The 65,748-nt window shown below is 36.6% G+C and overlaps 4 protein-coding genes and 1 pseudogene across 5 annotated transcripts; 3 read left to right on the top strand and 2 right to left on the bottom strand.

The window, feature by feature from the left end:
• Positions 1–4,714: 4,714 nt before the first annotated feature.
• Positions 4,715–11,398, top strand: LOC143586643 (protein translation factor SUI1 homolog 2 pseudogene; annotated as a pseudogene). The gene is made up of 2 exons (XR_013144742.1): positions 4,715–4,771; positions 10,980–11,398. The product of XR_013144742.1 is annotated as a protein translation factor SUI1 homolog 2 pseudogene (transcript).
• A 10,098-nt stretch (positions 11,399–21,496) lies between these two features.
• LOC143586642 (reactive Intermediate Deaminase A, chloroplastic-like) lies at positions 21,497–26,119 on the top strand. The gene is made up of 6 exons (XM_077068140.1): positions 21,497–21,659; positions 24,965–25,080; positions 25,198–25,242; positions 25,368–25,441; positions 25,532–25,581; positions 25,969–26,119. The coding sequence occupies exons 1-6, from the start codon at positions 21,497–21,499 to the stop codon at positions 26,061–26,063; spliced, it is 543 nt and encodes a 180-aa protein (XP_076924255.1). The 3' UTR covers positions 26,064–26,119.
• A 6,493-nt stretch (positions 26,120–32,612) lies between these two features.
• Positions 32,613–36,021, top strand: LOC143586641 (OVARIAN TUMOR DOMAIN-containing deubiquitinating enzyme 2-like). The gene is made up of 8 exons (XM_077068138.1): positions 32,613–32,699; positions 32,811–32,856; positions 32,953–33,061; positions 33,734–33,825; positions 34,360–34,422; positions 34,515–34,633; positions 34,721–34,796; positions 35,904–36,021. Exons 1-8 carry the CDS (start codon positions 32,635–32,637, stop codon positions 35,958–35,960), a joined length of 627 nt encoding a protein of 208 aa, XP_076924253.1. The 5' UTR covers positions 32,613–32,634; the 3' UTR covers positions 35,961–36,021.
• A 1,643-nt stretch (positions 36,022–37,664) lies between these two features.
• On the bottom strand, positions 37,665–40,954 carry LOC143586639 (uncharacterized). Its single transcript, XM_077068136.1, has 3 exons — positions 40,452–40,954; positions 39,896–40,021; positions 37,665–39,129 (listed from the first exon to the last, which is right to left on the bottom strand). The coding sequence occupies exons 1-3, from the start codon at positions 40,839–40,841 to the stop codon at positions 37,711–37,713; spliced, it is 1,935 nt and encodes a 644-aa protein (XP_076924251.1). The 5' UTR covers positions 40,842–40,954; the 3' UTR covers positions 37,665–37,710.
• A 19,722-nt stretch (positions 40,955–60,676) lies between these two features.
• LOC143586638 (pheophytinase, chloroplastic-like) lies at positions 60,677–63,889 on the bottom strand. Its single transcript, XM_077068135.1, has 5 exons — positions 63,206–63,889; positions 62,505–62,731; positions 62,230–62,421; positions 61,994–62,150; positions 60,677–61,012 (listed from the first exon to the last, which is right to left on the bottom strand). Exons 1-5 carry the CDS (start codon positions 63,878–63,880, stop codon positions 60,773–60,775), a joined length of 1,491 nt encoding a protein of 496 aa, XP_076924250.1. The 5' UTR covers positions 63,881–63,889; the 3' UTR covers positions 60,677–60,772.
• Between the last annotated feature and the right edge of the window lie 1,859 nt (positions 63,890–65,748).

The raw sequence follows: 65,748 nt of genomic DNA, 5'->3' as shown, positions 1-65,748 counted from the left end.
TTTTGCTATCACTGGTGATTTGTTCAATATCTTATATATTTCTATTTTATGCGACTTTTTTTTTGTACCTTACCTTACAAAACACCTAAACAAGTATTTACATGTTAAGTATTTATAAAATACATTGATATCATTAATAAATGTATTACTTCTATTCGTTTTTATGTCTTGTAGGTTTCAAAAGACAACGAGCAAAAATGCAGTATTTTTACCAAGCTTGAGGCCGACTATCGAAAACGTCTACATAATCGATGCATTTTTGCATCATATATGCTACAAATATATTGTTTTACTTGTTACATGTTATAGAAATTAAAGATGAGTTAGATTAATAAATTACATTAAGTTATTTTTATAAATAGAACTAGTAAACGGAACCCCGCGCTTTGCAGCGGATCTCGTGTTCGTACTGAGAAATGTTGTTAGTATTTTATAATTTGCTAACTGATTTGCTAATACAGTTGAAATGCTAATTTACAATGGTTAATAAAGTAGGTAATAACTTTTGATTGGTACTAAATACTGCCTCTAAAGTGCACTTCACAACCTCCTTGGAACTTCAATACAACTACCGCCATGCTTTCAAAAAGCTCGAATCGTTCTTTCAATATCCTTATGCTGAAGCATTTGAAAATCATAAGCAATCATGAAGCACATAATGTAGTAGATATATTTGTGAGCACCTGCAGAAGGGAAAAAAAAAAAAGAAATATAGGATACTGAAACAGTTTGGCTCAAACAGGGTATCTTAGTTGAAATATATGTGAAGACCAAACTAAGTAGATTTTATTACGCACAAACCAGGGAAATATTGCTGTTGACGGTTTTGGCAAGTTAATACTTCTGGGTTGTAAGTTATACTTTCTCTCAATAGAGAAGGTATAAGTCTCGTACATAATGCACATAGACCTGTACCAAAGCAACATTGTTTTCTACTCTAATTATTTACATGATTAAAGACGATTTTGACACAATTAATTATAATAACACATAGAAGAGGTACAATAAGATAGCAATCATAGATTACCTCTTAGATCATCATCATCATCATCATCGAACTTAGTATATCCCACAAATAGCAAAGCTATGGTAGGGTCTGAGGAGGGTAAGATGTAGACAGCCTTATCTCTACACTGTAGGAATAAAGAGGCTGCTTCCGTGAGACCCTCGGCTCGATAGTAGTTTTGCATCAAGCCTTGGACTAAGGCACATAGCACACAACCATCAGAACACCGACCGATTGGTGCATGTACCATCGTCTTTCGACTATCAACGCCACTACATAATGCCTGATTAACCTTCCGCCACTTTTAACGTATTTTCACGAGATTAGTAAAATAACGTCAAAATTAGTGCAATTTCACTTTTGCCCATCCGAGGGTTCACACATATATACCTTATATGCACAGACCGCAAGCAGGGCGCCATATAAATAGAGCTCTGTTCATATATGTCGAATCTGCTAAAACCTGTTATTTCATATGTTCCAATAAATATTACTTGAGATTTTCGAAAATAACACATAAAAGTTGGTATAAAATCCACTTGGTCATTTTGCTCATTTACAGTAAAGAGAAACCATTTGATTTCTTAATATAGTTATTGAAGTATCTATTTTATTTGATCAAGTGTCATTGGTAACATGACCTGAAGATGCAAACAAAATTACTTTGTTTGATAATATCATTATGTTAATTCATAATAAACAGAATAAATAAATTTGCATATTTCGGAGACGCCCATGCTATGTCAAAGGAGAATAAGTATATGGATTAGCCAAAACACAATCAAAATCAAAATGTCAGAAACTGATTGTTGGCAAAGTTTTAAAAACAGCTATACTGAGAACTTTAAACGGGCCAAACCTTAAAAACATGTAAGACACAGAGCCCGAACACGACACACATATTTAGGGGTTGACCACGGCCTGTTTGACCCAATTTTTTTTTTTTTTTAATGTTTTCGCATATAAAAATACTTTAAGAGCATAATAAAAGCTTACATACTAATTTGAATAAAAAATTGAAAGGAAGACAAAAGAATTTGAGAAACTCACAATCAACATAGAATGACAATTTCTCCTACATGAATCAGGTTCTTGCTCATATGCAAAAATATGATGTCAGGTTGCAACAAATTTCAAAAGGATCACTAACTAACCTAAAACTTCATTCTACAGCTGACATTTTTCTTAAAATTTAAAAATAAAAAAACCAACAATTTAGTTTACAAAATAAGCTTAGTATGGTGTTTGTTTTAGCTTTTTAAGCTTATGTTTATAAGCTTATATAAGCTAATTTTAATAAGCTTATTTGAAGATAATTTTTTAGCTTATCTGAAGAAACTTATTTGTGTTAGGGTGTAAATTACTCATTTTCCTTCAAATGATGGTAAATTAAAAATTATTAAAGCAACTTATTACTATAACAAATTAAAAAATGGTGGATTTAACAACTTATTATCAACTTGTAGAAAATAAGCTAATTCAAACACTTAAAAGAAGCTTATCAAATAATAGAAATTAAGTTATAAGCCACTTTAAAATATAAGCATAAGCCAAAAAATAGAAGCTAGGCCAAACACCCCCTAAATACGCAGTAGTAAAGAACAGTACATAAAGCAAAAAGAGTTGTATATATGAACAGTAAAATAAATAGTAAAAATGTAAGAGTAAATCTGTTTTTTAATATATATAATAATAAATAAATATATTAAACTGGTACTTGTATGAGTTGTTTGCTTTTGAAATAGAACTAGGTGAGTTATAATAATTAAATGACTGGGCTAGTTAATCATTGGGCTGGGCATGATGAACTGTGCTACTGTGCTACTGGACCTAAAGAGAAGTGCTCGTGATTGAAGAAAAGAAAAAAGGGGAACACGCAAAAATGTTTCAACGAGAATTTCGTAAACTGTTTGACAGAAAGTTCGTTTATGTTCGTTATTTTAATGAATTAACGAACATGAACAAGAAATTTCGTTCAAAAAAACCTCATTGGATAAAGGGCCGGTTTTGTAGTAAGTTAGTAACCACAAGTCTCTAGTCAGCAAGTGGAGTGAGAACTATTGATTAATTGATATTAATTTCGTTCACAAATCTTTTTTCAATATTATTTTTATTTATTTAATTTAAACATTGATTTTACGTGGAAGTGACGTTGCATGGCGTGGACTTTTTTTTTTGGAACCATTGCAAATGCCCAAATAGGAGTGTAAACGAGCTGAGCCTTTGACTTACGAGAGCTCAAGCTTGGTTCGTTTCGAGCTTTTTTTCTAAAGCTCGATCTAGGCTCGTGACTTTTTTTTTCATGCTCGGGCTCAGTCTCGGCTCTATTAATTAACGTATATACTGTTTTAATGATTTTTACATATTTGAAGAAAGACTTTAAACGAGTCAAACCTTAACTCTAGCTTTGTAATGCAGTGTAAAACTAATACAAAGAAGTCCAAGGAATGTGAGACTTAAAAACACACAAATCCTAGTAAGGCTCAACGAGCTCTCCATGCAAAGCTCATTCTCATGCTCGATAACTTAACAAGTTTCATCTAAAAAGCACGATCAATTCGAGCCATTTATTGGTCGAGCTCAAGTAACTTTCAAGCGGACCGGCCCATAAAGTATTCTGTCTAATGTGTCTTCGCATGTTACGACTTAACAAACTATTAAAGGCCGACCAAACACAATTTACTATTTTATAAAAACTATAACTTCCTTAGTTTTATGTTTAAAAAATATGTCATGACGTCAGAAGAAATAATCAAATTTATATACTTATATTGTTAAATAATGATAATACAAATTGGAACTCATACAGTCGATATTGCCGGTATATCACCGATATATCAATGATATGTCAATTATCAGTCCCTTCGTAAAATATCGGTTAAAGTGTCGGTACCGATAATACCGGTGATATTGACCGGTATTTCACCGATATTGGACCGATATATCACCGAGATTTCCGATATCAATGTTTTAAGTCTTAATTATCAATTTTTAGTGTTCATTATTAGTGTTTTAAGTCTTAATCGGTTTCTACTTGTGATTGTTAGCGTTTTGCAAGTTGCAAAAATTAATTTGTTAATGGTAGGAAAGTTATATATATATGAACTTTACATGATACTAAAATTACCGATATCTCACCACGATAACCAGTAGAGGTGCACAAACTGGTTTAAAACTCAAAACCGATTTAAGAGTTGAAACCAGTTTGGTTTGGTTAACAAAAGTCAAAACCGGTTTATGATTGGTTTCGGTTCGGGTGATAGCGGTCTCTTGACCAGGTTATGATCAGGTTCTGTTCGGGTTTTGACCGGTTTTAGCCCGCTTTCGGTTCGGTTAACCGGTTTTGGTGGAAAAAATTACAAATTGGTTTCAATAGGTTCCGAACCAGTTTCTACGATTTCAAATGGTTCGGCTTCGATTTGATTTTCAGCTAAGTTTATTTGTACACCTCTAATAACCGGTGTCTCGGAACTCAAATATCACCGATTACCTTAGATCGTAACTATTGGTTAATAATAAAGAAATATAACAAATCACAACTCTTCTATATTATTGTGACCAGCAAACTCTTGAAAACACTATGAGCTGTCGTCACATGTGTGACCTGACCCGGAAACCTTTAACCCACCGCCATAGAAATAACCCGGTTCTCTCTCTATAAAACCCCCACAACCATCATATTAATTTCTCGTCACATATTCTTATTCTTCAATATTATTATTATTATTATTATTATTGTTATTAAGAGAAGACAAGAGTTCATCGGTTAGTTCTAATCTTCTTAATATTATTAATTTTTTTGATTTGTTTTTATGTTGAATTGTGGAATCTTTTATTGTTTTTTTGATTTTATTATGTGCATAGGTTAATTTTTTGTATTTGTTACATAAATATAGATCACTTTGTTAAAAGTGAAAATCGGGATTACTCGAGTTAATAGGTGATTAATAGCTAATTAGTATGCAATTAATCAGCAATCAATTGCCGATTAATTGATTATTAATGAAAATCAAATCGAAACTGTTAGGATTACAATTGAAAAATGGGGGGAAACTAAGAAGAAAGAGATTTGGAAATTTTCAATTTCATTTCATAACCACTCGTAGTGTATAAACGCCTAAAAATTTACAAAAACGCCCCTGGGGTTATATTAATAACCCCAAGTCCCTCAACAGTATACTAATTGCATTATTATTCTCTTATTTTCGTAACAATACCCCTTCCTTAACTTTCTTGACCCCAAGAAAGTAAGTCCAAATCTGGAAAACGAACATGTAGCTCATCAAGATACTCCCAAGTAGCATCCTGAATAGTTTGACCTTGCCACTGCACCAACACTTGCATGGTAGCCCGATTACCCCGCTTAACAATTTTCCTTTCCAAAATAGCCAAAGGTTGCAACCTGAACCTAGAAGCCACTGGAATAGGACTAATAGTATCCGGAGGAACCCTTTGCAGCCTTTAGAAAAGAGACATGAAAAGTTGAATGCAACTGAACTTCATCTGGTAAATCTAACCTGTAAGCAACAGATCCAACCTTTTCTACAATTAAAAATGGACCAAAATACTTTGGCCCAAGCTTAGAATGCTTGACAGACCTCATACAATTCTGCATGTATGGTTGCAGCCTCAAATAAACCCAATGGCCAACAGAAAATAACCTCTCAGAACGTTTTTTTGTCAGCTTGTTGTTTCATTCGATTTTGAGCCTTGACTAAAGCGTCTTTAACCACCTTCAAAGCTAACTCCCTATCACGCATAAAAGCATCCACTTCAGGCATAATAGAATCTTTTGGAAAATAAGGGACATGCAATGGAGGGGAAAATCCATATAATGCCTCATATGGAGTCATGCCAATAGAAGTGTGAAAGGTAGTATTATACCACCACTGAGCTAATGGCAGCTACTTAGCCCAAGTGTGGGGTCTCTCAAATACCATACACCTCAAATAACCTTCTAAACACCTGTTTACAACCTCGGTTTGACCATCCGTTTGAGGATGGTAAGCCGTTGACATGGTAAGTTCAATACCCAATGAAGCTATTAATTCTTTCCAGAACCCACTAAGAAAGATTGAATCCCTGTCTGAAACAATAGTAACCGGACAGCCATGGTGTTTAAACACATTATCTAAGAATACCTGAGCAACCACAGCTGCTGAAAAAGGGTGGCACAGGGGTATAAAGTGGCTGTATTTAGTCAGCCTATCAACCACAACAAATATTGTATCCTTTCCCAAAGATTTAGGTAAACCCCCAATGAATTCCATGGAAATGCCAGCAAAAATTGATTTGGGGATGGGCAAAGGTTGTAACAGACCTGGAGATGCCACATGCTCACTTTTAGATCTTTTACACACATCACACTCCCTTATGGTTTGTCTAACCATCGTTGAAATACCCTTCCAATAGAACATGCCTTTAATTCTTTGGGCTGTAGCGTGGATACCCGAATGACCCCCCATAGGAGAATTATGACATAAATTCATAATCTCCTGTCTTAAAGATTCATTTTTTCCAACCATAACCCTATTCTTCCAAAACAAAAGATTTCCATCCCATTTAATATTTTCCATAAACTTTCCTTCCTGAACTTGATGCAATAGCTGGGCTATATCAATATCATTAATCCAACTTTCCTTAATCCTTTGTAACAGCAAGGGTTCAAAAGATGAAACCCTGTGAACAAATAATGAAGCTGCAGATACCCTAGATAAAGCATCAGCAGCTAAGTTCTCTTTGCCCTCCTTATAAACAATCTCATAATCATAACCCAGTAACTTGGCTAACCAAGTATGTTGTAGTGGGGTAGTGACCTTATGTCCCAACAAATATTTAAGACTTTGCTGGTCGGTATGAATTGTAAATCTTCCCATAATAAGATAGTAGTGCCACTGTTTGACTGCCATAAGTATGGCTAACAATTCTTTTTCATAAACTGATAGCACTAATTGTTTAGGAGACAAGGCCTTACTAATGTAAGCAATTGGGTGCTTTGCTTGTAGTAGCACGGCACCTAACCCTCCTAATGAAGCATCTGTTTCAATAGCAAAAGGAAGATTAAAATCTGGCAAAGCCAGGACCGGGGCAGTTGATAAAAGCCACTTTCAACTAATCAAATGAAGCTTGGGCTTTATCATTCCACCGAAATGAATCCTTCTTTAGCAAATTAGTTAATGGTTTGGCTAAAATGCCAAAGGATTTGATAAATCTGCGATAATACCCTGCAAGCCCTAGAAACCCTCTTAACTGCTTTAAAGTCTGAGGTATTGGCCAGCTCTTAATAGCCTCAATTTTGACTGGATCAATACCAACCCCTTCCCAAGATATTACATGACCCAAATATTCCACTGCTAAACCACCAAAGGTGCATTTGGATCTCTTGGCATATAATTGATGTTCCCTTAACAGTTTAAGAACCTCCTCCAGATGTAACAAGTGTTGTTCCTCATTATGACTGTATATCAAGATGTCATCAAAAAAGACTAAAACACACTTCCTTAACAAAGGTCTGAAGACATGATTCATTAATGCTTGAAAAGTTACAGGGGCATTAGTGAGCCCAAAAGGCATCACTAAAAACTCATAGTGTCCCTCATGTGTCCTAAATGCAGTCTTAGCAATATCATCAGGGCACATTCTTACCTGATGATATCCTGATCTCAAGTCCAACTTTGAAAACATAGAAGAATGACCTAGTTCATCCAACAATTCCTCAATCAATGGGATAGGGAATTTATTCTTAACGGTTACCTCATTAAGCTTCCTGTAATCCATACACATACGCCATTGGCCATCCTTCTTTTTCACTAATACAACAGGAGCGGCAAAGTCACTACAACTTTTTCTTATTACACCAGATTCAATGAGTTATCTTGTCATTTTTTCTATAATATCCTTCTGAATAGCAGGATATCTATAAGGCCTTTGATTCACTGGTCCACATCCCTCTTTTAATACAATTTTATGATCAAATGGCCTAGGGGGTGGTAAAAGGAGTGTCAAAGACATCCTCATATGATTGTAATAACGGTTGCAAAGCTGTAGATGGTTCACTATGTAGGATTTTGGATCCCATATGTGATTCTTCATTGACAGCAGTTAGTTGCAGATTAAAAAGTTGAGAACCATCTTTGATATACTGCTTTTGCCACAAAGTAAACATCCTTTCTAAAGAGCACACGGACATACTATTATTTTCTATTCCTTTCAATTCACAAGTATTCCCATCAACAACAAATTTCATAGTCATATTGTTAAAATTCCACATTATATCACTAAGGTGCATAAGCCACTGAACTCCTAGTATTATGTCATAACTAGGTAAAGGAATTAAGTATACCTTAGCTGCAAACCAATGGCCCTGCATGCACCATTGAAATTCATGACAAACCTGATTACAAACCAATTGCTTCCCATCAGCAACACTAATAGTTAACTGCTTAACCTCCTCGACTACACACTGTAATCTCTTAGCCAACTTAATGTCCACAAAATTGTGAGTGGACCCTGAATCAATCAGAATATGCAGTTGTCTTGTACCAACTGTACCTTGCACCTTCATTGTAGCATAAGAATGTAAACCAAATAGAGCATGAAGAGATAAAACAGGTTCCTGTTCAGCCTCGTTCATAACTGAAACCTCTTCATCATCTTCAAGTTCTATTATATACAATTGATTACGTGTACACTTCTGACCAGGAACAAATTTCTCTGGACACCAAAAGCATTCTCCCTTTGACCTTTTTATTTCTAATTCTTTGCTGGTTTAGCTTCTAGAATTAACAGGTGCTGAATTAATTAGAACAGGTGCTGGTAATGGCTTTTTAACATGTGGAGCAGGTAATAAGGGAAGCTTATATGCATTACTAGGAGGTAATACCTTAGCAGGTTCAGTATAAGTTTTGGAATAGGAAGTTGAGCCTCTGTAATCTGCAGAATTGAGTGATAGCTGCTTCAGCAACCTAGCATTATTGATATTTTGAGTTCTGGCCAATGCGTATGCCTGGTGAAGTGTTGTCGGTTTGAACATTTTCACCGGTCCTTTAACCTCCTCCTTGGAATAAGCTCACGGCTTGTGCCTCAGTGATGCTCACCTTGTTCAACAAACAATCAAAGGAATTACAATAGTCACTCAACTCGCCTGAATGAGTTATGGATGCTAACTCTTCCAGCACATCTGAGAATCGATTTGTAATCGCTCGCACGTAATTTGGCCATGGTAGCTCTGCCACAGTTAACCTTCTGGTTCTCATGTAGGACCGATGCCATTGTAACGCGTCTCCTTCCAAATTAATGACTGCACACCTTAATTTCGAAGCTTCTGGAGTCTCATCTAAGCTGAAAAAGTGCTCGCACTTGTAGATCCAGCCTTCTAGATCTGTTTCGTCAAACTCGAGTTTACCTATTCGAGTAAATCGGAATGAAAGTGATGCATCGGTATGAGATGACTGAGAATTGAAACTAGAAGGACCTGATTGACTGGAGGCAAGAGTGTTTAAACTAGTTAACATCTCTTGTTGCTGTTTAACGAGAATCTCAAGCACGGAATTGATTGTTGCAGTAGCTTTGTCATGATCCTTCAACGATTTCTCGATATCCTGATTTCGAGTTATCGTCATAGAATCAGTTGTGGTTGAGCTCCAATCAAGGATCGTTGCTCTGATACCACTGTTAGGATTACAATTGGAAAATGGAGGGAAACTAAGAAGAAAGAGATCGAGAGAGAGAGATTTGGGAATTTTCAATTTCATTTCATAACCACTCCTAGTACAAAAACGCCCCTGGGGTTATATTAATAACCACCAAGTCCCTCAACAGTATACTAATTGCATTATTATTCTTTTATTTTCATAACAGAAACCGAACCGGTTTGAAACTGAATATAGGTTTGGAACCGATTTGTAATTTTCTCCATCAAAATTGGTTAACCGAACCGAAACCGGGCAAAAACCAGTCAAAACCCGAACCGAACCTGATCATAACCCGGTCAAGAGACCGGCATCACCTAAACCGAAACCGATAGTAAACCGGTTTTCACTTTTGTTAACCAAACCGGACAGGTTTCAACCCAAATCGGTTTTGAGTTTTAAACCAGTTTGTGCACCGAACCTGATCATAACCCGGTCAAGAGACCGGTATCACCCGAATCGAAACCGATCATAAACCTGTTTTGACTTTTGTTAACCAAATTGAACTGGTTTCAACCTAAATCAGTTTTGAGTTTTAAACCAGTTTGTGCACCTTACAGTTCTACTTATGGATGAGCTCGGTACCATACCGGTACCGAAAATACCCATCCCGAAAATCACAAAATCTTGGTGCCGGTACCGAAATATTCAGTTCGGTACCGGTAGTAAAAATTCAGGAAATACCGGTACCGTACCGATCCGAAACTCAAAACTTCCGTACCGATTCGGTACCGAAGGTTGCTCATCCCTTCTACTTATGTGAGTTCATCCTAGGTTGTACAGATATCGCTGCGCGCTAGTCGAGCGGCGGGTAGGGACTAGCGATAATAAGATTAGTCGAGATTAATCGGATTTGATTTATATGTAATTTTTCGATTTTGATTGATTTTAACCAAATAGCGATTAATCGGCCACTAGTCGATGGGTGCTGACTAGTGATTAACCAGGGATTTTTACAACCATTTTTACAACCAGGACTTCATCTATTAAGAGCATGTTTGGGATTGAGTTTGAAAAGCCAGGATTTGAGGCTTTTAGAAAAACTGTTTTTTTAACCCTTTCAAAAACTAATAAAGATTTTTTTGTGATTGCCAAACACATTTTAATTTATTGGCTTTTTGAAAACACCAATGAACTGATAAGCATTTTTCAAACTCAATCCCAATCGATGAATAATTTCTAACCGGTAGTTTACTAATGCGATTTCATTTAATCGGACCAAGAAATCGTTCAAAGTCGGTGACTAGGGGAGGCTGATTGTTTGATTTTATGTTTGTGAACAGCAAATCATCATCAACAATCAAACAAAGTTCATGGTTGATATAGAAGTCCAGATCCCATCGTCTTTCGATCCATTTTCCGACATTGAGCAAGAATCAGGTGGCGGTGCCGGGGTCAAGGAGTATGTTCATATCCGTATATAACAACGAAACGGTCGAAAAAGCTTGATAACGGTTCAAGGTCTGAAAAAGGAGCTCGGTTATGAAAAGATATTAAAAGATTTGAAGAAAGAGTTTTGCTACAATGGCACTGTTGTCCAAGACAAAGAGCTTGGTAAAGTGATTCAACTTCAAGGCGATCAACGCAAGAACGTGTCGGTGTTCTTGAGTCGTGCGGGCATTGTGAAGAAAGATCAGATCAAGATTCATGGTTTTTGAAGATGAAGGTCGTTGATTGTTTATGCGAGTTATAAGTTCTTGATTTCGGTTTATGTTCTGTGTTGGTTTGAGACTTTAAGTGATTGATATCATGTGTTCCTGGATGATGTTCATCAGTTTGGTTGGTTATAATGGAATAAAGGTTTATGGTGGTTTTAATATATTCATGCTCATTGATCATATGCGTCCATTTGTTGGTGTTTCATGACTGTTTCTTGTTTATGTGTTAACGAGCCAATCTCGAGCTCAATTAGGCTTGAGAGCTCCCTTTGACTTATGAGTTATGAGAGAGAGGGCTCGTGCTCGACCTGGCTTGTTTCGAACTGTTTTTCTAAAGCATGATCTCTGATCGTAAGTTATTCTTTTGTGCTCGGGTTCGGCTCGTTTATTGCTTATTAATTAATATTTTTATTTATATGTTTTTAATTATTTTTACATATTTTTTAAGGAAAACCTTAAAAACGAGTATTAGCTCGCTTCCTGTTGGTGTAGAAGTCCAGCATAGGTAACATTGAAAATACATAAAACTAGTTTATTGTGTTCAAAAGGGCTTCTCATACAAAGCTCCACATCGGGCTTAATAACTAAACGAGCTTTTATTCAAGTCTCGAGCTTGAAAAAAACTCGCTTATTTTGAGCTTTTTATTGATTCGAGCTTGAGTAGCTCGTGACACGATCATAATATATATTTATTAAGTTTAATAATTAAATAAATGCTATTTAGTTTCCTTATTATATTAATTAGGTTTTCTTATTGCTTGTCTTCTCCTATTTTTATGTCTTGATATTCCTATATATTGTTATATTGTAATTACTAGGATAGTGTCCGTGTTACACAAGGTAGAACATATTTAAAACGTTTAGTAAAATACAAATGTCATATTTATATAAAAAAAGATACCTTTACATAAATTATGAGATATTAAATTGTTACTTAATTCAAATACAAAACCATACAAATACTAACAGAGATAAATAAAAAGTTAAAATATCTTTATAACTTATAATATGAGAACAAAAATCACATATTAATTGAAAGTTAACCGTCTAATTAAATCAATATCCAAAATGTCATGCTTCATACACAATAACTGAAATATAACAAAAATAAACATTGTGTAAATTTCAACACAGATACATTAGAAAAAAAAAAATAAACAATTAGTGATAAGGAAATTAATTGATGTGTGTCTAATAACCCTATAATAATGACCCTCACAACTAAGCTTTAATATTAAAACGAAAATCCTAAAACCACACACAACCGGCAAGTGTACCGATCGCAAGTAGTATAGACCTAGGAAGTCCGAGTATCGAACACGTGGACACGTAAGACGCTAACGATTACTAACCCTAGACAAGACCTACCTTAGAATAATATTATTTTGATTTTTGATTTCTTTTAACTTAACTGAACTAACCTAATTGACTGACAAAATTTACCAAAAATGGAAAACTTAACGGAAAACTAACTGTGTTAACTTAGGATGGAGAAAAACGTCTACCTATGTCTGAATCAAATTGTAGGCCTAACAAGCTAATGGATTTGATGACTTCAAGACACCGGTCTCTAAAGATGACACGACTAAGGATCGCTCGGGCTCATTGGATTACCTCTCGGTCTCACTCAATAAAGCCTAACTTCTCAAAATCGGCTAAAACGACCAAACCGGGAAACAATTGCTAACGTGTTCTAATGAAGGATCACCTCTCGGTCTCACCAACACTCGACCCTAATGGCAATGAATACTACACAACCAAGGATAGAGGAACAATTCAACTTAAACCAAAATAGATCAACTAGTCACTCAAAACACCTAAACCTGACAAGAAACGAACTCGCTCTCGCGCAATCCTTATTCTAGCATGCAAAGGCAATGAGACAACCCAAACTTCCTATCACCTCTGGGTCTCAAAGAAGGTGTTTAACCGCTGTACTTAATCCAAATAATCACGCAACAAAACCCTACGGTTGTTCCTACCGCAAACTAACCCTAAACACAAAGTCTAGAATCAAACAATGCACCGATCAATCAATACGAAACTGATCAATCAACACACGGGGTTTATGCAATGAATCACTAAAATTTCCAGCCACTAAACACAACCTATTTCATGTCTAAATCAAACTTTACAATAGCAATTCAAGTCTATCAATCAAACAATCCATAAAACCTATCAAAACCTAACAAGAATCATCATTCCTATGTAGAACTAACAAGATTAGCCTAGCATATTAATTGGACAGCCATGAACATTGAATAAAACCATTAATAAACTCATACCAATCATCTTAACAATTGTCCAACGATCAAAAATAATCATAAACACTTCAATCTCTAACACAATTGCAAAACAAATTAACAATTAAGCAAGAAACTAAAAGTGTATGAACAATGAAAAAGATGTAAGGATATGGATGTTTCCGGGGCTGCTCCTTGCTGTAAAATCTGATGATAATCGATCCCGAGGCTGGTTCTTGCTTGTTCTTCCTTCCCTAGCCGCCACAAGCTTCAAACCCTAGCGCACAAAACTTTTTTTCTTTTCTTTCTTCCTTCCTGATTTCCGATCGCAACAACTGTAGCAGCTTAGGGTTTTTTTAATTTGTTTTTTATGTTATAATATAATATGGTCTTGGGCCTCCATGATGCATACGGGTCGGGCCTTGAGCTTTGTCTTGAACTTGTATGCGTAAAAGGCTCGTAGAATGCTCGAAAAGTCCCGGTTTTCTTCTTTCTTTCACCCAAAACCTACAAGGTTATTAAACTTACGTAAAACCTATCTAAAACGAGTTAAAAAATATAAAATATAATGTAAAACGTAGATAAAACGTGCGGAAAATACGTGTGTTTTACAACACATCATTAATTAATAAAAAGAAAAACTTTACATAGACATAATTGAAGAAAGCATAACTTGATGGTGTTTATGTTATCCAAAGCAATTTGGAACCAGTAAAATGCCAAAACCTATGAATACAACACCTCAAATTAGTTACAAATTCAAACAATACCTCAATTTATATCCTAAATTACAGCAAAATTAATAATAATGAAACCCGTATTTGAATTAGTTACAAATTAAATATTTTGTTAATTAGATTGCATATATAAGTTGTTTCAAAAGATTTTGATTTTAATAGTTTTCAAATAATTTTGAATGAATAGTAATGAAAGTTTTCATTCTATTTTGAGAAATATTTATTTTATGCTGAGACCGTTTAAAACTTAATGAGTTAGTCAAACCTATAAAACAGACATTTATTTAAAAAATTTAAGAGTTTTAAAAGAGCATTTAAACAATTTAGAAGATATAAACATTTGTTTTTCTAAATTTATAAAGTTAATTGATTAGGTGTTTAACTTTTAAACTTAAGATATTTAAATAAAGTCAGCTACTATAAAATGAAAGTTTAAAAATGTAACACCCACAAAATTTTGGTTCAAATTTGACAAGTTTATAAAGTTGAAGGACAAAAATATTCACGAGGCAAGTAATGGGAAAAGTATGGCAAAGAAAAGAAAGCATTTTTATGCTAAGGGAATAAGTAAGGAAACTCCATCTCACATGGAAAGTGGGAGAGAATTGAAAGCACTTTATAAGGAAGGAATTATCCATGGTAATGTTCTTGTATGGCTAACCATTCCCACTAGTCCTAGTGGAGGGTGCGAAGCACCCGACGCGCACGGACACCGACACGGACTCAGGCGATTGACGTAATGTGGCGTTTTGAAGGCGCACTTCGCACGCTCGCATCGCCGTGAGCCGCATAAGGGCCACTTTAGTATTTTTGAACTATGACCAAGATATGACAAGCTATCAAAGACCAGGGACTGAAAATGAAAATTTAGCACATTCGCGATACGCGAAGCATCTTCGCGATACGCGAATATGCATGAAGTAATCTCACCTGGTGCTGACACGTGGCAGGTCTACGGGTTGACTCAACCAAGCTATTGAGCAACTTCGCGATACGCGAAGGAATATAATATTAATTGTGGCTACATTTGTCCTTCGCGATACGCGAAGATGCACGAATTTTGCCTATAAATAGCAGGCCATGGGATAAAGTTCCTATCACATCACCTCACATCTCATACCACACTTTACCTTGGTTTTCGTGCCAAAGTTCCGTCATTCCCGACACACTCGTTGTCTAGAAGTACGTGCAAGTAGGAGCGCTGCCCACATGAAGTTTAAGCATTTCATAGATAAGTCATACAAGGTAGGGGTTCTGCCCAATTATTTTATTATATATGGCTTAGACCCTAGTCGAGGGTATAGTCTATACCTTGATCAGTTAATAAGTGAAATATAACTTTCATAAGACAAGGTTATGAATAAAATATTATTCTTTATTATAAAGATATATCTTATGAATGAAGAAATAAATATATGTTTCTTCATGATAAAGAAACGTAGTATATAAATGTTTTATAAAATGAAATGAATATCAAGGTAAAGGTTATGCAAATAGACTTAAGGTCTAAAGCTAGATCATAGATCTAGTTATTTATAGAATGTTGTTCTCGTACTATAGGTCCGAGATAAAGATCAGACATCTGTTTGTGAGAAATCTTGAAATCAACAAAAGGTGAATACGCCCAACCTTTTTATAGTATGAATATACTTTCGACGTGAATACGTCTATGTGATATTTGAAAGATATTTACTCTTATAAACTATGGATTGTTATCCACACGTAAAAGAGTTATGAAAGTATTTGCATGAGGGTTGGTTCAAATCCTCTAAAACGTTTTGATACAAGGTAATACTAAACACTCAGGCTAAATACACATGTGTCCGGATCCTTACATATATGTACTGTAGTGGGCACACTACAGACATACTGACCATGAGGCAAGTGACTGTCTCTAGGGCGAGTGAAGTCCGATTATGTGGTTTGTGCGTATGTTAGTTCCGATTAGATGGGACTGAGACCCACTTAGTCGTTGAACACTGTTGGTGTTGTGTCATTACGAATGAAAATTTAGCACATTCGCGATACGCGAAGCATCTTCGCGATACGCGAAGATGCATGAAGTAATCTCACCTGGTGCTGACACGTGGCAGGTCTACGGGTTGACTCAACCAAGCTATTGAGCAACTTCGCGATACGCGAAGGAATATAATATTAATTGTGGCTACATTTGTCCTTCGCGATACGCGAAGATGCACGAATTTTGCCTATAAATAGCAGGCCATGGGATAAAGTTCCTATCACATCACCTCACATCTCATACCACACTTTACCTTGGTTTTCGTGCCAAAGTTCCGTCATTCCCGACACACTCGTTGTCTAGAAGTACGTGCAAGTAGGAGCGCTGCCCACGTGAAGTTTAAGCATTTCATAGATAAGTCATACAAGGTAGGGGTTCTGCCCAATTATTTTATTATATATGGCTTAGACCCTAGTCGAGGGTATAGTCTATACCTTGATCAGTTAATAAGTGAAATATAACTTTCATAAGACAAGGTTATGAATAAAATATTATTCTTTATTATAAAGATATATCTTATGAATGAAGAAATAAATATATGTTTCTTCATGATAAAGAAACGTAGTATATAAATGTTTTATAAAATGAAATGAATATCAAGGTAAAGGTTATGCAAATAGACTTAAGGTCTAAAGCTAGATCATAGATCTAGTTATTTATAGAATGTTGTTCTCGTACTATAGGTCCGAGATAAAGATCAGACATCTGTTTGTGAGAAATCTTGAAATCAACAAAAGGTGAATACGCCCAACCTTTTTATAGTATGAATATACTTTCGACGTGAATACGTCTATGTGATATTTGAAAGATATTGACTCTTATAAACTATGGATTGTTATCCACACGTAAAAGAGTTATGAAAGTATTTGCATGAGGGTTGGTTCAAATCCTCTAAAACGTTTTGATACAAGGTAATACTAAACACTCAGGCTAAATACACATGTGTCCGGATCCTTACATATATGTACTGTAGTGGGCACACTACAGACATACTGACCATGAGGCAAGTGACTGTCTCTAGGGCGAGTGAAGTCCGATTATGTGGTTTGTGCGTTTGTTAGTTCCGATTAGATGGGACTGAGACCCACTGAGTCGTTGAACACTGTTGGTGTTGTGTCATTACGAATGGTGAAAATGTTTTATTGAGTCAGCGTATTCACCAACATATAGCTGACGTATTTTCAAACTGTTTTCAGGTAACCAAGAGTAATGTACAGAGAAGAATATGCCAGTGAAGATAGAAGATTACTAGGCATAGAATGCAGCTGGTGGCTCAGCTAATTTTGTATTGAGGCATATATATATTAAACTTGTTTTTTTTTTTAAAAAAAAACAAGTAATTTTGTAAAACAAACAAGGGTATTTAATTCCCTATGTTATGAAAGTAAATATTTTTAAATTGACATTTTCCACTGCAAACTTTGATGAATTGACAGAAAGTGGTACCAACTGTGAGTCACACGCCTAGGCTCGAAGGCGGGGTGTGACAAAAATTTTTAAAATGAATTATGATTTATTTTTTTTTGTGTGTATTGATTGATAAATGCTCGTTAAATCAATTACTATTGTTTGACTAATATTATACCAAATAAAGGAATGTGTTAAATATAGTAAACTAATATTTTAATTATTATAACAGTCAGGTTCATATTCATATATAATAAAATTTTCAAATTTTAAATTGATAGGTCATAAAAATAAATTAATATTAGTGAAACTTGGAAAAAGGTGTATTAGGAACAAAAAATCACAATATATAAACATAATTTTAAGTAACAAACATATTAAACATCATATCGATTAACCGATATTAAAAAAATCACACCTTTAAACCCTAAATAGATTAAAACATAAATCGATTAATAGGAATAGATTAAATATCAAATCTATTAGCTGTTAGTATAAAAAATCATGCAGTTAAACCCTAAATCCAATAACAGTGAATCAATTTGATGTTGTTCTTCACAAAAATCGATTTAATACTAAAATATAAATCATACCTGATAATTGCCAACGATGAGCATATTTGATGTTGTTTGGATTATGAAATCGACAAATCATGAAGAACTGGTTATAGATGAGGCGAATAATCTGGTTACAAACGATGGGGAGCGTTATGATTTTTGAACGAAGCATGTACCTTTTAAAGAAGAAACGATGAACAATTTAAACCTAGTAAATTTAATAAGTTTTTTAGTTCTAACAATAATTAGAATAATTAATATCATAATTACATTAATAAGTTACAAAAATATAAAAATCAATATCATTGATTAAAATTTTATTGTGAATATGTGGAAATTAGTCATGGAAGGTTGATGACATGGAATCCTATGTGGACAACCTAGGTAAAGGACATGCGGACAAAATTGTTTTGCTTTAATATATTAGTTAGAGTGTTTGAGAAAAAATAAATAAATAATTATGTCTTGGTTTTCCTATATATTGTAATTATTGTTTGAGAAAAAAAAAATTAATGAGAAAATTGTTTCAGTTTCGGTTTCGGTTTCTTATTTTCTTCTTGATTTTAGAGCATAACTCACTCTACGGGTTTATCGAAAGACTAACTATATGCTCATTTCGAATCAGTTTCTACCAACTCACGAACGACTCACCCTATAATAATCTCACACCATTGATATATAAGAATTTCAGAAACAGAAATATTCCATAGACGAAAAACGACCTCCAAATAAAAAAGAAGAAAAATAAATATTCCATAGACAAAGTGATGAAAGTGTGCACGCCAAGTTCAAGTTGTGATACTTATCCAAACTTGTTCACAATATCCACTTGACTAGCAACTTAAGGGCAAAGACTTCCATGTAGATTAGTTCAAGACACTGATGGTTCATTGTCAGTCGGTTGAGCATGTATAGGTGTTGTATACTGCTATGTTCAGCTGGATCTAGCAAGACTGTATAACCATAAAGGCTATGTTTATATGTAATAAAATAACATAAATTTTTTGGTTAGAAAAAACACTATGAAAATACCTTTTTATTGAAGGGAAAATATCTACTTTACCTATGCTGATATACAAAAACACAAAACACCCTCATATGTTCCAAATTAAAATAATCTATTGTAATAGTTTTGTTATGGATGAAATTTTACACTATACTTATTGTAATCTACAACTTATAGTTCTTAATCATTTAACTTTTTTTGTTTAAACGGGTTAACTATTAAAAGATTTCAACAATCCAACTACCAAAATTAAAATGATTGGCGGCCGACTAGCGTATGCTCTACCCAATCCAACCGGATGGTCATAAGTTACGTTCTTGGTCCACCTGATACCCCGCTCCGAATTTTACATAGCAAAAGATGTATATGGCAAACCATCCAAAACAATGCCCCTCATTTTGTCTAAATAATGATCAAACTATACATTAAACATTGACCCAATCTATGATTTGACCTATACTTGTATCATAAAATCCTATAGCTTTTGTTTCTTTAATGATATCTTCAATATTGATCTCTTTAGTTTTGAGAATCTTCTCATTCCTAGCTTTTCAAATACTCCAACATACCGTCATCATGATGCCTGGAAAATACCCCTTTTCTTTATCCGCCAAAACCCACCTGCTCATGGAGCTCAAATAACTCTCTAACTAAAGAAGCAACTATCGTTAGGAGCTTAAACCAATTGCTCACCCAATCCCACCCCGTTGTAGTCGTCGGGCAAGCTGTAAATATGTGGTATGCCGATTCTGGTGCCAAATCGTACAACACGCATCTACTTGTCTGAACTTGGATATATCTTCTACTCAACGCCCCTTGGGTTGGGAACTGGGATCTATTCATCTTGTCCATCTACACATAAATATTACACTTGGACGGAACCCATGTAAACTATTTATAAAAAAAAGTGACTGACATCCAATTTAAGACCATCAAACTCTTGACCGACTTCACCGAAAAGAAACGCATCCACTGTTATTATTATTGGTTGCAAATAATAGTTCATTTAAAATCTAAGAGGCTATTAGGTAGCAATTAAGTGGCTACTTCTTAATGGTTTATAGTCTCTTAATGTTTAAAAGTTAACCTTAAATCTGAATGATCAAGTGGTAAACATTTTAACAATTACCTCTTAACTATGAACCATTAACAGGTACAAAAGGAGGTGCGCAAAAAACCCAAACCCGGAACCAATTTCTTGAACACAGGTTTTTACTACTCGAACCCGAAACCGATTTTTTAAACACAGATTTTTACTACCCTACGGGTAAGGTCGGATACGGATAGGGCATGCATTTTATTACCAAAACCCGTACCTGAAACCGAACCCGATTATACCCGGTAATGCCTGGAAACCGGAATCGTTTTCAAACCTGGAACCGGTTTTTCCAATACCCGAAACTAGGTTTTTCAAATACACAATCTATACCCGAAAAATACCCGAAATGTACCCCAAAAAATTGCAACTTCTTAAAAAACCCAATCTATACCCGAAAATACCAAAAAAAACCCGATTACATGGTTATTTCAATACCCAGAAATAAGGTATTCAAATACAACACCTGTTTTTATACCCGACCATAACCCGGTACAAAGAATATGTTTTTTAAAGACAATGCCCGAACCTGAACCCAAACTCGACTCAGGTACAGCCCGCCGGCGGTGGAATGAAGGGGGTTTGGTGGAGGTGGAGGAAGGGGTGGGGAGGAGGACGGCGGGAGTTTGGTCGGCGACAGCGAGGGGTTCGCCGGAAGCGAAGACGGAGAGGGCGGATCCGGTGGTTTTGAGTGAGCGTTGAAGAGTTAGGGTTCTGGTGGCTGTCACATAATGAACCAATAATCCACGGTGGCTGCCACGTAATATGTTTTTGACAACTCAGATTGACACGTAAGCAAAAAAATAACGGAGTTAGTGCTCCGTCAGTCGCGGACTGGTGGAAGCAACGAATGTTGAAGTTGGGACCGTTGCCAACCAAAATGAAAGTTGGGACCAGCGCCGGCAAAAATGAAAAAGTTGGTACCAATAAAAACCATTTTTCCTTTTTAAAACCCCAATTTGTGCATCAAGCCCTTGTCATCTTGGGTCCAAAAACAAACACAACCCTCTCACTTTTATACCTGTGCGGCGCCCAACAGTAACACTAGCCAGTAAGTAGCCACTACTACTACCACAATGACGTCATCCATTTCCGCCGTAACAACATCCTGCAATATTATTCCGGCCACACTCCGCCACCGATCTCCGATCACTTCCGCAATGTTCCGTACATCTTCCGTATCGTATCATCCCCACCGATCTAATCAATTTACATGCCTAGCCGTGTCTACTGACGCTAGTGAGTAACTAACGCTTCGTAATTAATCAATTAACAAGTTCCGTTACTGTTTGTTATATAATATTATATTAGGTCGTGTAACGTTTAGAAGTTAACGGATTACGCCGTTAGGTTTTCGAGTTCTAGGTTTTGATAATGTGTATAGTTGATTTAATTTATAGCCAAGGATTAATAATATTTGAAGTCATAATGTTATTGTTGAGAGATAGGTACGGGTGCAAACGAGCCAAGCCGAGCCCAAGCTAGGCTCGAGCTCAGCTCGTTTAACTTGCACAGAGCTTGAGCTCAAGCTTGGCTCGTTTTGAGCTCTATTTTCAAAGCCCGAGCTCATTTTTTATTTTTTAATTGAGTTATATTTGTTTTTAATTATTTTTATATATTTTGAGTAAAAAAGCGTTTATTGAATGTTGAGGAATGTATAGTGAATTAATAGTTAATTTACTGCAAGGATTAGAACTAGATAATATTAGAAATGCTAATTTTATTATTGAGAGAAGTTAATGCAAACGAGCCAAGCTGAGTCGACCTCAGCTCGTTTCGACTTAATAGAGCTCAAGCTCAACTTGTTTCGAGCTTTTTTTTCTAACTCTAGAGCTCGCTCATGAGTTATTTTTCAAGCTTGGGATTGACTAGTTTTTTATTTATTAATCGAATCATATACGATTTTAATTATTTTTATATATTTTGAGAAAAAGGAGTTAAACGAGCCTAAGTTCGGCTCTAGCTCGAATATGGAATGTGAAATTAATACATAGAAGTCTAAAATAGGTAAAACTTTAAAATAAACTAGGTCCTTTGAGGCTTGACGAGTCTAAACGAGCTTTCCATACAAGGCTCGAGCTTGGGCTTAATAAATAAACGAGCTTTATTCGAGGATTGGGCTTGACTCATTTTGAGCTTTTTATCGATCCGAGCTCGAGTAGCTTGCGAGAGATATAGAGAATTAGTTTTGTGAAAGATGATTTTCATTTACATATTTAACACATTGAAGTTTTTGACTGTTGTATAATTCATTACATGTCTTTGATGTTGCTGGAGTCCAAATTGTTTTAGTGGTCTTTAGTAGGGGTTAGTGGCGGACCCTGTAAAATTTTTCACGGGGTCGGAAATTTTTTGGGATTGGTTGACTATTGCTCTAAAGCTATGTAATTATTTTTTCCGGTCCAGTTTGGTCGTATTGAATTTCATATAGCCAACATAAGTATGTGAAATGCTATTACAAATGCAACATAAAAGTACAATATATCTAAAGTTGTTCTCTATGGGTTCTCACAAAAAGAGTTAACCTTTTTAAAGAGCTTGTTAAAGCCCTTTAATCTAAACTTTTCAAGTAGATATTTGGTATAAAAAACCAATGAAATCACATTTGACAAATTTTGCTTGAAGACTTTGGGAATTGAGTTTGTGATGTCTAAAATCTGCAACATCAAGTGCAAGTAAAATACAAAGCCGTATTTTTTTTATTTCCAATTAAGTCAATCAAGTTGGATACCGCTAGCAAGAGTGAAACCTGATTTTTTTAACATATTCAAGCACGCATGTAATATGTCGGGTGCGTTTAACGGATTAATCTATATGCATTTTTTTTAACATATTCATGCTTTAATCTTAATAGAAATTGTTTCGGCATTCTATATGCATTGTTTTGCTCACCAAATTCAACTTCTTGTTGTGGGAGTTGCGAACAAACATATGTACGTTTGTAGATTTTGTTAACGGTAGCGTGTTTATCAAATGTCACTTCTTGTTGAGGGAGTTGTGAACAAACATACGTACGTTTGTAGATTTTGTTGACGGTAGCATCTTTAACAAATGTCGTTTGTGCATCCTGCAAATGACAAGATAAACTTTGCGAAAGTAAAAAACATTTGGAAGATAACTTTGCTACAAGGAGTTGGGACTTGGGTGAATCAATAACCATATCTTAAAGCTCAGAGATACACATTGGAATTCACAGTATAAAACACTTTTTGGTTTTGTTACTTTATATCCATCAGTTATGGGTGTGCTTGAATATGTTTAAGAATCAGGTTTCACTCTTGCTAGCGTTAACCAAGCGGATGGACTTTAATTGGAAACGAAAAATTCAACTTTGAATTTTACTTGCACTTAGTGTTGCTTATTCTAGACTTCACAAACTAATTGTTTGAAATTCTTCAAAGAAAAGAGCAAGATTTGTTGAACGCGTTTTTATTGGAAAAAGTAATGAATTTGTGATTAGGGCTGTAAACGAACCGGACGTCCAGCGAACTGTTCGGCGGGAAGTTCGTCCTTTTAATAAATGAACGATCAAGAAAATTCCGTTCGATAGTGTTCGTTTACGCCGAACCTCATATCATGTAACTTGGTTTCTATGTATTTTGTTAAAATTTTCTAATAATATGTCAATTTTAAATCACATTTTGTTAAAATGTTGAACGCGTTTTTATTGGAAAAAGTAATGAATTTGTGATTAGGGCTGTAAACGAACCGGACGTCCAGCGAACTGTTCGGCGGGAAGTTCGTCCTTTTAATAAATGAACGATCAAGAAAATTCCGTTCGATAGTGTTCGTTTACGCCGAACCTCATATCATGTAACTTGGTTTCTATGTATTTTGTTAAAATTTTCTAATAATATGTCAATTTTAAATCACATTTTGTTAAAATGTTGAACGCGTTTTTATTGGAAAAAGTAATGAATTTGTGATTAGGGCTGTAAACGAACCGGACGTCCAGCGAACTGTTCGGCGGGAAGTTCGTCCTTTTAATAAATGAACGATCAAGAAAATTCCGTTCGATAGTGTTCGTTTACGCCGAACCTCATATCATGTAACTTGGTTTCTATGTATTTTGTTAAAATTTTCTAATAATATGTCAATTTTAAATCACATAGATACGATAGTCCATATGATATGTTGTCAGATATTGTTAGTCCATAGATTTCACCGGTAGCGCCCGTTAGCATTTGATTGCGTTCGTTTGTGTCCGATAGTGTTCATTGGTGTCCGTTTGCGTTCGTCTACAATATTAACGAACAGGCACGAATGAACATGCACAAGCTCAGTTTCTTAATGAACGAACACGGGCACGGTTTTTGTTCTGTAGAGTGTTCGTGAACCGTTCATCTGTCCGGAAAAAGCTTAACGGACGAACACGAACAGGGAAAGTAGCAAGTTATAAGTTGTTATCTTCAGTTCTTTGCTCCAGGAATTTGTTGTAACTTGTACGTAAGATGGTTGTTTGTGAGTTTAGTAGGCTTGTTTCAAAGAATGAAATAGAGAAAACCGATTTAGGAGATATTTAAGTTTGTTGATATTTGATACAGGTATAAAGGAGGCTGTTAAAACAGACAAGGCTCCGGCTGCTTTGGGTCCGTATTCACAAGCCATAAAGTCCAATAATACCGTATTTCTCTCTGGTGTTCTTGGTCTTATTCCAGAGGTTAATTACATTTTTTTAAAATTTTAATAATTATTAAATGCATCTTTAATCAATTTTTTACCCTCATTTGAATTACCACTTCACTGATAAATACTCCATGTTTTGGTACTTGTGCAGACTGGAAAGTTTGTTTCAGACAGTGTGGAGGATCAAACAGAGCAGGTAATTTAATAATTTATACATATGCAAGTTACTTGAAATCTGTTCAAAAAAGAAAAATTGGAACAGACGAGACATTTTGAATTTTAATATTTGTTTTGTTATCTTAACTTGGCTTGCATTATCAGGTTATGAAGAATATGGGAGAGATATTGAAAGCTAGCGGTGCTAGCTATTCCTCGGTGGTTAAAACTACCATCATGTAATCATGCAAATCTATCGTCGTCATCATCATCTTTAACTTTTAGAAAAAATGTTGAACATTGTTTTTAATGATATTTTTGGTTTGCAGGTTGGCTGATTTGAAAGACTTTAAGAAGGTTAATGAGATCTATGCTAAATGTGAGTTATGATTAATCTCAATTCTTAGACAGTGTGTAGTGGGCCGACAAATTCCCCAAATTTGGGCGATATGTGGACCCCCCCCCCCCCCCCCCCCCCGGGATAAGTGGGGCTGATTGGGTTTGGGAGGGATAGATTTGTCGCCTGGTGTTTTTGTTTGGATATTATTATTATTATTATTATATTAGTATGTGTGCGTGACACACACACACATATATATATATGATGCGATGAGGCTACAACACCACTACACCTCTAAAATGAAAATCGCCCCTCTGCTCACGTGACGCCACGTGTCGAAAATCGCCCCGATTTTGTAGCCCTCCACTACACATAGTCTTAATGATTGAAGTTTCTTTAGTCATGAGAAAATGTTTTTTTTTTCAGATTTCCCTGCACCAGAACCAGCTCGTTCAACATACCAAGTTGCAGCATTACCATTGGATGCAAAAATCGAGATTGAATGCATTGCAGTATTGTAGTTTCTTTCGTTTTGTCTATTGTAGTGAATCTTGTCCTGTCTCAGTTGTTTAGCCACGGACGATGTTGTCGTAATAAAATTAAACATGGTCATTGTTGCAACATGTTTGTAATAAAATGGACTCATTTTGATAGTACTAAAGTCTGGACATGGTGATATATTGGATATGAAATAAGTTAAAAAACAATAAGCATTGTTCGATTTGGTTGTAAACTAAAATCGAACCTATAACAGAAGTTTTGGTTTATAGTTTTCCATACATTTTTTGTCTTTGATTGGGCTAATTCAGTTATCGAGGGTGAGCGATACTATCTCACTGAATTAGCCCAATCAATAATGTATGAAAAACTATAAACCAAAACGTCGGTTATATACTTGCCGCCCTGAATCCATTCCCCCTCCCTCACTCTTATTGAAAAAGACGGTTCAGTTAATTTAGTTAGTAGCAATAACCGTCCACTTTGAAGCCAATTTCAGTTAATAAATACTTTAATAAAAAAAACTACGTATTTTATCACTTGTCACTTTTACATTAATCTTTCACAAATTTTAAAAAATTTATTATTATTCATCTATCCTCACAATTTTTTTCATAGCCATAATCACCCCGGTTGGCTCCGAATGTTCCCTTTGTGGTTCGGTCTTGGAGACTACCATATACATGTTTACCTCTTGTCTAGTAGCAGTTTGGTTTGGCAACACATAAGCGTTTGGTGCAAGATTTCTCCGGTCTTTGTTATTGCTCTGAATGACATTTTTTAAATTCACATAAACGCCCCCATTATTGATAGTAGGAAGAGATTTCTTCATTCCATTGTGTTGGTTGCTTGTTGGTGTATTTGACAAACGAGGAATAACATGATTCTTGAAGAGAATTTGAACGTTTAAAAGATTTTGGGTCAAATAAAATCTCTAAATTTGGAAAAAATTATTGGAGTTTGATGTATAATTTGTCTTGTTTATGTGGTTGTGTTTCTCGTCTTGCTAACGGCATTGCTTGTATTTTTAAGAATGTTGTTGAATTGTGTTTTGGTTATTTATTAAATACTTTACTTTAATTAATTACTTGTGTAATACACGTGGCTCAAGCTAGTTGTTCATATAAAAAAATATAAAGGTATTTCATTATTTTTTATATTATGTGTCTAAAGTGATCTTCATTTTAAAACCAATAATATTAGGTGTATTAGTTTTTATTAATACTAACTATCATCTTTTAGTCGTCTGTTCCAACTAATGAATTGGCTGATAACGATCCCACCTTTTATCATACTTGTTCCCAACGATTCACGACTAACACAATTCTAATGTCGTTAGTTGCAAGTCGCTAGAAAAACGTTTTTGTCCGGAAAACTCACATTTTTTCCAAAAAAAACTTAGCATTTTCGTGTCTAAGCATCTTTGTAACCTTAGATATGACCTTTAGGGACCTTTTTCTAGTAAAATCCCCCCAATTATTAAGGTCGCCGGATCCCTAGAATCATCGTCGGAATTGGTTGGTGGTGCTCGCCGGATTCCCTAATTGTTTAGGCTGAGTCTTCCGACGAAAAATGCAACTTTTCCGGCCAAAAGCGTTTTTCCGGCGACCTACAAGTAACGGCGTTAGAATTCTATTAGTTGCGGACCATTAGGAACAAATACGTTAAAAGATGAAACTGTCAGTAGCCAACTCGTTAATTGGAACCGACAACCAAAAGATAATAGTTGGGATTAATAAAAACCTATACGCCATAATATTATAATAATTTGATAATTATTAGAGCCACATATTTATACTTATAATAAATATCTGTTATAAAAAATATTTAAGGTATATATGTGTCGAAGCATGAAATGAATCTGACCTGATCCATGACGATGTTTCCACGGATTTTCGAGATGAACGAACCACGTCTTGATCTTCTCCTCCGGTTGCTTGAGACCTGCAATGGTTTTTCGGGGGTGTGGAGGTGACTGCTAAGAAATCTCAAAGATCTCTTGTTTACAGACACAAAAAGTGGTGGTGGCTCTTATTGAGCATGACCCCTTAATAAGGAGGTGGATACCTCCTTATATAGAGAGCCTCATGGCCACCATCATGGTACCCTAATGGGCCTAGCCCAGTTAGGGTTACCTCCACAAAACCCCCTCAGCCCAATAGCATTGTATTAGTCCATGTAATAAAATAAGCCAAACATAATAGATTTAGGGTCGTAAAACCGGGTTTAGTACCATACCCCTACAAGCCCCCCCAAGTCCAGCGTTGCTTCTGGGCGCGCAAGCGTCTAGGTGGAGCGCTGGACTTTATAAGGTGTGTTAGGCCATGAGGCGGTTTTTCCCTTTTCTTTGGCCTTGTCTTTATTGTTTTTGAGTTTTGAGAGGTTTTCTCCATGATGGTGACATGTTGTGGTTTTTATGATAATGATGGTGTACTGGCATGAACAAGATATAGCACGCCAAATAATAAAAGCCTGCGCGTGAGGCGACTTACGAGCTATGAGAATAATAAAGCTTGCGCGCGAGGCGACTTATGAGTTATGAGAATGATAAAAGCTTGCGCGCGAGGCGACTTACGAGCTATAAGAATAATAAAAGCTTGCGCGCGAGGCGTCTTACGAGCTATATGAATGATAAAAGCTTGCGCGCGTGGCGTCTTACGAGCTATAAGAATAATAACAGCTTGCGCGCGAGGCGTCTTATGAGCTGTAGGAATAATAAAAGCTTGCGCACGAGGCGTCTTACGGGCTATATGAATAATAAAGCTTGCGCGCGTGAGGCGTCTTACGAGCTATAAGAATAATAACAGCTTGCGCGCGAGGCGTCTTATGAGCTGTATGAATAATAAAGCTTGCGCGCAAGGCGTCTTACGAGCTATAAGAATAATAACAGCTTGCGCGCGAGGCGTCTTATGAGCTGTATGAATAATAAAGCTTGCGCGCGAGGCGTCTTACGAGCTATAAGAATAATAAAGCTTGCGCACGTGAGGCGTCTTACGAGCTATAAGAATAATAACAGCTTGCGCGCGAGGCGTCTTATGAGCTGTATGAATAATAAAGCTTGCGCGCGAGGCGTCTTACTAGCTATAAGAATAATAACAGCTTGCGCGCGAGGCGTCTTATGAGCTGTATGAATAATAAAGCTTGCGCACGAGGCGTCTTACGAGCTATAAGAATAATAACAGCTTGCGCGCGAGGCGTCTTATGAGCTGTATGAATAATAAAGCTTGCGCGCGAGGCGTCTTACGAGCTATAAGAATAATAATAGCTTGCGCGCGAGGAGTTTTATGAGCTGTATGAATAATAACATCTTGCGTGCGAGGCGTCTTATGAGCTGTATGAATAATAACATCTTGCGCGCGAGGCGTCTTATGAGCTGTATGAATATAACAGCTTGCGCGCGAGGCGTCTTACGAGCTGTATGAATAATAAAGCTTGCGCGCGTGGCGTCTTACGAGCTGTAAGAATAATAACAGCTTGCGCGCGAGGCAACTTACGAGCTATAATAATAATGAAGCTTGCGCGAGAGGCGACTTACGAGCTATAATAATAATGAAGCTTGCGCGTCATGCGACGCGCGCAGATGTTGCATGCGCGTGCGCATAGGCTCTGGCTTTGTGTTATGCGCCACGCGCAGATGTTGCATGCGCGTGCGCGTAGACTTTATGTCCCACGCGCAGATGTTGCGTGCGCGTGCGCGTGCGCGTAGACTGTGTGATATGTGTGAGCATGTGGCGCGAAGCCGTATGGGTTATGAGGATTCCCAACCTTTAAGTTTGGCGCTTGGCCTGATGGGCTTATGAGGATTCCCCACCTTAAGTATGGCGCGTAGCCATATGGGATATTATGAGGATTCCCAACCTTTAAGTATGGCGTGTAGCCATATGGGATATTATGAGGATTCCCAACCTTTAAGTATGGCGTGTAGCCATATGGGATATTGTGAGGATTCCCAACCTTAAGTATGGCGCGTAGCCATATGGGATATTATGAGGATTCCCAACCTTAAGTATGGCGCGTAGCCATATGGGATATTATGAGGATTCCCAACCTTAAGTATGGCGCGTAGCCATATGGGATATTATGAGGATTCCCAACCTTTAAGTATGGCGTGTAGCCATATGGGATATTATGAGGATTCCCAACCTTAAAGTATGGCGCTCGGCCTGATGCGCGCATGCACGGCGATGGAGTGGTGACTCGCGAGCGCGCGTGCGTGGCGGAGGTCTCTTGCGCAAAACCCACATGGTGGTTTCCGCGGTGGTTTCCACGGGCGCTCACGCCTGTTGGCGGAATGGTGACCCGCTGGCGAGCATGCGTGATGGCGGTCTTCTGCGCAAAACCCACATGGTGGAGGTCTTTTGCGCGAAACCCGCATGGTGGTTCCCGCGGCGGCACATGCATGGCTGCGGAGTGAGAATCCGCGGGCGCGCGTACATGGCGGCGGGAGTCTGGTAATTTTTGGATCTGCAATTTAAGAGCTAGATCTGCAATTTTAAACCTAAAATCCAGGTCTGTAATCTAGATCTAGATCTGTAAATCAGATCTAGATAGATCTGAAGCTCGGAGCAGATTTAAAACCATCACAGGTCCGGAGACTTGATCATTCGAACCAGGCAGTTTCTTTTTGCACAGATCTGGAAGCCTCTTTTAGATCTATGGATCTTTTTGAGCTTTAATAGAACAAGCCTTGAAGCTTTTTTCTGTAAACTTCCAGATCTGGGTTTTTCCTGGGGGAGATCTGACAGCCGAGATGAAGATCGAAGGGTAGTCCGTTGCTGTCCCACGGATGGCGCCAATGTCGAAGCATGAAATGAATCTGACCTGATCCATGACGATGTTTCCACGGATTTTCGAGATGAACAAACCACGTCTTGATCTTCTCCTCCGGTTGCTTGAGACCTGCAATGGTTTTTCGGGGGTGTGGAGGTGACTGCTAAGAAATCTCAAAGATCTCTTGTTTACAGACACAAAAAGTGGTGGTGGCTCTTATTGAGCATGACCCCTTAATAAGGAGGTGGAGACCTCCTTATATAGAGAGCCTCATGGCCACCATCATGGTACCCTAATGGGCCTAGCCCAGTTAGGGTTACTTCCACAAAACCCCCTCAGCCCAATAACATTGTATTAGTCCATGTAATAAAATAAGCCAAACATAATAGATTTAGGGTCGTAAAACCGGGTTTAGTACCATGAAACTGTCAGTAGCCAACTCGTTAATTGGAACCGACAACCAAAAGATAATAGTTGGGATTAATAAAAACCTATACGCCATAATATTATAATAATTTGATAATTATTAGAGCCACATATTTATACTTATAATAAATATCTGTTATAAAAAATATTTAAGGTATATATGCACTTGTGTTTCTTGTAAAGCAATCAAATCAAATTCTCATTAAACACTCAAAATCAATTTCATATCATTCAATTTGAATCAATTTACAGGTACCCTTTATCCCACATATCTAAATTAATTTACTTTATATTAATATGTAATGATGTTGGTTTGATTAAAGTTGATAACTTGATGCTTACACAAGACTTAATTTAGTACCTTTTGCATGCCCATCAAGTTTCTTGTGGTAAAGTGTATTCTTTTACAACAAGTCATTGACCACTTTTGCTACTTTAATATATAATCAAGAATTGCATCGAGTATATGTATAAGTTGGGTGTGATCTTGGTTGTAAATTTGTGAAGAAAAGGTGTGCACACCAGCTGTTTGTTTTGTTGCACGCAGACCGGTAAATGAGCTGAACGTTCACGAACTATTCGGTGGGAAGTTCGTTTATTTTAAAAAACGAACGAACATGAACGAATATGGTCACACTTTTTGTTCATGAACGTTCGCTTAATTATGTTCGTTTACGTTGTTGCATGTAAGCTGGTAAATGAAATGAACATTCATACATTCATGAACGGATGAACGGTGAGGCGGGAAGTTTGTTTATGCTCGTTTATTTAATAAACGAATGAACATGAACAAAAATTTGTGTTCGTTTAGTTAAACCGTAAACAAACGGACATGAACATATGTTTTGTTCGTTTATGTTTGTTCATTCATATTCGTTTAATTACGTTCGTTCGTTTATGTGTGTGTTAGTTTTTTTTATTGAAAAAGATAAATCATCGTGATTATATACCGGAGTTTGTATATGTTTAATTTTGTTTGTTTATGTCAGTTTGTGTTCGTGAAGCCTCCGTTTAAGTTTAAATAAACGAACATGAACATGGCTGTTTTCTTAATGAACGAACACTAGCAAAAAAAGTTGTTCGATTGTATGTTCGTGTTAGTGTTCGGTTAAAGTTAAATGAACGAACACAAACATGCCTTTTTTCTTAATGAAGGAGCACGAACAAAAAACTTTGTTCGATTATATGTTCGCGTTCGCGTTCGGTTAAAGTTAAATGGACGGACACGAACATGCCGCGGTTCGTGTTCATTGAGTTCGTTAACAGGCCTAGTTGCTTGAGTTTCTCTTTTATTTTTGTTTGTTGCTGATATAAGGTTTTTCATTTTGTGAAGTATTGTTCTTGAATTTACCATTTAACCTGCACAAATTTGATGGTTTCAGGTGAATATATTACAAGATGGAAGGTAATATAGTTAGACGGGTGATTCCTTCTGATAATAGCTGCCTCTTTAACGCCTTTGGGTGAATCTCTAAAACATCACACAGTCGTTTTCGTATTATTTATTTATTTATTTTTGCAGAGTTGCAGACTACTGATTTTTGATCTATTTTTGGTTGTTTATATTCATGCAGGTATGTCATGGACCATGACAAAAACAAGACTCCAGAATTACAACAGGTTAAATTCGATCGTTTCTTTTTTTTTTTTTGCCATTTGTATTCTAAATATTAAATAAGCTATGGTGTTAACTATTTTGTTTTGTATTTTTTAAAGGTTATAGCAGCTACAGTCGCCAGTGATCTGACAAAATATTCTGAAGCGTTTCTTGGAAAACCGAATGAAGAATATTGTGCTTGGATTCTTAACCCAGAGAAATGGGGAGGTATGTTTCTACTAGGGCTGTCATAACATGTCAGACACGACACGTTAAGACACAATGACCTGCTATACTAAACGCGAACACGACACGATAACTACTCGTGTCATTTTTTCCAACGAATAATACATGTGTAATGAAACAAAAATTTTCAAAACAAGCATAAAAGTCGTAATTAACACATAATCCATAACATATTTTGAAATGAAAAACCACAATCCTTAACATATATGAAACAAAAAACCAAAAATCGATAACATACTTGAAACAAAAAACCATAGAAGCAAATCATAACACTCATTAAAATTATAATAGCGGGTTCTGACGGGCATTAGTGAAATGTCGTATATAAGTATGAGTTTAGGTTTAGGACTTTAGGAGTGCATATTTATTTATTTATTTAAATTAAAAATCTACACAGGTTAGTAACAGGTTAACAGGTTTTTTAACCTGTTAAGACACGAATTTTAATATGTCTTAAACATGTCGACCTGTTTAAGACACGAAACCTGTTAAGCTCAAACACAAACCTGCTAAAACCCGTGTCGTGTCGTGTTGTATTAACAGGTCTGTGTCATAAATTGACAGGTCTTTATTTATTTCTAACCGTTCGTGTATCACATTTTATCGTTGAGTACGGTATTATGATTTAAGTTTATATGTAAAACTATTTTGAAGGTGCAAAAGGGGTTACAATTTTAGCAGATTATTACGGTCGTGAAATTGCAGCGTATGATATCCAAACCACAAGATGTGACTTGTATGGACAGGTCAGCATTTATGTCGAACATTCGTGTTTTTGGCAATAAAATCTAAATAACTCATTATTTTTATTAGAGTAAACTGCGGTTTTCGTCCCTGTGGTTTGTCAAAATCTGCGGTTTTAGTCAAATAGTTTCAAATTTGCAATTTTCGTCCCTATGGTTTCATTTCACTCGCAATTAAACCCGAATTCACTAATCCCGTTAAGTCTTGTCGTTAAACCCATCAGCGTGTCCTTCACGCGAGGGGCAGTTTTGTCCTTTTTCTCTCAAATAAATCCCAGTCATAATTCGCAAGCCCCTCATGTGAGGGGATGGGGTGTATTTTGGGGAAAAAGGACAAAAATACCCCTCACGTGAAGGACACGCTGGTGGGTTTAACAACAAGACTTAACGGGTTTAATGAATTTGGGTTTAATTGCAAGTGAAATGAAACCACATGGACGAAAATCACAATTTTGAAACTATTGGACTAAAACCGCATATTTGGACAAACCACATGAACGAAAACCGCTGTTCACTCTTTTTATTATTGTGTGACAGGAAAAGAGATATAGAGAAAGAGTTATGCTGATATATGATGGACTCCATTATGATGCTTTAGCTGTATGTCTTGATATTTTTACTATTAAATTTCATTATTGTAAATAGTAAATATTAGGAAATTTATGTTTTGTATAATGCTAATGTCATTATAGGTGTCGCCTACTGACGGAGCGCCTGAGGAGTTTGATCAAACGATTTTTGCTGTAAATTCTGATAGGACGATCGGGACACATGAATCACTTGCTTTAAATCTTGTAAAGGATCAACAAAGGTATACAAAAAATGTGTAGTTTATATAAAGGTCAATTTTTATTTTTATTTTGTGAAAAAAATAATGGTTGTTTTTGACATGTTTTAGAAAAAGGAGTTATACGGATACTGCCAATTTCACGTTGCGTTGCGGGGTTTGCCAGATTGGTGTAATTGGTCAAAAGGTTAGACATTTACTTACAAACGAGTCGACTTGGCAGGGCCGGCCCATGAGTGTGGCTGGGTGATCGACGGCCATAGGCCTGACACCCCGTTAGGCCCGGAATTTTTTTCTTTTTTTAATAAAATTATTTGTATTTTTATTAAAAATAATATGTATATTTAATGTTTAAACGCAATTACATAACCAATAGATTGGTCTAGTGGCAAAAGGGTACTATTTACAATCAAGAGATTGTGGGTTCTATCCTCACTTCATGCTTAATTTTTTTTTATACAAAAGTTTTTTACACAACCCAAACTATAATAACCAAGAAAGCCCATGTAAAAATTATAGTGTTTAAACCCAACAAAATACTTCTTTTACTTAAGGCCCAAAAATATTTTCGCCTTCGGCCCCAAATTTTTTTTTCTTTCTCGAAGCCGGCCCTGTGACTTGGGTTGTGTTTTACTTTTAATCGTTTATTGACAAAAGTTACTGAAATAATAAAAGTAGGCAAATTGGAAATAAATAATCCCACATTTTGTGTATTGGCCGATAATAATCTCATCTTTAAAAATCAATACCAACGGTCCAACCTTTCAACTATTTTTGTCTCAATGGTCCTCCGTTAAAAAACACTTAATGTCGTTACGTTTTTTTCCGAGTTTCAAACCGATGTTTTAGGGCTTTTAATCAGAAGAAGGGTACAGTCAGCTGATGTGAAACTTATCTCGAAACGGTGATCCAAACGACGAAACAGTGTTTCAATTCGGGTGTTTGAATTTCCAATTAACAAAAATCAATCCATTTGATACATCGTTTCGAGATAAGTTTTACTTACATCAATTGACTCGTATCATTTTTCCTATCAAAAGCCCTAAAACATCAGTTTGAAACTCGGAAAAATAACGTAACGGTGTTAAGAGTTTTTAATGGAGGACCATTGAGACAAAAATAGTTCAAAGGTTGGACCGTTGGTAGTGATTTTTAAAGGTGAGATTATTATCGGTCAATACACAAAATGTGAGATTATTTATTTCCAATTTGCCATAAAAGTATTGATTTTTTGTTATAAAACCATCACATTTAAATGAGGATAATAAGCCTTTTTTCTTTTTTGACAATTTAGGAAGCCGTGGAGCATGCACAAGTAACAGTACATGTTAACTTTCAAGAATATAAATGAAGAAATAAGAATCAATTGCCATTTAATTGTTCTGGATTGTACCCAATAAGTTTGTCTTTTTAATTGTGTTGTACTATAGACAATAATTTAAGGGCGGAATCGTTGGTTTCTTTTATACGATATTGTTTTCATTGTAGCTATAAACCGAGCCATCAATGATAAATTTTTCAAATTGTTTGCGGTTTGCTTTGAAAAGCTTTTGGTTTTCGGGTTTCTCAAGTGACCTTGTTTATATCATTTGAAAATTCAAGTTATAAATGGGCCTTGTTCACGGGCTGAATCCGAAAATTCAAGATGTATCCAAAAAATTGTGTTGCGTACATGAACTCGAATTCTTATGGGTTGACACGAAACCAACATGTTTAACCCAAAAATCTTGTTTTATTTAAAAAAATAAAATAAATTAACATGGTATTGCTCTAATTGTGAATTTACCCTGGAAAACGTGTCAAGCCGCAGCTAGGTTGACCCAGACATGACTCGATTCGCTAAAGGTGTTCACATATTGACAAAAAAAACTAATAAAAACTAATCCGAACACGGTAGCAGTCGCGGTGGTGCGGCGACAGTAGGGTATGTATGGGTGGTGCTAACCCGTTTGAGCCCTGCCTTTACCCAGCGGCAAGATGCTTAGTTTTGTCGGAAAGCAAATAATGAAATGAATCAGTTCGCTTGACCTACCCGAGCCTATAGTTCTTCTGAGTTGGCTAACATCCTTCGATGGTAGGCCGACCGAAGGAAGACGAAGTTAACAAATTTTCTAACAATTGGCATGTTTATTAATTTGAATATAGACTTAAATAGAGACTCATTGACTAATTTAAGATGACCCAAATGAACCCATGAACAATTTATTTTTGCCCAAATCAAACCCATTATCTGAATAAGGGGCCATGATTGCCACCTATATGCATGATACATACCATTGTAACATGACAATTTTTTTCAAGAATATTTCTAACTATTCATTTCTTAAAAAACATACGCTTGAGACCCCGAAACTCTTCCCAGTTTCGAACAACTATCATCGAATAAACGCTTGACAATGATACGCTACCAAAAACCGAGTGTTAATAAGATTAAAATTTTCACGACTCGAGCTAATGTCCTGTGTTATAAAGGTGTTCTACAAACCGCGTGGCTCGTTTTAGGGATGATAATTGGTCGTGACAGAGCAGGATTATCTCAATCTCATATTCAGTTGTAAAATCATTTTCCATAGCCATAAATCGTACCCTATTGCTCCATATCCGTTAGTTTGTTAAAAACTATTCGTCGAGACATGCAATTCTTAATATCCAATTTTTTTATATAAATTATCACCAAGGAAATTAAAATATAAAACTATAAACTTTATAGCAAGCCTAGCACAAACCTAACTTTGTTTGATGTAATATATTGTTCCTTTATTTAAAATACGAACATGTTTAACTAAACAGGTCATGTTCGGGTCGTGCATATAGCACGAAGAAGACGCTGAACGAAAACATATTTCATTCGATATGTCGCGTCGCATTTATATAATCCTACAACAGTAAACAATGTCTGCATCTTCTTGAACAATGAACATTACATAAAATTTAATCTAATCATATTACCAATCCCTGCAAAATGTATGTTCAAGATTCAAAATTCTACACCTTGTTAAACCGAGCACCCGCATCAAATCATACCATACGTCGTTTATACACTTGTCGATCCTTTGACCCGCCTTTTGACAAACCACGCGCTCATGTTTTTCTCATTACCGTCATATCTTCTGCTTCAACACTTGGCGCAGCTGTACCTTTTGGCTCTCCATCCTCGCTTCCATTAACTTCGCTTTCAAGCTGTTCTTCTGCGTCACGCCACGTGGCCACTCGATGCACCCTTTCATCCCTTTCGTATTATAATGCACATTACTCCCGGACCCAGGTGAGCAACTCCACTCGGACGGGCTCACCCCCGAGCTCCCGCCCGGTGACAGGTGGGTCCCGTTTGAAAGATGCGTCTCATTTGATAACCGCCCCTCCATCGATATCACCTTGCCGTTTTCACCGTTGCTCGAGTAAGACGACCTCCATAGCCGCGAAATTGAAGACCCTTTTTTCGGATTCTTATTATTATTATTATTCGTTGCTGAAAAGATTTCGGTTATTTCGGCTACTGGGGTCCTGCCGTTTTCTTCCCACTCTCGTCGTGTGCTTCTAGTGACAGATGGATCACTCCCGTTGGGTGAATAATTCGACCCGTGATCTTCAAGATGACTCACCGTTTCCCATCCGCTTTCATCATCTTCTTCGTCCTCATCATCTTCATCTTCAACAATATCACCATTTTTATCGAACTGTTGGCTGTCTTTCGCGTTAACCTCTTCAAAAACCGAAAATATGTCATCTGGGTCCGCGGGCTCGTATTTGAACTCGCGAATTTCTTGAATACTAACCGAATCAGCAAACTGTTTAAGGGTTTCGGCTCTTTTAATGTCTTCTTCATCAAGATCGGATCTTTTTGAATTCAAGAAAGTTTCAAGATCCTTTATTAGTTTATTCATTTGAGAATATTTTTCTTCGAGTGTTACTTTCGCATCAACGAGCTTCAACTGAACACGCTCTTCCCGCCAAACTTCCGCCATTTGCAGCATTTTTCTTTCATCGTCAACTTCTTCTCTCATTTTTAAAGATTCCCGTTTTAACGCTTCGACTTCGGCTCGATCTTCGCCTATTTCTTTAGCTAATTCATCGCATACTTCCTCCGTTAACTCTCTTGCTTTTCTTTCTTTTTCATATTCTTGAATGTACCGTTTGGCTGATAATTTGACATCCGCTAACTCGTTAACTAACTTCGAATTCACAATCTCCAATCTTTGTCGGCCTTTTCTTTCCCGGTTTAATTCGGTTTTTATATCATCAATAACCACACGAACCTTTTCATGTTCTCGGCTCCGCCACGTGGCGCGTTCTTCATTTAGCTTTTTTAAAAATTGTTCAAGTTTCTTTTTTGACGCGCGTCTTTCGGTTTCAAGATCATGAATGCGGGCCCGAGCAGATTCGAGCACTGACACTTGTTCTTCTAGAAGCTTTGATTCGCCATAGATTCGTTTTGCATCTTCTGAAGGTTTTCGTAGACACGGGTCCCACTTGGTTGCGCCCTCTATGGCAGAGTTGGAAAAATGGAATGTCGGTTCAAGCTACAAGATTATAGAAGCAGAAAAAGATACGGCTCAATTATCATCATTATCATTAACTTACTAAATCAAGAAAGATTGTTTTCAACAAAAAATTAAAACTTGAAAGCAGTACAAATACAGGCAAGTAATTAGTATTTATTATTATTATTATTAATTATTAATTATTATTATTTGGAATTTATATAGAAAAACTAAAACTTTGATAAATATTTGTGAGTTTTGAAAAATTTTATTCAAAGAAATTAAGGGCAATACAATTTCTTGGCAAAAAAAGTCGGTGACTTCAAAAAAAACATAAATCAGACTAAATTTCTCATCTCCTGAGGGAGTTTGGATGTGTGAGTAAATTACCCGACAGATATATAAACTTCAGTTAACAGACTATCTGATATCGGTTTTTGAAAACGCACATTCAAACACCTCTAACCGGGACCAAAACATAACATCATACTATCATATTTGTATCCTTTTATATCAGTTTCCGTCATCATTCAAACTTCGGGTCCAAAACGGAACACGCAAAAATAAAAAAACATTAAATAACTCAAACATATAGCACCAATAGTTATTGTACATAATAACTGTCACTTTCAATTAGTGGCCATACTTTTAATTTCTAATATTACATGCAAGTATTCAATCTCCTTGAGAAATTTGATCAATACTTATAATAAAAGAATTTGTTTTGATAAATGTACCCAAAAAAAAAAGCATAATTTTTGGCAATTACAGGTACCAAGTAGATCACAGTATTTGATAAGTTTACCTTGTGAACAAACTTATTTCTCAATCCGGTAACGGAATTCGGACTTTGTGGCACTTCTTTATGCAAATCGAATGATTTCCTATTGTGTCGGGCAGGCGAATGAATGCCCGAATGCTCGATCGCGGGCTGCAAGTTACAAAACAGTCAGTGTCAACATCAAGATTCATTTGATATTCTAACTCAACATCAAGATTCAAGTCTAAACTCTGATACTTTTTTCCAATTTTCTTCTCAAACAAGCAACTTCTTTACTCAAAAGTCAAACGTTGACTTTTCACAAATCACCCAAATTTAGTGTTGTTCACTTGTTTGGTTATTAACTTATTCTATTTAAAGATTTAAAGAAAAATACAAGAAATCAAAAAGATTTAATCTTGTTTCAAGATTTTAAAAAACCCAAAAAGGATTGAATTTGGGTTAACAAATTGAAGTTAAAAATAAAATAAAAAAAAACCCTAATTTAACAGATCTTTAATTAGGGTTTGTAAATTGTAATTGAAGATCAATAACTAATAAATCAATTAAATAAACACAAAGAAAATTATAATTTCTTTACCTGTGACAAAAACCCATTATTCTTAGCAACACTACACACCTCGCCGCCGCCGGCGACAACTTCCGGCGGCTGCAACCGCCACATTCCGGCAGCCAACTGCCTCGCCGTCACCATTTTCCGGCCAATTTTCCGGCCATCCTTCCCCTCCAAATCCTCCTCCTTACCCTCACCAAACTTCCACCGGAGCAACGGCGTCTCCGGCCGAGAAACCCTTTTTCCGGCCGCCGTAACGCCGTCGCGTCTCAGCCGTACGCCGTCGCCGGAGTTCCGGGTTTTCCGACCCGATTGGTTTTTCGAAATGGGTTTTTGAAAAAGATCCGAACCCGGGTTGAAAGTTTGAATCTTGGTTGATGCAGTGGCCGGTGGATCTGTTTTTCCGGTTATCTTCATGTTTTCCGGCAAGATTTAGCCATTAGTGAATACCCTTTAAAAACTTATTATTTAAAACAGAGAGCACACAAGGTTTCTTGGGAAAGTGATGATTTTTCTCTCTCACATGAATATAGTATTATATTATACATATATACACTATTAAAGTGTGTGTAATTGTGGGTATATAGTGTGAAGTTTGAGGGGTTTAGTGTAAGTTTTGAAGTTAGAGTATTAAATATTGGAGTACAATTATGTTACTTTTTGGTTCTTGAATGACTAATCATCGACCTTGATGAATAAATGAGAGATTATGTTTGTTTTGGATTATTGTTTTGATTACTATTAAATATAATAAATATAAATAATAATCCTATTAACGTGAGTGTTTTTATGAGTTGGTCGGTGTAAAACTGAGTATTTTTAATTGGGATTTTAATCGGATAGTTTAAGAGATGAAAGATTAAGATGGCTGGATATGAGAAAATAAGACAAACAGCAGCTTCTATAAAATTAGTGGAAGCTTTACTATAGACGGTATATGGGTATGAGAGAATTAAACATGATTTGCCAAATTTGCGCATCTCCAAATATATTGTTAACTATATAAGTTCTTAAATAAAAATATATAATTAAACTCGAAGAGTTTTTAAGGGAGTAATCTAAGGACTTAATTTCACCTTATTTTTTACTTGAGTCTATTTTTTTTCATTTCATTATGCTTCTCAGACTTTTAGTTTATTATTTTTTTATTACACTATTTTATTAGCATTCGGTATTATAAATTTCTATTATATTAGTATATTACTAGCGTCAAGCTATTTTACAAAGAAGAACAAAAATGAAAATTATGAAAGGGATTTGTGGTAAAAAAAAGTTAAAAAATTAAAAAAAAATAAAAAAATCATAACTCAAAATTGAAAAAAATAATAAAAAGGAAAACAAAAATGTTTCCCTCGTCTTTCCTGTTCTCAACAACAAAAAAAAAACAATGTTGAGAAAATAAGATCATTGTGTCTTTTATTTATTATTGTGTTTGTTGTTTATTTTTGTCATTAATTGTGTCCTTTTTCTTTGATATTGTGTCTTTTTTCTTAATATTGTCTTATATTTTCTCAACATTATATTATATTTTACTCGGCATTGTGTCTTTTTTTATTTATCATTGTGTTTTTTTTTCTATTGTGTCTTTGGGGGGGGGGGGGGGTAGTTGTAAACGCGAAAGACGTGAGAAACTTTTTAGTTTTTTTTTTTACTTTTTTTTTTATTTTTTATTTATATTTTGAGTTATGATTTTTTTTATTTTTTTTATGGGTTTTTCTTCTGATCACAAATCTTCCTCACACTTTTCATATTTTTCTCCCTTTATAGTCTGACCTTTACCTGTATTATATTATTAATATTTTACCACCACTTTATTTATAGCTGGTTAGAGTTGTTGTGTTAGAGTAGAGGTGTGCAAATAAACCAGTTAACCGAACTGACCTGAAAATTGAATTGAAACCGATTATGTAGAAACCGGTTTGAAATCGATTGAAACTGTAGGTTCGGAACCAGTTTGTAATTTTCTCAACCCAAACCGGTTAACCGAACCAAAGCCGGCCAAAACCGAGCAAAAACCGGTCAAATCCCGAACCAAGATCAAAACCCAAACCAAAAATGATTGTACCATGGTAAGAAACCGGTTTTAACCCGAACCAAAACCGATCATAAACCGGTTTTGACTTTTATTGACCAAACCGAACCGGTTTTAACCCAAACCGGTTTTGAGTTTTAAACCGGTTTGTGCACCTCTATGTTAGAGCATTCCCAATCGTCCCAATCCTCATCTCTATAATTACAATTCATTTCTTTGTCCTCTTGATAAAAAGACAGAATTACAAATTTTGTCCTTTAAAAAAAGCCAAAAACCGGTTCGTGTCCTTTTCTAAGTTTCCTTGCAGGCGGTGTACTTTAAACTTTTTTTTTCTACACGTTATGTCCTTTACGCTAACTGGGTTAGAAAAACTCAGTTAAATGCCCTCACGTGAGACGCATGTGAGGGCATTTTTGTCTTTTCACCTGTACCTGCAACCAGTCACCTACATCACCACCGCCGGAGAACCCATAAACCCAGATTCCGGTCAAACCCTCACCACCACTATCTTCTTCCTTGTCTCCCCTGCTATATGACATCACCCCCACCACCACTGCCATCCACTCCCAATCAAATTCAGATGCTGCTTAAGAGAAAAACAAGAATCTTTCGGCGAATCTTAAGAAGACGCTGACTTAGCTCAATATGTTTGTAGCCGAAGGTAAGTTGGTTAAAGTCAAAAATTTACGGTTAAAGAACCAGATCTGTAAATTGGTTTTCCACCGTTGCATTTGAGGAATCGATTGCAAAATTAGTGCTCGTTTGGTGGTGGTTGTAAATTTGGGCTCGATTGGGGCAAATGGGAAAGATTCAATTATGTGATCAGGTTTCAATCTTGGCGGTGAACCTGTGTTGTAGACCTGTAGTATGGTCAATAATTGATTGTGAAACCATTTGTAGATTTTTATATAGAAAATCAAGTGCATAGAATAATTCGGTTCTCTCTATATAAAAACCCCTGGACTTGATTGCAATCGAAGAGGGTGGTTGACCATGGTGGTTTCCGGTGGGAGTGGAGATGGATCTGGGTTTGTGTCTTCTCCGGCGAGTTTGACCGGAATCTGGGTTTATGGGTTCTCCGGCGGTGGTGATGTAGGTGACTGGTTGCAGGTATGGTGGTGTGGTTGTTTCTGGTGGCCGGAATTTGTGACGGTGGCTGGCGGTGGCCGATTTAAGAAAGTATGGTCTTGTGGTGGCAGTTACAAGTGTTGGTTGGTGTGTGGCGGTAGCTGTGGGTTTTGTGTTCATGGTGGCCGGAGTTTTGGAAAAGGATGGGTCGGTGGCTTAGGTAGTGGTGGTGTTGGTGTAGTGAGAGGGAGGGAGAGAGTAGAGAGAGAGAAAGAAGACGGGAAGATCATTTTTAGTGACTGACATGTCGTTTTCCGGCGGTGATCTCCGGCGTCGGACGGCGGAGGTGATGGATTTGACCGGCGGCTGGATGTTAAAGACGGAAGCAGGAGAAAGAATTGAAGAAGAATTAGGTCTGGGGGTTATTATGGTGAAGAAGAAGATGGATACTGGATTTGATGATATATTATTATTATAATATATTAATTTATTTTTTAATTATAAATAACTACCAGTAGACGAAAAGACAAAAATGCCCTCACATGCGTCTCACGTGAGGGCATTTAACTGAGTTTTTCTAACCCAGTTAGCGTAAAGGACAAAACTTGAAGGAAAAAAAAGTTTAAAGTACACCGCCTGCAAGGAAACTTAGAAAAGGACACGAACCGGTTTTTGGCTTTTTTTAAAGGACAAAATTTGTAATTCTGTCTGATAAAAATATGATTTGTCTACATCTCAATCCCACCTTTCTCAAACTCTAAATAGTCTTGTTATTGGTAAGACTTCTACTGATTATGAGTATGACAGATGTGACAACTGCCCGATCCGACCCGACCCAGGTACCCGTTTTCGAATCCGATTCTTCTTTTTATGATTTAAAATTTGATTATTAATCTTTGTAAATTTAACATTAAATAAATTATATATATATATTTTTATATTACTTATTTCTTTCCGCCGTCCCGCCTCTTTCTCTCTCTTGTCGCCGTCCTGCCTCTTTCTCTCTTGTCGCCGTCCCGCCTCTTTTCTCTCTTGTCACCGTCCCGCCTCTTCTTCTCTCTTGTCGCCGTCCCGCCCCTCTGCTTAACCCTTAAGCCTTGAACCCCATTTTCTCTTAACTCTTTGCTTGTCCTTTGGTTCTTCCCGCCTAAGGATGTCCGCGCAGCTCCACGCGCCAGACTCCTTACAAGGAAGCCTGCGTGAAGACCAGCTGTTCCTGCGATACGCGAGGCGAACTGTCCCCGTGGCGCGCAAAGGATTGTAGTTCTTCCCGCGGCGCGCTAAGAATGGTAGTTCTTCCCGCGGCGCGCTAAGAATGGAAATTCTTCCCGCGGCGCGCTAAGGATTATAGTTCTTCCTGCGGCGCGCTAAGGATTATAGTTCTTCCCACGGCGCGCTAAGAATTGTAGTTCTTCCCGCGGCGCGCTAAGGATTGTTCTCTGTCTGCCTTCGCCCTCGCGCGTGCGCTCGAGTCTTCTCGCGCTAGACCTTAAGTCTTTTCTTCTGTTTAGGTCAGCCTGTATTCTTTTGATATCTTATCTTTTGTTTGAGCACCTTAGGTCAGTTCCGACATCTGTCCGAAAAGCCACTTTCGGCGCAGCATGCGCACCAATCATATTGGTTGACAGAAAAAGTGACTGACATAATCTTTTGAAATCTTCTTTTGCATGTCTTGAACAGTGTTTTCTCTGACGCCTCCCATGCTTTGACCTGCAACCTGTCAGCTTTTCCCCATCCCATATCTTTTGATATCTTTTGCTTTTGGCTTCTTGTACTTTTTAATATCTTTTGTTTGATTTATAACGCGTGCCCGAGACTGCAAGTACAAATTACGCAAGCTAATCCGGTTAACCAAATTTCAAACCAAGTGACGCGCGGCCGAGCTTTTAATATAACCGCGCACCAAGCGCAAGCGAATAATGACGTGGTTAATGGTACATTTTTACTTAACGGACAATATGCATCTATACTTTTTGATACTGGCGCCGATAGAAGTTTTATTTCTCGCGCATTTGAACAAAAACTCGCGCGACCGCGAGTAAACTTAAACGAAAACTTTTCAGTTGAATTGGCTAATGGTGAAACTATTTTAATAAACTCCGTGATCAAAGATTGCACGCTTAACCTTAATGAACACGATTTTCTGATCGACCTTATTCCCATGCCTCTTGGAAGTTTTGATGTGATTATTGGAATGGACTGGCTCTCGCAAAATCGCGCCGAAGTAATCTGCGCCAAGAAGTTGATTCGCATTCCTCGAGAAAATGGTGGAAATCTTCATATCTACGGCGAGAAACCATCTAACGGTCTTAAACTTATGTCATGCTCTGAAGCCCGAAGACTTTTGCGGAAGAATTGTGTCGCATTCTTAGCTAATGTGGTCAAACCCGATGAAGGAAAGAAGAAACTTTCTGAAATCCCCATCGTGCGTGACTTTCCTGAAGTCTTTCCCGATGATCTTTCTGGTTTACCTCCCGCTCGGGAAGTCGAGTTTCGTGTTGATCTTGTCCCTGGTGCTTCCCCCGTAGCCAAATCTCCTTATCGACTTGCACCCGCTGAAATGCAAGAATTAGCAAGTCAACTTCAAGAGTTGACCGATAAAGGATTCATTCGCCCTAGCTCTTCGCCATGGGGTGCTCCGGTGTTGTTCGTTAAAAAGAAAGACGGTTCGTTTCGCATGTGTATCGATTACCGCGAGCTGAACAAGCTCACCATTAAGAACCGGTATCCCTTACCGCGTATTGACGACCTCTTTGACCAACTCCAAGGTGCCTCTTGTTTCTCCAAAATCGATCTCCGTTCTGGCTATCGCCAGTTGCGTATCCGCGAAGAGGATATTCCCAAGACCGCTTTTCGAACCCGCTATGGTCATTTTGAATTCTTGGTCATGCCCTTCGGTTTAACCAACGCACCCGCTGTTTTCATGGATCTAATGAACCGGGTGTGTAGGCCTTTCTTGGACCGATTCGTGATCGTGTTTATCGATGACGTTCTGGTATATTCCAAAACCAAGGCCGAGCATGAACAACATCTTCAGTTGGTGTTGCAAAAGCTTCGAACCGAACAACTCTATGCCAAACTCTCCAAGTGTGAATTCTGGTCGGATGAAGTACAGTTTCTTGGTCATGTTGTAAACAAGATGGGTATTCATGTCGACCCATCCAAAATTGAAGCAATCAAGAACTGGATTACACCTTCCACTCCTACCGAAATCCGTTCCTTTTTGGGCTTAGCTGGTTACTACCGGCGATTCATTGCGAACTTCTCCAAAATCGCCCTGCCTTTAACAGCATTAACGCACAAAGGCAAACCGTATATTTGGGGCTCTAAGCAAGAAGAAGCTTTTCAAACGCTCAAGCAATTGTTGTGCGAAGCTCCTGTTCTAGCGTTACCTGAGGGTACTGACGACTTTGTCGTTTTTTGTGATGCCTCCAACCAAGGTCTCGGTTGTGTACTTATGCAACGAGGCAAGGTTATCGCTTACGCGTCAAGGCAACTTAAATTCATGAAAAGAATTATTCGACTCACGACCTCGAACTTGGTGCAGTTGTATTTGCCTTAAAAATCTGGAGACACTACCTCTATGGGACTAAGTGCATCATCTACACCGACCATAAAAGCCTTCAGCACATTTTTGATCAAAAGGAACTTAACATGAGACAACGCCGATGGAACGAACTCATCAGCGATTACGATTGTGAGATCCGATATCACCCTGGAAAGGCTAATGTGGTAGCCGATGCGCTCAGCTGTAAACCCAGCCAGCTTAACTGTATCTTGCCGCGCACGCAGCTTCGCTTCGCGCCGATCCAAAACAATCTTGAATCGCGCATTCGCGACGCGCAGCGCGCATCGATCAGCAAAGGCAACCTACGCGCCGAGTTAGCGTGTGGTGCAGAAGTACATCTAGTCCCTAACCTGAATGGAATTCTCTGTTATCTCAATCGCATCTGGATCCCCAACGATGAGAATCTTCGCTCTGTCTTACTGAGTGAAGCGCACAAAACCCGGTATTCCGTTCATCCTGGTGCTGACAAAATGTACAAAGATTTGCGCCTTTCCTTTTGGTGGCCTGGTATGAAAAAGGATATTGCTGTGTTCGTAGCTAAATGCCTAACTTGTTCCAAGGTAAAAGCTGAACATCAACGCCCATTTGGTTTGCTCGAACAACCAGAAATTCCTACGTGGAAATAGGAAAGTATAGCAATGGACTTTATCACCAAGTTACCCTTGACCGCAAGCAAACATGATAGCATTTGGGTAATAGTGGATCGATTGACCAAGTCTGCCCACTTTCTGCCCATTCGTGAAACCTACCGTGTTGAACAACTTGCGCATCTATATGTCAAGGAAATTGTCTGCCGTCATGGTACTCCTTTGAGCATCATATCCGATCGCGATGGCCGTTTTATATCTCGCTTTTGGAAATCTCTCCAATCTGCGTTAGGAACTCGTTTGGACATGAGTACTGCATATCATCCTCAGACTGACGGACAGTCTGAGCGAACCATTTAAACCCTTGAGGATATGCTTCGATCTTGTGTTCTTGATTTTGGAGGTAATTGGGATTCACACCTACCTCTGGTCGAGTTCTCTTATAATAACAGCTATCATTCCAGTATCGGTATGGCCCCATTTGAAGCACTTTACGGTCGAAAGTGCCGTTCACCGATTTGTTGGAACGAAGTGGGTGAAGTTCAAATCACAGGACCCGAACTAGTTCAAGAGACAACCGATAAAATCGCCAAGATCCGTGATCATCTGCTGACTGCCAGAAGCCGACAGAAGAGTTACGCAGATCGCAGGCGGAAGCCTCTCGAATTTCTAGTTGGTGATCTTGTTCTCCTCAAAGTGTCGCCCTGGAAGGGTGTTGTCCGCTTTGGGAAGAAAGGTAAGCTTGCACCTCGTTATGTTGGTCCATTCAAGATTCTTGCGAGGGTGGGAAAAGTTGCCTACAAACTGGACCTGCCGCCCGCGCTCAGCAATGTGCATCCAACTTTCCATGTATCCAATCTCAAGAAATGTTTAGCTGACGAGAACCTCCACGTACCACTTGATGAAGTTCAAGTCGATGAGTCTATGCATTTCGTTGAGAAGCCTGTTGAGATTATGGATCGCGAGGTAAAGCAAACCAAGCGCAGTCGCATCCCTATTGTTAAAGTTCGTTGGCAGTCCAAGCGCGGAGCCGAGTTCACTTGGGAAAGGGAAGATCAGATGAAGATCAAGTACCCGCACCTTTTCTCTGCGCAACCTACTTCGAGATAAATTTCGGGACGAAATTTCTTAAAGTAGGGGAGACTGTGACAACTGCCCGATCCGACCCGACCCAGGTACCCGTTTTCGAATCCGATTCTTCTTTTTATGATTTAAAATTTGATTATTAATCTTTGTAAATTTAACATTAAATAAATTATATATATATATATATATATATATTTTTATATTACTTATTTCTTTCCGCCGTCCCGCCTCTTTCTCTCTCTTGTCGCCGTCCCGCCTCTTTCTCTCTTGTCGCCGTCCCGCCTCTTTTCTCTCTTGTCGCCGTCCCGCCTCTTCTTCTCTCTTGTCGCCGTCCCGCCCCTCTGGTTAACCCTTAAGCCTTGAACCCCATTTTCTCTTAACTCTTTGCTTGTCCTTTGGTTCTTCCCGCCTAAGGATGTCCGCGCAGCTCCACGCGCCAGACTCCTTACAAGGAAGCCTGCGTGAAGACCAGCTGTTCCTGCGATACGCGAGGCGAACTGTCCCCGTGGCGCGCAAAGGATTGTAGTTCTTCCCGCGGCGCGCTAAGAATGGTAGTTCTTCCCGCGGCGCGCTAAGAATGGAAATTCTTCCCGCGGCGCGCTAAGGATTATAGTTCTTCCTGCGGCGCGCTAAGGATTATAGTTCTTCCCGCGGCGCGCTAAAGATTATAGTTCTTCCCACGGCGCGCTAAGAATTGTAGTTCTTCCCGCGGCGCGCTAAGGATTGTTCTCTGTCTGCCTTCGCCCTCGCGCGTGCGCTCGAGTCTTCTCGCGCTAGACCTTAAGTCTTTTCTTCTGTTTAGGTCAGCCTGTATTCTTTTGATATCTTATCTTTTGTTTGAGCACCTTAGGTCAGTTCCGACATCTGTCCGAAAAGCCACTTTCGGCGCAGCATGCGCACCAATCCTATTGGTTGACAGAAAAAGTGACTGACATAATCTTTTGAAATCTTCTTTTGCATGTCTTGAACAGTGTTTTCTCTGACGCCTCCCATGCTTTGACCTGCAACCTGTCAGCTTTTCCCCATCCCATATCTTTTGATATCTTTTGCTTTTGGCTTCTTGTACTTTTTAATATCTTTTGTTTGATTTATAATCTTTTCCTCCTTTTTAGGGATTGTGTTCCCTAGGGTTTTCCTATAAATAAAACTATTTTCTTGTAACACTACACACACTACACTTAAACACTCCCCAAATCTTTCTCCCTTTGCTCTCTGCCGAAGATCCTTCGCGCCTCTCTTTGCCTCCGTCTTCTCTTCTGTTCTGCCCAGAATCTCGGTAAATATAAATAAATATATTATATTTTAATTTGTTTAACTAACAAAAAATCGATACTTACTGCATATATTAAAGACATAAAAACAAATCGTTAAACCAATAACCTCTTATTTATAGGATAACTTGTGCTTGTTTAAAAGTTGATTCTTGCATTATCTTTCAACACACCTTTTTCAGGTGAGTAATCTCGTACTTAATCCCCTTTTATTTTTTAACGTTTTGGGATGTTCATGTGTTCGTACAACTTGAGTCTTAAACTTGTTTATGAAATTTATGTGCGCAAAACCCCATGTGTTATGGACGTTTACTTGGCTATTTATTTGTATGTGTGAATCATTAACCGCTTTGTTCGGCCTATTCCGAAGTTTTCATGGATCCATTAGATGAACACGGGAGACCTATCGTTTACGGTTTTCTTGTTTTATTACACATGCACGAATGTTTTCTTGTTTTTGTGCTCAATTGGGAGCACGGATTGAACTATGAGCTATGATCTAAGGCTTGATCACAATCTGATTACACCCTATGTTAAACCCCAGTTAAGCACATGTTGCGCGCAGTGTTTGTTTTATCTATTTATATCTATTAAACTTGATTTCTCACCGACACGCAAGTGTTGACGTTTTATTTTAACACATGTTCAGGTTTGCTGTAGCTGCTTTTGGGAATCTCAATGACACGTAGGATGCTTTCTTTTTGTTTGGACCTAGATTAAAATGTAACAAGACAAGTTATGTTATTTGAATATTTTAAATTATGATATGATTTATGTTACTTTATGTCATGTTCTGCGCGTGCGCAATGAAATGTATTTATTAAATATTGACACCCAAATAGTGTCGCGAGTAATGAAACAATACGTGGCGCCCCGATGTATAATCCGCCATCGGTCGGGGTGTTACAACAGATTGATTAATTTTTCATGTATTGTGTTTAAATATGATTCAAGAATTCAATTATAATTCTTGTATTTAAAATGACAGAGTAAAAATTGATATTGATAATGATATACAAGTATCATTTACAATAGTTTGTCACTTTGTTGTTTCATAGTAATTCCATGGAACAATTTATGTAACAAAAAGATTTAAACTCGTCTATTTTAAGTAACAATTGAGCAAATATATGGAATGAAATCATGAAATGGGTGTTACACTTAATAACCTTCTTTTTCTATTATGTTGTATGTGTGACACCCCGGCTGAAGCGGAAACGCCTGAGTGTGACGTAAAGATTGCTCAAACACACGTGGCACTATTAAGTGACCATAATAACATTAATTCATTAAATAGCCAGGTACACAAGTTCAATCAAGTAAACAATACCAGTCAACGATAAACAATAATCAAAACAATTGTCTCGTTTATTAAATAACCTAGGTATTCTAAGCGTCTTCTAGTCCTTCATCCTCTAATCACGGTACCTGTAACATATGTATAAAATATGGTCAGTTATAAATATAGCTGGTGAGATTTCCACAGTTTAAATACTACGTAAAAACCATACAATTCCATGAAAACTTGTGAAAAGCACATAAGGGTTCTTTACACTCTATGCAATGGACCTATGTGTAAAGAACAAACGAATGTCCTTTCCAGTTGGGGCTACCAACGTACTTGGATAATGAGGTCTCTTTTCCACTCGATACAAACGGACCTGAGTGCAAAAGGGGGCATATGATCATACTTAATGAGGCAACCACTTGAATTCCACGTATATAACAATTAAACAAATAAGCACACAAGTCCATGATTGAATTGTAGTTTGTAAGTAATCGAAGTAATAATACTTGAATTTCATAATGGATACATATGCCACCTCAAAACATTAAAACATTTAAAAAGGGGTTGTGAAAACTCACCTTAGTAATTGAAGTGAAAAAGGAATAAGAATAACTCGAAAGCGTCAAAGGAAACCGGATCGGTCAATACGTACGAACTATAAATAAGAATAAACACAACTTTTTAACGACTATTCTAACGGGATTTTAAAGTTAATTAATTGCATGAATAATTTTAGAAGTTAGTTATCATTTTATAGCAATTCATTATAAATTTTATGGCTCTTAGATTATTATATTATTATTTATGTTTTAACGGCAATTTGGTTATTAGTACAATTTAAGCACTTTAATGGCGAGAAAACAAAGTTTATATGTTCGAAAAACTTGAACTAAACGATTTCTAGAAATTTAAAGTTTACGTTACGTTTATTAAACGATTTTTAATAACGACTTACGAAAACGAGAAACTTGATTTTTTACATATAAAATGGTGAGATATATTTTATAATAAATTTACATAATTTTTATTTAATTTAAAAAGGTTTTTATAAATTTATTATGATTTTAAATGATTTAAAGTAAATTAATAGATAATAATTAAACTAATAAATTATATGTATAAAAAAAAACGTTCTGACCCGGGGTTTCGAACCCGGGTCTTGACATTAGCAGCTCGGAGTGTTACCAACTGGTCCAGGTGAATCATTCGTTAATGTTTTGGTTTTAATTATATATATATAGTATTAATTTCTAAAGGTTTCCAATAATATTAATAATAATATATGCAGCTACCAAAAAGAAGAGAAAGGACGCTTGACCCGGGTCTGGTGTTTACAACATCACAGCCTTAACCAGTTGGACTACAAGATCAATTCATTTTAGGTATAAGAAAATATATATAAATGTAGTATTTCAAATTCATCTTCTTCATCATAAGAATATGAACCCTAATTATTCAATTGAGGAATCTGTTCCATGTTCGTTTCAATTAGTTTAGGGGTTTTGTTTATTGGTGTAACGACATTATCAAGCATATAACAATTACCTTAATATGTTTTGTTTTGGCTGGAACCCAGTTGCCGGAAAATAAAAGAAAGAAGCTCCCAATTACAGAAAAATTTGTGTATTGGAGGGGGATTGGAGAGAATGAGCGAGTTGTTTATGAGTTTAGGCGTCTATTTATACTAGGTGGAGGAGCGTCTTCACATTAATTCGTTCATTTGACTATCCGGATTTCCGGCGAGGATTTCGGGGTAATCCGCGGCGTTTATACGCAATTAATTAGCTCGTTAGGATGCTATATTAACGATTATTAACTTTTATATAATTTTTTATTTAAAAACAAAGTTTTAAGGGGGTGGCGGCCACCTCCGGCGCCGGATTCCGGTGGCCGGAGGTGGCCGGAGGCCCGACGGAAATACAGGACAGGGGGGACGGGAGGGGCTGGGTAAGGTTTTGTTATTTTAATATAATTTGAATTAAAATGTTACACTATTAGTCCCTGAAGTTTAAAAAACCATTAAATGATAATATAAATATCTTTTAAGTTAAATAAAGTTTTCAAGTTTACATTTTTAACCCTAAACTTTATAATTAATTTTATAGTTCTCGATTTTGGATTATTTACGCGTATGGCTCGATTACTTTAAGGCTCGGAAATTTATAAACACTTGAATAACAACGAACAACAAGTAATGAATATTAAATGTCGAGAATCACTTTATCAAAACATTTTAATACATCGAAACGACCCATCGGGTCAGGTTTACAAATACAAAAACGAGCCAAAAATTGACGAATGTCACATTATGCTATGGTGAGAGGCATCGAAGCCCCTCCACAGTGCCACGTCAACGCCACGTTCGGGGCATCGAAGCCCGTCCCGTTATGGTTAATGCCACTTGGGCGCCCCAATATATATGTGTGTGTGTATGTGAGAGAGGAGAGAGAGCCCCCTTTCCGCGCCTATCTTCACGACCACCGGAACCCCTTCCGCGCCCCCACAAACGACGCCCCGCGCACGGTGTTTCGCGCCCACCGCGCCCTCATCATCCCATCTACCGCGCCCATGGTGCATAGTCTTAATAGTCAATACATTGTAGCTATTTACGAGATTTGACCATGACCATGACCATTGACCTACTATTTTACACCAAAATTGTTTTATCATCTCATCAAAGTGGAAAGTAGTGTAAGTGTGTAACTACTACCTTAACCTAATAAATTCCATATAATATAGTCATCTTTCAGCTAGTTTTTAGTATTTATTTTTAGACGACTAGATGTCAGTATGTCACCCCACCTATCATACTCCATCTAATTTACACTAAACTAAATTACACTAACTCGTCATAGGCAATGCTCGAACCCTTGACATCAGGAGGAGCTTCACCACCCTAACTCCTTTGACTGCATCATGGAGAAGAAGACGGTACCCCTGTTCTTCATATGGTACCTGAAGAAACACTAATCAGCCCCGGGCAGATTACGGATAATCTGGGGGTTAAATAGATGTTTTCCACGAGGGGTTAGATCCGGCAAAGATGGTTCTTCTGATAACCTGCAAAACAGACACCGTGAGCTCGTCACTGAGAAGGGGGGGGGGGGTTCCTCCTTGTGACCACCCTCCGGCGTGAGAATCAGACTAGATTGCTCTTGAATATAAGTATATATTAAGAGATTGCTAGAGCAGATATCAGGTATAATATGTAAGATACAAGATAGTATATGATAAGATGAGATGATCATACCATTTGGGGTATTTATAGCCGAAGGTAGGTTTCCAAGAAGGTATAGCCGGCTGAATAGTATTCCTGTTCTACCAACTGTGGCCTACGCACGTGCCATACTGGTAGTTGGTGGGTAGGCAGCATAAACGGAAAACATAAGTTAACAATAAACAATCGATCCATAATAGTTAGAATGACAATAGTCGATTAGGCTCAGATTCTGATTACTTTAGTGACTAAGACTAAGCATATTGTACCTAAAAATATATTTAATTTCAAAACTAAAAGTTTATTTGGGTTTTTCGGGTTGACCCGAAACTTATAAATCAATCCCGAGAACCAACCCGAATTACTTCGGTTCAGGTTCGGGTTCGGGTTCAGGTTAGTCTTTTCTCATGTTCGGGTTTTTCATGTCGGGTCAGTTCGGGTTCGGATACGGGTTTTTTCGGGTTGGGTTTCGAGTTTCGGGTAAAAGTGACAGCGTTAGTAACTACTACTTCAACCTTAAAAATGTCATATAATATTATCATCTTTCAACAGGTTTTTAATATTTATTTTAGGACGGCTAGATGTCTACGTCACCCTACCTATCATACTCCATCTAATCTACACCAAACTAAATTACACCAACTCATCATATGCGATGCTCGAACCCTTGACACCAAGAAGAGCTTCACCACCCTAACTCCTAAGACTGCATTGTGGAGAAGAAGATGGTACCCTCATTCTTCACAGGGTACCTGAAATCTATCTAAACGAAAATCATGTAGAAGGCCCACTTTTAAGTACCTGTTTAGTTCAGGACACCTGAAATCTCAAAAATAACCCTAATCAAGATATTATTAGTGCGAAACAAGAAGATGATTAATTAACTTCACAATTCAAAACATATTTTATCCTCCTTTAACAACTTCATCTTATCATAGGTATGTGATGGAAGATAAGTTATAACCAACTAACACATGAAGAAAGAAAAATCCATTGTAGCATGATAATATCACACTTTGACATAAAAAGAATATTTTACTGAATACTACTTACACGAAAAAGATTAGTCCAAGATTTTGTACCAACCTTTTTTACAACGTTTATATTAATTTCGTACAATTAAATTGTTTTATTATAAAAGTGCAAACAAACCATTTAAATTATCTTACTTTAATTATATTAGTAACTAAAAAGCAAACTGTGGTTTTCGTCTATGTGATTTGCTTAAATCTGATGTTTTAGTCAATAGTTTCAAATATTTTATTTTCGTCCCTATGGTTTCATTTCACTTGCAATTATACCCGACCCCAATAACCTCGTTAAGTCTGATCGTAAAAAACAATCAGCGTTCCCCTCATGTGAGGGATAGTTTTGTCATTTTCTCCCCAAATAAATCTCACCCCTAATTCACAAGCTTCCTCACGTGAGGGGCCAGGGTGTATTTGGGGGAAAGGACAACCCCCCCCCCCCCTCATGTGAGGGGCACGCTGATGGGTTTAACGACCAGACTTAAGTCCTTAACGGGGCTAGTGGTTAGGTTTAATTGCAAGCAAAATAAAATCACAGGGATGAAAACCATAAATTTAAAACTATTGGACTGAAGCCGTAAATTTAAACAAATCGCAGGGACAAAAACCACATTTAGCTCGCAATTAAAACATAAACAACTAACTGCAATTATTTCAATTTTAATATCGTTGAGGTTTTAAAAATAAAAATAGTAAATTAAATCAAATAAAAATTTCAGAATATTTTTAAATTTATCTTGGCTAAAATAAAAATAAAAAACAAAGAAAAAACGGACAAAAAGTAACGTCGGTATATGGAGATGCATGGGACCCACGTAGACCCCCACGAGGATCCTGCTACGTTTATACCAGAAACATGTAGCCATGTTGTGTTCCCCATTGGATACTCTTTTTATAATTAGATAATAATACATTTTCATATTTTATTGTTATTTATTATTATTCAATACAAATCTATTTATTATTCTAGTTAGGTTTCATTTCATTGAATCCTATGCAATTCCTCTTTCTAGTGGGATGATAGTGAGGCTTTGGGAGTTTGGACGGCTTGTATTCGTTAGCAAAATTTTGTCGAATATTACAAGGCCGTCCTAGTGGGAATAAAGAATATAGACCTCTATTTTAGGGGTCCATTAGGGGTATAAACGAGCCGAGTCCAATCTTAACTAGGCTTGAGCTCGTTTGGCTTACACAGAGCTCGAGCTCGTGCTCGGCTTGTTTCGATCTTTATTAAGCTAGAGCTCGGCTCGTGAGTAGTTTTCAAGCTCGAGCTCAGCTCGGGCTCGGTTCGCTTACTATTTATTAATTAATTTGTATATATATTTTAATTATTTAGTTATTTGTTAATTTATTAATTATTATATACATATATATGTGTGCATGTAAAGATATATGTATATATAATATAAAAATTATACAAATGACAGGCTAGTTTAGGCTCACGAGCCGGCTCGAGCTCGATAAGTGAAGCTCGGGCTCAGGCTCGTTTATTAAACAAGCTTACTTTTAGGCTCGAGCTCGTTTAAGCCTGGCTCGATTAAGTTTTTTCACGAGCCGATATCGAGTAGCTCGCGGGCAGCTCGGCTTGATTGGACCTCTAGGTCCGTAGCGTTAGTGACTCATCTATGGCTGCACACATTGCACGCGTTAAGAGTCAATCCTAAAATATGTGGATTATACTCAATCGTGTATTTGCTATATTAGTTATTCGCTTAGTTTGTAAAAGTTATCAATAAGATTTCAAATATATTTCTTAGTACTTTAGTTTTTATATAATTTTGTTATTCAAGACATTTTGATGTATAAAACTTAGTAAATTAGTATGTTATTTTTATTATTCAAAGACAAATAAAAACATAAACATGTATATAGCATTTGCATGTTTGCTTTGGGTAAATGAGAATTTGTATATTTCGGGTAATCAAACATGATATCACCTATGTTATCTCTGAAATTTTTTTTAATACTACTCTCATACTCGAATACCCGTTACGAATTCGGTTTTCAGGTTTGCCTGCAAGCTTCAGATCCTTTTACCTTCCCTACCTATAGGCTACAACATTCCTCTTTAAAATTTGGTTATTAAAAACTTATATATATATATATATATATATATATATATATGCAAATATTAGTTATCCATGGCTAAGTGGCTAATGAGTTATAGTTTGTATTACTAAAATCTAATTTACATATCTCTTATTACCAATTTAAAAACAAAATGTCTTGTATATTTTGAGATTTTGAACTAGATTTGGTTGACTATCCCACAGTTAATATAAAGTTAATATAAGGTGTGTTGCAAATGATTAAAACATGAGTTATTTCTGGTTAAATATTCATTTATTACATTTCATCACGTTTATTAGACACGTTAAAAAAGATTTTAGATATATGAACAATAGTTGACACAAAAGAGAACATATATCTCCATGATCACGAAGGCACACTTACGTATTAAGTGAATATTCTTACAGCGTTATCTGAATGTTGTGTACAAGATATGGGTCGGAATGTCGGATTTTCTGTCTCTTTACTTTTGTTAGTACCGTCATGGCGTCATCAACATAACTCTGTAAAAGGTGAGATGTTTCATAATGTTTATTTTAGTTACTTTGGTATAACAATTAAAGGTAGCAAAAGCAAAACACCATTATTAATTTAGAGTAATTTCAGACACCAGACAAGGACTTTAGGTTCACACTTAATTAGGTCTCTAAATCCAAAAAAAAAAAAAAAAACACCATTATTTATAGATATATTATCATAGGCAAAACTCAAAGTTATGTATTGGTCTGGTGACAAACTTATCTATTGATAAGTCGTAAGTCATGAGTTCAAAACCTGTAGCAGGGTTTTTTTTACTAATTATTTTTATATAGTGGTCATCAAAGAGCTACAAAATCTCATTTGGATTTAGGTCTCCGAACTCATTAAGCCGACCTTATGCAATTGCCAATTATAATTTGTTTGTAAACCGTATTATCAATATATTGTATGATGATTATAAACAAAATATAAAGTTAAAATACAAATGACAACAAAAATAAGAAGGGTGAGAAAGAATCTAATCCATTGATCTTATATTTGAATGATGGAGATTAGTTTAAGAAAATAAATTCATGAGAATGGCATAAAGGTAGTAATATACTTTTGTTGACTTTTTTTTTTCCACATGCGAAGCACATGTCATTTCCCCAATTATTTTAAAACGTCCATAATTTTTTCATGCAACATAATGTTTTTTAAAAAATTTCACCGTAATAACAAACGTTTTTTATCTTTAATATGAGTATCATATTGTTATATAAAAATAAAAAAAATTAGTAGGTTTTTTATATTGTGTTATTGGTTGTTCATTATGATTTAATTGGGTTTTTCTATGCATCGTGTTATATATTTTGGTTATTGTGTTATCAATTGATACTTGTATTAAAGATAACAATTAAAACAAAGATTACGTCATTATGTTTTTTTGTTTGTTATTATGTCTTTGTGCTCATCATTTGTCTTTCTACTTATCATTGTGTTTTAGTTATTGTGTATTACGTTCATGTCATTGTGTAATATGTAGTTTCCATTGTGTTTTACGTTTCAGGTCATTATATTATATGTATTCACCATTGTGTTTTACGTTTCAGGTCATTGTGTTATATATATTCATCATTCTGTATTACCTTTCATGTAATTGTGTAATATGTATTCATCATTGTGTTTTATGTATTAGATAATTTGTTGTTATTTTATCATTATATTTACGTATTATTATTACACAACCGTATTATTAGCATTTTAAAAAAAGCACAATGATGATTTGAAAGACACAATGACAGAAAAAACACAATAACAAACAGATAGACACAATGACGAAAAGACACAATGACACAATAACGTATATTTTTTTTAATTTTTATATAACAAAGTCATACTTATACTAAAGATAAAAAAACGTTTGTTATTATAGTGATTTTTGTTTTAAAAACTATGTCATATAAAAAAGTTATGTACGTTTTAAAATAATGGGGGAATTGACATGTGACTTGCATGTGGAGAGAGAAAATATACACTATTACTTTTATACTATTTTATCTTTGATACCCACTTGACACATATCAATCAATTATGACTTCTCACACTTCTCATTTCTCATTTTTGTTGGCGTAGAATAAGCCAACCCTATAGACAAATACTTCATAAATACTTTGATTTAAAAGTATTTTGTGTAGATTTTTTTTATTATTATTTTAGGGAAATTATGCTATTTGTTGATTTAATATTGGTGGAAAAGACAATAAAGATATACGTGGGCTGTCTGGTCATTAATTTGGGCTTTAAAACCTATTAATAACGCATTTAAAGTTCTAAACGTACATTGACCATTTGGGCCTATTATAAAGTTTTGCATGGACTTCAATATATCATTTGAATTTAAAGTATGTAATAATAATAATAATAACAAACAGGATCAAATAAATTTTATTCTTAACATGTAAATAGTGAAAACCAATTTGTTATTATATTTTGTTCGTATTTGCTAATTTTTGATTATGTGACGTTATAAGTATTTGTTGATTTATATTTTTGTTGTTATTATTGGATTTTTTCTTTTTCTGTTATAATATTTGCTGGTATTTGGTGTTATTATTTTATTCTTGATTTTGATTCTTTTGTTGTAAATTTTAGATGTTTTTCTTTGTTATTGTAAATCATTGTTTATGTAGATTGGTATTATTTCCTACATTCTCATTTTAAGATTAAAATGTTCATGAACCTTCCCCATAAAACAACAATATATGTTTTAAAACCAAAAATCGGAACCGAAACCTGTTCCACCTCTACTTTGTCAAATTTCAGTTGATTAAAATCCAGCCAAAAACCCAGTCCGTAACTGGAACCGTGTCCATCTCTACCCGGTTCTTAAAACACCCAATATACGCGAGGAACAAACATGCATTGTCTACCAGCACAACTATTTTTCAACTGATTCGAATAAAAAACTTTTGCGTCAACAACTTTTCGTACAACTAGAACGCCCGTTCACAAAACTTTAACAAGTTATCTGGTAACAAGCTATTTTTAAAGTGGTTTTAATTTTTAGTATTTGAAGAAACTTTAAAATCTTCTAATTTATATACATCTAAAATATGAATACTACACATGAGTATTTCACACTATATGCATATATGTGCTTTAACAAGATCCATCACATGAACTTAATGCTGACATCTTGTAATTGATTGTTGAAATAAGAAGCCAACCTGCTCCAAACTGATGTCTCCGACCCATAAAACTGTACCCTCACCGATCTCTTTTTCCCGTCTCTCATATATTCCAAATCCTTAGCCACATCAAACCGACCGCTTTCATCATCAACCAATGGCAGTGCCACAAAACCTTTGGACTCCAAGTTTTTTATCCACCCACGTAGGAGATAATTCACTACCTGCATTAAATAAAAAGAAATTAAAATGAATAAAACGGGTTGGATTGAAAAGGGGCGGGGCGGGTCGGGTTGCATAGATGTGTAAATAACTTTTTTACTTATAGATGCTCATAAATAATTAATGCATAGATTATGACTGCAGACTGCTAAAACAATTTTATTACAACAGTAATAATCTAAATATTTGAATTAAATGATTTAGAAGGTTAATAATAAGACCCAAAAAATTTTTAACTTGTTCGAGATAAAAACAACCCAAATCAATCCATTTAAAACTAAACGGCTTAAAAGAGTGACCTTGAATATATTTCATTATTGTGTCTATAAAAAGGCGTTCACAAGTAGGCCTGTAAACGAGTTGAACGAACACAAACAGGGAATGTTTGTGTTTGCTGGTTTAATTTTGACCAAACAAACGATCGAACACACACAATTAAACAAATGGAGTTTCTTGTTCGCGGTCGTTCGTTAAGAAAATGAGCGTGTTCGTTTACGTCCGTCCGTTGATAGTAAAACGAACGGTTAACGAACGTAAAGGAAAACAAATAATGGAACATAACTTAACATCGATGAACAAATATCTATATATTGGACCTCACAAATTAATAAAACTAGACTACTAGACTAAATTGTAACTGGTGATACTTTAAATTCATAAAACTATAATAAAGTGTAACGGGCGATGAACATAAATGAATGTAAGCGAACGAATGTCAACAAACGTAAATGAAAGAATGAGACAGGCGTTCATGTTCGCTCGTTGAACTAAATGAACAAAAAAACTTGTTCATGTTCGCTTGGTTATTAACTAAACGAACACTAAACGTTTGGTTATTAATTCGTTTACTGGCCTGTTCACAAGGGATTATGGTCATGGAACATAAACACATGCTGCATAACATGCTTATATTGCAAATGCAAGAAAATAACCTTGTTAAAGACAAAAATAACAAGACGTCAAGCACACGTTACGCTACATACCTCGGGAACTTCATCATGGGGACAATGGCCCGCTGGGCTTATTTGATAATAAGGAGCTTCAGGCAACTGCTTCTTCACTTGCAGACCCCACACAGGTCTCACCCAAGGGTCTTCTTTTCCATACATAAGGCATATCGGTACGTCTTGAGCTTTACATCTAACATTACACATAATAATAATAATAATAAGTGCCTTTAGACGGTAAGAAGAGAAACATATGCTACAAATAAAGATACCCAGATAAAGCCTCTCCAAAAGACAGTTTTCCTTGAGGAGCCAACATTATTGATGCAAATGATGCTAAAGCGGCTGGATGCTCGGTTATTTCAAGTATACGAGTGAATACTTTATCTACATTTGTTGAATGATCCGCATAAACTTGCTTCAATATCTCCCTAATGCTACTAGGATCCCTTATCTTCTTCCAACTATATACATACAAATAAACAAAAAAATCAGTCGCCTTACTATTATTATAAATATAGATTAATATAACATTAATATAACTTACACAATTTCTATGATTTTTCTGACACGTAGAGGAAGCGGAAACGTCCCGGCCGATGGGAATATTTCTGAAAGTCTCGGGTTTCTTTCAGGGTTTGGAAAGAATCCCCAAAATGGTGTTGCGTTAAGTAACGTAACACCTTTTACTAAATGAGGATAACACGCTGCAAAGTAAAGCGCAACATATCCACCAAGTGAATTCCCCACAATGTAAATCGGTTCCTTGATAACCTGTGAAATATTCATACAAATTAAACTATAAAAAATCAATACTTTGTGTGATAATTCAAGGCCGGCCTCGAGGGTGCGTGAGCCGCACCCTTGGCCGAGGCACTTTTTTTTGGGGGGGAGGGGCAAAATTTTATACTTGAAAAATATTCTTATGTATTATAATTGGATTTTGATCCCTCTTAAAATTATCAGGCCCAAGAAATTTTTTATTCATAATTCATTGGATAAAATTTAGGTTATTGGGCCCAAACGAAAATGACAAAATCAATAATAAAAAAAATATTGAGAATTTTTATTGTATTTGATTTTATTACAATATTTTTGCCATTTTTTTATTGTTATAACGTTAATGTCATTTAAAAATATTAGCTTATATATTTCATTACTCGTTAGGCCCTACGAGCCTTTTTATTTTGGCTCGGCCGAGGTATACAAATTCTTAGAGACCTTGTGTGATATATACATTTTGCATACCTCTTGTATAAAATATGCCACTTGTTCTTGCCACAAGTCAATAGAATAAACAAGATTATCCGCCCACGGTTCGGTTTCATCTCCAAATCCCCAAAATGGATCATCAACTTGACTATCATCCGGTTGCTGTTGCTTACGTGTAGGATCCTCATGTGCTAATGACAAACCTTGACCAAGAAAGTCAATGGCCCATACTCCATAATCTTGACCAAGATCCTTCAACTGCTTTTTATAATGAAACGACCCGACACCGAACCCGGGTAGAAACAGAACCTGGGGCGCGTTAGTGTTTTTTGAACCCGAACGTTCATAATGGATGTTGAATTTTGGCTTCCACTCCCATTGACCCGTGCTTACAGGAACTGTAACGTCACCTTTTGAATCATCAGGTAATCCCGGTATTATAACCTTTGGTGTTGATACGGGTCCCCTTCTTTTCGTCACGTTGTTTAAGGCTTCGGTTGGATCAATAACACCCTCGTCCGCTTTAAGAGCGCGTACTGGTACATATTCACGAGGTCTGTTATGACTGTTTAAGTGAAAACTAGACGGAAACCATACTTGTGATCTCACGAAACTATGATCAAATTTATGCTTTCTTCTTCTATCGGAAAACTGTTGTCGGGTGCTTACATGTAGGCAACATGGAGCTGAATGATTGGATAGGATTTCCATATCAATAGGTTTCTGAAATAGTGAAATTAGAAAGTATTAGGTTAAATCATGGAATCCATCGTTGACTTTGTTGCGTAAAAACTAGTGGTGCAAACGAGCTGAGCCGTTCATGAGCTACTCGGATTGATAAAAAGCTCGAAACAAGCCAAGCCGAGCCGAGCCTCAAATGAAGCTCGTTTAGTTATCAAGCCAGAGTTTTGTATGAGAAGGTCGTCTAGGCTCGTCGAGCATTAACGATCCTGGTGTATTATTAAGTTGGTACTCTTTTGTACTTCTATGTATTAATTTCAAACTACACAGTCGAGCTCAAGCCAAGCTTTGGCTTGTTTAAGGTACTGCACACGAACTCGAGCGCAGCTTAGGCTTGTTAAATTTTTCTGAAAATATATAAATATAATTAAAAATGTATAAAAATTGATCAATAAATAACAAATGATTCGAGCCCGAGCCGAGCTTGAAAAAATGACTCCCGAGCCGAGCCCGAGCTTTAAAAAAAGAGCTCAAAACAAGCCGAGCTCGAGCTCTGGTAAGTCAAAATGAGCCAAGCTCGAGACTAGTCGAGCTCGGCTCGTTTACACCCCCTTGAGGTGTAAACGCACCAAACCCGAGCTCGACTAGGCTCGAGCTCGGCTCGTTTTGGCTTACGAGAGCTCGAGCTCAAGCTCGGCTCATTTCGAGGTCTTTTTTCTAAAGCTCGAGCTCGGCTGTTGAGTCTTTTTTTTCAAGCTCGAGCTCGGCTCGTTTATTAATTATTCATAAACACTCCTTATGAATTAGGAGGTAACGTTTCAATAATAAATTCGATTATTATTATTTATTATAAGGAATTAATTAGTAGATCTAAGAAGTTAATAACAACGGAGTATTTATTAATTACGCATGGTATTAAAGAGCGTCAAACCTTGAAGATGAATGAATGAATGAATCAGACGGTTTGTAAAGATAATTAAAGCAAAAATATAAAAAAAAAAAAAAAAAAAACCATAGAAATTGGAGAAGATGTTGTTACCTGAAATTAATTAAGTTGAGTGCACCGATTGATTATTAGAGTCTACTTATGGTGGAGAATTAGACATAGAACAATTGCGTGTAAGTTTGATTGTCTTCAGCACCAGCCCCACCATCACCAACCTAATTACAAGATTTTTCTTATGTCTAGTAGCCATAGGATATGTTATAAGTTAGTTAAATTAGTTACCGGTTTTAGTATTTATTGGATGCGAGTTTTCATCTAGAGCGCAGTGTTGTAGTAATCGCTACAGCACGGTCAGACGGTGGATAGAAACTGGGAATCAATCATAAGTGATCGGGGTTAATCGACGTTTACTCGGAATTTTTACAACAATGCCTAGAGATACATAAGTTGGGTTTTTATTAGGAACTAGAGCTGGGTACGGCTCCATCGGGTACAACCTGAATTGGGTTCTTCAAGGAACTGGATACGGGTTTTTTTTTTGGGAGCTGGGTAGGAATCGGACCAGGGTTCTAGAGGTATGGATGGATGGATATCGGCTAGAACCGGTCAGTGGCCGGGCTGGGTACGGTTCCTACCCAAAAACGGGGTTTCTTTTTCTTTAGTATTTATTATATTGGAGGTTTATGTTTAAATACACCACTTTTTTTAAATCTATAACGCTCTCATCTTTTACTAAAGTATCTAAAAGTTGTTTAATTGGTAGGGATGGTGTTCCATCTTTACCAAACTACATGAATGTGTTCCAATCAATCAGACACACAATTGTTTGTTTATCTTTTGAAGATTCGGGTTCATAAAACTGACTTCTTTTGAAGATGCCTTTAGCCGATTTGCTAGGGGCACTTTTGGATATGTTGGAGATGAAACATATTGGGAACCCGAGTGGTTCCCC

Source organism: Bidens hawaiensis, unplaced genomic scaffold, assembly GCF_021521415.1.
Source record: "Bidens hawaiensis isolate Kalapana, Puna unplaced genomic scaffold, B.hawaiensis_p1.1 tig00034747_1, whole genome shotgun sequence".
In the NCBI taxonomy this organism is placed as follows: domain Eukaryota; kingdom Viridiplantae; phylum Streptophyta; class Magnoliopsida; order Asterales; family Asteraceae; genus Bidens; species Bidens hawaiensis.
The sequence above is the reverse complement of the archived record's forward strand: the minus strand, read 5'-3'. Positions and strand labels throughout refer to the sequence as shown.

Coding starts and splice junctions, on each gene's coding strand:
- LOC143586642 (XM_077068140.1), top strand. CDS start 21,497: ATGACGTCATCCATTTCCGCCGTAACAACATCCTGCAATATTATTCCG. Junction 21,660..24,964: donor AGCCGTGTCTACTGACGCTA/GTGAGTAACTAA, acceptor TATTTGATACAG/GTATAAAGGAGGCTGTTAAA. Junction 25,243..25,367: donor TGGAGGATCAAACAGAGCAG/GTAATTTAATAA, acceptor TTGCATTATCAG/GTTATGAAGAATATGGGAGA.
- LOC143586641 (XM_077068138.1), top strand. CDS start 32,635: ATGGAAGGTAATATAGTTAGACGGGTGATTCCTTCTGATAATAGCTGC. Junction 34,423..34,514: donor TCCATTATGATGCTTTAGCT/GTATGTCTTGAT, acceptor ATGTCATTATAG/GTGTCGCCTACTGACGGAGC. Junction 34,797..35,903: donor TTGGTGTAATTGGTCAAAAG/GTTAGACATTTA, acceptor TTGACAATTTAG/GAAGCCGTGGAGCATGCACA.
- LOC143586639 (XM_077068136.1), bottom strand. CDS start 40,841: ATGAAGATAACCGGAAAAACAGATCCACCGGCCACTGCATCAACCAAG. Junction 40,022..40,451: donor ATAATGGGTTTTTGTCACAG/GTAAAGAAATTA, acceptor TGTAACTTGCAG/CCCGCGATCGAGCATTCGGG. Junction 39,130..39,895: donor GAAATAAGTTTGTTCACAAG/GTAAACTTATCA, acceptor ATAATCTTGTAG/CTTGAACCGACATTCCATTT.
- LOC143586638 (XM_077068135.1), bottom strand. CDS start 63,880: ATGGAAATCCTATCCAATCATTCAGCTCCATGTTGCCTACATGTAAGC. Junction 62,732..63,205: donor TGGCATATTTTATACAAGAG/GTATGCAAAATG, acceptor AATATTTCACAG/GTTATCAAGGAACCGATTTA. Junction 62,422..62,504: donor AGAAAAATCATAGAAATTGT/GTAAGTTATATT, acceptor GTATGTATATAG/TTGGAAGAAGATAAGGGATC.